This window comes from Haemaphysalis longicornis, unplaced genomic scaffold (assembly GCF_048455015.1).
Source record: "Haemaphysalis longicornis isolate Haplotype H1 unplaced genomic scaffold, Haemaphysalis longicornis Haplotype H1 scaffold_3, whole genome shotgun sequence".
In the NCBI taxonomy this organism is placed as follows: Eukaryota; Metazoa; Arthropoda; class Arachnida; order Ixodida; family Ixodidae; genus Haemaphysalis; species Haemaphysalis longicornis.
The window spans coordinates 76548535-76618974 of record NW_027526335.1 but is presented as its reverse complement, the minus strand read 5'-3'; the positions used below and the strand labels follow the sequence as shown (position 1 = coordinate 76618974).

Below are 70440 nucleotides of genomic sequence, written 5' to 3'. Positions count from 1 at the left end.
ACAAAGTATGTTCGTAAATACAAGTCTGCTCACAATCTAGAAACGTTGCAGCATACCAGTGCGTTGAGTGTACACGCGCGTTACCGGCACCTTTCACCCAATACCTCCCTTCCCTTTTGCAAGCCTTCTGTGTTAGCGCGGCACGGAGCTCTCGTGTACCAGTGTCCCAGCGACTACCGCGGCAGCGTACGCTGTAAGAATAGCGGGTGCGCTACAAAGCCGCGTACGTAGCCCAACCGACTCACGCTTCCGGCTTCATAGCCTGACCAGCAGCAGCGGAAGCAGGGTTGGCCTGAGCCACCCGGACCGCACTGCGCCGGAGTCGCTTCTTCGCTCCGGGCCTGCTGGTCCCCCTTCCAGCTTCTGGTTCTCGGCCGTCCTGCTGGTGGTGGTGGTGGTTCCAGTGAAATGGCGCGTACCCTCTCAGGGGGATTGGCCAGGAAATGGGCGCCTTACCGAAATAAATTAGGTAATTTTTGTAGGGAAAGAAAAATATTTAAATATTAGGATGGATTAGCAGTAGATGAGTAGAGAAATAAAAGTAAGGAGATTAGAGAAAGAAAGAAAAAAAAGATAAAAACGAACACCATTTAATGAACATTGGAAGTAAGAAACACGAAGAAAGTGGTACATACGAAGCAGTGAGCTGGGCGCGCATATTCTTGACAGGGGAATCCAGTAGGGCTAAATGATGTCTAGTCCTGCTGCCGGCTGTGGCGCGGTCGCCGAGGAGAACGAAGCGGCCTGCACGTGGCGGGGAAACAGCCGCGCCGCGGCATCGACATAAGCGGCCGCAGCGCAGTAGACGATGATGGTGTCTGCAGCGAGTCGGTTATGCTTTCAATGCATAATCGCCTGGTGGGATTGCTGACGGATAGGAACTTCAGTACTCCCCATGTTACGTTGATTCCTATGAACGCCGACGGACCCTCCGTCATGCTAAACAGCTCGCCTGAACGCGCGGCGCAGCGTCCACCCGCGCAGTTCCGTCAGTTGGGTGGGCCATGCCTGCACGAACCCTTCATCGAATCGGTGTTGGCACAATGCGGACGGTCACGTTCTCCTTTGTGCTGTTTTGCAAACGACTACACTTCGCTGTATACGCCAGCCCCTTCCATTGTAAATAAAAATGCGTGTTACCGCCACCACCATCACCAAGCGAGCAGCGCATTAAGCTGGTTATGATGATTATGGTGGTAGTGCTCGTGGCCCACAGAGATGGTACATACCTCCTTCCCCCATGGTACATACGGTGGCACACCGACTTTTGAGTGATTGAACAAGACGATTATGTTTTAATTAGTGAGCACGCTTAGACAGGACGGAAACGGAAGAGCGCTGAACCAGCCAAGCTGTTCTGGCACCCAGTTTACCCAACAAACGCAACAAATCATCGTAGACCCCGTGGTTCAACAGCCTAACACCCTTTAAAACATACCCACGACATGGACTATGATTCTTCTGTACCTAGAAGTGAAGTGCCAGCGGACTGCGCAAAGCACATAGCGGTCCCCGCACAGGATACGCCGCCCAATAAGAAGTCGAGGGCCACCCCAGACGCTTCCACCACACCCGCTCCTCCTTGCATCAGTTCTTTTCCCGCTGTTTACCCGACCCCACCTCCCGACTGACCATTCCGGGTTCACACTGAACCAACCACCAGGTTTTATGTCACCACAATCCCTATTAAATTAGTTCAACAAGTTATAGACCGGTGCCTAGGCACCCAGGGATATCAGGGGTTCATGATCTATGAGGTGTCCAACACATTAGCCGTCCATCTTGCACGCCTGGATGACGCTAACAAGATCTGCAGTTATTACCAGCATTCCGGTTTCCAGCGATGGTATCGTGAAAATGCACTCTTACTTTGCCTCTGGGCCCAATGAACAGCGCTGTGTCCTATACGACCTGGACCAAAATGACTCCCCTGCAACCATTCTACGGGAGTTCAGCTCCCCCCCCCCCCCACACACACACAAGGTTCTGGCTGTCCGGTGTATGGGTAGAAGCAGGACCTACCTAGTCACCGTACGAGGTTCTTCTACCATACCGGAAAGGTTCTATTACAATGGCTGTGTACATCTTTTGTGGACGTGCGCGCGAACAAGGACAGCTCGAGACAATGCACTCAGAAAGGTCGGTCTCAGGTGGGATAAACCAGATGACTATACAACCGTTGGGTGCAGGACGATACATACTGCACGTCGAAGATGTGCACGTAACTGGACTTCATGCATACCCGTAGACGCGAAAACTTATCGGTTTCGTTACTATCCGTGCTTTTTGCAGCTCCTCTCTCTTGCTTTCCTACTTTCCTCTCTTTCTCTGACTTTCCTACTTTCTTCTCTCTTCCTTTTTTTAAGCCTCCTCTCATGCCGCGTGGAAAAAACACGAAGCAAGAAAAAAAAAGAGCACTGCTTACGAGCCGCCTCCATAATGTTCTGGCTTCAGGTGCTTGGGCGTTTCTTGTGTTTTGTGCCGCAATCGTTCCGCTGTTGCTGTGGTAGTCGAGCACACCTCCCAGTGCATGGGACGGGCATTTTGCCAGCCGGATGCCCCCGGCGACTACTACTTTCCACTGCAACGTTGACCAATGCAGAGCGACGACCCACGCAACAAGCTTTTGTCATTGTACCCGCCAGGTATGTGGGGCCTGCAGAGCACGCGGCCATCGATCGGCGTGCCCTCCTGCTGGTACATTACAGCTGGCGTTCCAGGCGGAGAAGCCCCTACGTGCCTCGGGAGGCATCGTGGCCATAGCCGCTGCTGCCGCACCCACTGCAGCCAGCGTATCAGCAGGGCCCCACCCCCTGTACCCTCCGTTAGCACGTTCTCGGGCAAAAGCCTACGTTAACAGAGCGTCATCCAATGACCTTTTATGACTATGAAAGCTCTGCAACTTACAAGATCTCATCATCATCACCATCATCATCATCATCAGCCTACTCAGGTGGACGAAGGCCTCTGCCATTGACCTCCAACCGCTCCTGTCCTGCGATGCTCGAGTCCACGGAGCACCGTGCTCCAGTTTACAGTTTACCCTCGAATTTCTCTATTTCATGCCTCCATCGGGTTAATGGTCTTCCCAGTGCCGGATTAGGAAATTTGGGGGCCCGGGGCTACTGTGTCCTTGGGGCCCCAATGATGATGATGACGACGACGATGATGATGATTCCGCTTTATTATGCTTAATTTTTCGGGGCCGATGTTATGCTGTGCGATCAGTGATAAATTATACATAATTTTACAGTTTCTGGAAACAAATTTCTTGGCTTGATGTCTAGTATTATATAACGAATTTTATCAGGCGGAAAATTTAGTATTGTTCGATAAATGGTTCATTACAAATTCACAATTAATCGATGTGCGTCGTCAGTTTGCAAATGTCATTGAGCAGAAGCGTATTCTCTTATAAGAGGCACATTTTATTAAAGATTTAAGGTTGTAGTTTTATACGTATAAAAATCAACAGGACAACTGTATTGTCGCGAATTGTAATGAGTAAAGTATTTTTCGGATGTGCGGCGTCGGTTTGGAACCAAATCCCCGGTCTGTAGCTGATTTGGCAGGGGGCTCAGCATGGAGATGGTGTTGAAAGTGTCTGAGATTGTGACCAGTGTAACGAATTCGAGATGTTGTTGATATGATGAACAGAAGTGAATAATATATATATATATATATATATATATATATATATATATATATATATATATATACCATATATATTAACAAAGTGGAGTACATGAGTTATAAAATAAGAACTTCAAAACTCCAGTTAGACTCCAGCTGCAAATGCGTGAACACCCCTTGAGCGCCCCAAACTCAAACTCTTCTCTCTCGCATGATCCTGAGTACACAAACCACGATGTAAGAAATAACTGTTCTTACACCGTCACATAAACCGTTCAAGCGACAACGACTGGGACTCGTTTCCTGCAGCAAGATCCGTCAAATCAACCAAAACACAGCTGTATTCATAAATGAAGCCATAAAGAGAAAACACAAGTTTACTTCTTTCAAAGGATGGCTCGTTAGAATTGTACTGGCGCCACTTTTAAGGTAAAGTTCGCTCAAATAAGCTACATAACTACGAAATAAGGGAATGGCCATGCGACGCACTAGCTCATTTTCCGCAACAAAACCTACGATGCCATACCAGCCGGCTCTGCGTTCGGCGGAGGGCGGCAAAAGAAAACGCAAAGTAGGCAGAGCTTATAAGCTTTCCGAACGAGCTATTTGCGCTTAAATTTAGGGTACATTATTTTAAAGCCGTAATAATGGTGGGGCAAACAGTGGAAGTTACGAAATCACATGTAAACATGGAAGCCTCATCATTGTACTGTACCAAAGGGGGCTGGGGCCTCTGTCAGGCTTTGTAGCCTTTAGTCCCAGCATGCGTCCTCGTACTTCTGAGGAAATAAAATCTTTGAATCTTTAAGTACCGATGCGTACTGGTGTTCGTACTGCGCGCACTATGCTTAGCTACACTGGACAACGGGACTTTGGGGTTTTCTGAGATGATACTGGCCGATTGACGCAAGCAACGGTGTCTTACCTGACCATATTTGTCTAGTGAGCACAATGTTTCACGAAACGATTATTTTATCTCTGAACAAGAACAAGCCAGATTTATATAGGGTAAAAACAAACCAAAGGCCGAAAACGGCTTGCCACGGTATGGTGGCGTCATCTAGGTTCACTAATGGTCAACAAGTCTTTCCAATCGGCTGCAGAGCGGTAGGTTCCGGTGATGTCACTGCAGACCACGAAAACGCACTATTCAAAACGCACTATTCAAAGATAAAATCAAAATTTTATCTTAAATAATTTCTCAGTGAATGAAGCACTGTTTGCATTGGGACAAGCGCTGGGGGACATTATAAAACACGAAATCTTGCAAATAACACAAATTCGTATTTTTCTTCATGGCTCCTTTAACTTCCGATGCCACCCTCAATCTGCCTAGCATCAACGGTCGGGACCCCAGGTCTCACGAGACACTGTCTAGCTCGAATGAGCCGCCAAGAACCTTCTTCAAGGTAAAACCTCGGCATTTCTGCAATGTTCCTGTAGTTCTCCACCTGCATATATGAGAGGGCTCAAAGTCCGCGCAGGCAGCTGTCACTTACAGACATCTGTCAAACAGTTGGCCTCCACGGTTTACTGGCCAAAATCCTGTAGGTTACCCGCGCAGACGAGAAAGCACGCGGTGGTTAGAACACGCGCCGCCTGTGAAGGAGGTTGGGGGGTGGCGCAGAGGTTCAGCGCAACTCAACCTTCCTATCGCAGCACGATTACCACAAATACAATAAGCAGAAAAATGTAGCTTTTTGGGCTGGATAGCGGTCCATTTCGTGCATGGGTTTGCGGATGGCCGTCGAGCATTCAGTGGCAATGAACTTATGTTGCGTTGCTATGATGGTCTAGATATTCGGCAAGGCACTGCACATTAACGGGTCCCCTTTGGGTTGGAGAGTGTCAGGTGAGTGCGAGAGATGGCATCAGACAACAGTTTAGTATGGGTAGAATGTCTCTGCTCACCCCCGCGCTGCTGCTCCCGTTGGTGCCGCACAACAGTTACAGCAGCCAGTAGTTCATCGTTCGGTCGTCACTGACAGTGAAAACACGGTGAAGTTTATCGTATAGATCCGGGATCTACGACGGAGGCGAGTCGGGGTCGACCTCTCGCTTTCGAGTCCTCAGCACGTCTGCCTCGTTCACTGTTTTTCCCGCGCTTCTTCGGGGGTTCCTCTCCTCCTGCCGTCGTGCCCAAGCGGGACCAGATCTGCGGGCCGCCCTTTGTTCCGAGCCCTCCGCCGGCTTATGCCAAAGCGAAAAGCCCCCACGGGAACAAACAGCTTACCGTCCCCGAGTCGCGGCGCAGGTCCGCTTCCAAGACGGCATCGAAGGGGTCGCAAGCAGGATGGGTTTTAAGTGGACGCAGCTTTCATGGTCCCGAAAGGAAACAGACGTTCTGGTTCTTTGTCTGGCGACCACGCCTGAGCTGTTCACACCGCCTTGGCCTTCTGATTCCCCGGCTCTAAGGAAGCTGCTGGGGTGGAGCTGGCCCGACGGCCTCGGCGTCTACACGGAGTGGCGCCTCGAGAAATACGCTACAAATGGAGCCGCGCGGACGCGTAGCTTCCGCAACGCTTGTCCCTCGGACAGCCTGCACAGGTTACACCACAGAAGCGCGGGTTGAAGCGGAACGACAACGCGAGTGGCCTACTCAACCTTTGAACATTTAAAAATCCATTCGCTCACCATTGGCGCAGGTGCAATTGCATTCCAGTATACAAAAATACACAGGTTGTGCGCAGATCAAGCAGCAAATGACAATGAGAAATCCTCGAGGCATTTCGCATTGGCGAATAAGGCGATGGCTGTGCCAGCGTCTCTTTCGAGGCATTGTCCAAAACAGAAGTATGGCTCCTGAATCGCAGATTAACGAGCACGAGTGTAAAATGCATGAGGCTTCTCCTTTTTTCTGTTATGCCTCAGGTTTTTTTTCTTTGTGTCCAATCGATCGTTGAACCCCCAAAGACCCAAATCGCGAACGAAGAACGAAGCCATGCGACAAATTTTCGCGCACTACGTGAACGTTTCTAGGAACGATCTGAATGTATACATACGCGTGGTTTATGCGATAAAGGCATACTATTGTACTCCTGCCGGCCCATCTCACAAGGTTAGGTCTGCCCGCTTGCTAACTCACTCACTCACTCACTCACTCACTCACTCACTCACTCACTCACTCACTCACTCACTCACTCACTCACTCACTCACTCACTCACTCACTCACTCACTCACTCACTCACTCACTCACTCACTCACTCACTCACTCACTCACGCACTCTGACTCACTCACTCACGCACTCTCACTCACTCACTCACTCACTCACTCACTCACTCACTCACTCACTCACTCACTCACTCACTCACTCACTCACTCACTCACTCACTCACTCACTCACTCACTCAGTGTTCAGTCTGCTAGTTCGGTACAGGAAGAGTTAGGTATAAACATAACAGCAATGGAAACAATATCTTCTGCTTTATCATTTTGAGAAGATCACTCGCGATTGTGTCTTTGAAAGTGCAACAGTTCAGGTAGTGCTAACAAACTGAATCACTTGAGCGAGAAATATCGAGTCCATATCAATCGCCCTTATGTTATTTAAATTTCAAAACTTTATAGAACGGGTCGTCACTAGGTTCATGAAACGGGTAGTCACCGCAATGAACTGTCAAGCGCTATAAATTGAATATTCTTACAAACTGTGTACGAAGATATCTGACCTCCTAGGGCAATTCTTAACTTGTCAGCAATCACATTTAAAGTTCCTCGGTTTAAACAATTTACAATGTTCTTCAGGCATTGTTTCATTATTCGCATGCCTGATCCTTCCTTATACCGAAACGTCCGCGCACTGAAACGTTCGCGTACTTAGAGGTCCGTTTACCGAAAAGACTACTGGAATGACCTGTGCCGAAAAAGACAGGAGCTGAGCTCGGGGCCTTTTTATGTGGCTTCTTAGGCACCGTCAAGCTGTGTACCCGCGACTTTTGGTCCAAGACGTTTTCTAAGAAACCTCGAGAAAACGAGGAGTTGGAGTAACTAAATCGAATTAAAGTGGATTCGAAGGTTGTCAACCATAGCGTGAGGGGCCCCCACACCTGCCAGCGGTCACGAGTTAGTCAGCTTCGGTGTGAAAGTGAGGTTGAAGCTCCTGTCTTCAACTTTCGATGCGGACACCAAGCACACTCAAGAACTTTTTTTTTCATGCGGGAGCCCCCCGCCCCCTCCCCAACTCCGCCATCCGCGTATGCAGAAACGAACACAGTACAGTAACCATTACCAGACCAAAATAATCCATTTATTGCAAGTATCAAAGCTACTTTCGTTCCCTCATATGGCGTAGCATGCTAAGCGATATGGCTCGGCTAACCTCGCTTTTACCATTAAATGCATTCTCTCTCTCTCTCTCTCAAAGCTACTTTCCGCCTTAACTGCCCACGTTGCAAAAAAAAAAAACGGTGATTTTTGTTTTCACTTTCGTTTTGGCGGCTTCAACTAGCATAGCATTCTCTACACGAAACATTGTTTGCACCAGTTCGAGTCCGTGTCCTCAAAAATCTAAGAAGCATTGGCGGAGCACATCGACTGCCGAAAGCGCTTCATTATAAGCGTCGGACGGATTTCACTGGCGACATCATCGGGAACGTTGGCGAACTCTTCCCACAGTACCCGCCGCGGTGGCTTAGTGGCTATGGCGTTGTGCTGCTGAGCACGAGGTCGCGGGTTTGATTCCTGGCCGCGGCGGCCGCTTTTCTGATGGAGGCGAAAAGCAAAAACGCCCGTGCGTACGAGATTTCGGCGCACGTTAAAGATCCCCAGGTGGTCAAAATTAATCCGGAGCCCTGACAAGGGTGGGGCCCGGGGCCTACCCCCGTAGCCCCCCCCCCCCCCTTAATCCGGCCCTGGGTCTTCCCCTTCTATACTGTTACGATTAAGCGCGCCGCTATTCTTTTTGCGCCTCTCTCTCTCTCTCTCTCTCTCTCTCTCTCTCTCTCTCTCTCTCTCTCTCTCTCTCTCTCTGAAGCTTCATGCAGTGCTCCCGTGCTTTGTGGCAGAGCCTACCACTACATGTGCCTGGCGCGTGGGGACCTCGTTGCGGGGGACTTAAGCCGTTGCAGCGACAGCCAACGAATCAAGTTGACCCACTTGCCCCGGTGGGGCGTACGCCGCAGCTGAGATCTCCTCTCCCCCCTCTGCCAGACTCAACGAGCGCCGCTGGTGCCCCCTGTGCCGGCCCCTCACGAAATCGGAAAGAGTGTTGTGTCCGCCTGTACTATGTTCGGGCCGTGCAGAAAGCACTACAGTCAAACCCGGTTATAGCGAACTGTAATATGCGCCGCGATTAGTTCGATATATCCAATAGTTCGATATAGCCGAGCCCGCCTATGACGAGCTTATTGTTACGAGTTCGCAATCCGCGGGAGCCCCCCGCCCCCTCCCCAACTCCGCCATCCGCGTATGCAGAAACGAACACAGTACAGTAACCATTACCAGACCAAAATAATCCATTTATTGCAAGTATCAAAGCTACTTTCGTTCCCTCATATGGCGTAGCATGCTAAGCGATATGGCTCGGCTAACCTCGCTTTTACCATTAAATGCATTCTCTCTCTCTCTCTCTCAAAGCTACTTTCCGCCTTAACTGCCCACGTTGCAAAAAAAAAAAAAACGGTGATTTTTGTTTTCACTTTCGTTTTGGCGGCTTCAACTAGCATAGCATTCTCTACACGAAACATTGTTTGCACCAGTTCGAGTCCGTGTCCTCAAAAATCTAAGAAGCATTGGCGGAGCACATCGACTGCCGAAAGCGCTTCATTATAAGCGTCGGACGGATTTCACTGGCGACATCATCGGGAACGTTGGCGAACTCTTCCCACAGTACCCGCCGCGGTGGCTTAGTGGCTATGGCGTTGTGCTGCTGAGCACGAGGTCGCGGGTTCGATTCCTGGCCGCGGCGGCCGCTTTTCTGATGGAGGCGAAAAGCAAAAACGCCCGTGCGTACGAGATTTCGGCGCACGTTAAAGATCCCCAGGTGGTCAAAATTAATCCGGAGCCCTCCACTACGGCGCGCCTCATCGCCTGCGTTGCGTCCGCGCGTTAAACCCTACGGTCAATCAATCAACTCTTCCCACAGTTCACCGATGCTGCTGTCTTGGTCCGCACTCACTGACTGGGCGGGTTCCGTCGCGAGTCCCGCGCATCGTAAACAGTTCCGGAAAGTATTGGGCGTCACTTCGCTCCGTGCGAGGCGCAATGTCTCAGTCGCAGCTCTTGCTCCGTGGTCGCGGCCAATCCACATATCAATCGCCGCTCCGAGATCATGCATTTCGGCGGCCATTCTAGGCGCCCAGAGTTCGATATATCGGATGTGAACTTCGTTATAAGGAATATGTTTCCCATGTATTTCCGTAACTGAATTATTTTTGTTCGATATATAGCATAATTCGCTCTATTCGGGTTCGTTATAGCCGGGTTTGACTGTATTCAATAATTCGATATAGCCGAACCCGTCTATGACGAATTTTATTTGTACGAGTTTGCAATACGCAGGACCCCCCCCCCTTGCCATTTCCACATAACGAAACGAACACATAAAGTATGTTATTACCTTACACGAAACAATGCATTTATTGCATGCAATCAATGCAATAAAGCTACTTTCCGCCTCAACTGCCTACTTCGCAAAAAAGGGGTAATTTTTGTTTTCACTTTCGTTTTGGCGGCACCAAGGAGCACCGCATTCTCTACACGAGACATCGTTTGCACCAGTTCAAGTCCGTGTCCTTCAATACCGAAGCAATATTGGCGGAGCACATCGACTGGCAAAAGCGCTTCATGAAGCGTCGGACGGCTTTATACGTTGTCACATCCCCAGTCTCTTCAGTGCTTTCAGCAGCACCAGCTGCCATGACATCGGCGACGGTGTGTGCACTCAAGGGGCTGACGGCAACATCGGCGTCAACACTCATGAAAACCTCGTAGGACACTCCGTCCGGAACAGCATCTGGAACGTTGGCGAGCTCTTCGCGCAGTTCGCCGGTGATGCCGTCTTGGTCAGGACTCGCTGACTGTATGGGCTCCGTCGTGAATCTCGTGCGTCGGAAACAGTTACGGAAGGTGTCGGGCGTCCCGCCGGTCCATGCGAGGCTCAACATCTCAATCATGGCCAATCATCATCTCAATCGCCGCTCCGAGACCTTGCATTTCGGTGGCAATTGTAGGCGCGCCGAGTTCGATATATCCGATGTGAACTTCGTTATAAGGAATATGCTTCGCATGCATTCTCGACGTGGATTTCATTTTGTTCGATATATAAAGTAATTCGCTTTATCCGGGTTCGTTATAATCGGGTTTGACTATATACTCGGGAACAAGTTAAGAACGGCCATAGCTCATGTACGGTATTACTCCGTCTAAGCGACGGACCCGGCTGTCAACGGGCGCGCGCGTTTTGAAAGAAGATTGCTATGAATGCATGACATCGTCTGCCTTTTCTCAAGTAGTTTATTTGTCGTCACTGCAGTAGCTTATAAGCATATTGAGTCCACAAAATCAGGGAAGCCGCTCACGCCATGTTCAAAATATTCCAAGTAACGTACTACTTGCGCCGCGCGGAGTAACATCCGGCTGCGGTGATGAGGCACAGCGACAACTTTCGTTGAAAGCGTGGACGCGCAGTGGTTAAGGAAAACTAGAAGGCTAACGATAAGTACGGAAAGAACAGTGGAGAATCCAAAACAGCCAAGGTAACCAAAAAAGAGAGAAGGCAGATTGAAACGAATAAATGGAGAGAAAAAATGGAAGCTAAAACGTCGTTAGAGATGTACAGGGCTAAGAAATTGAACATCAGAAAGGAAAATTTCTACGATAATTCCCAGGGCAGTGCTTCGCCTTTTGAGGCTAGAGCAGGTTGCTTGCGAACTAAGAGCTTTGTGGGGAAGTATGCCTGGTCTGCGGAAAAGAAACAGAAACTATGCGGCACATAGTGTTAGAATGTGAGGGTATCCATCCAAGTCTACATGAGGGAAATATTCGGCTTCCAGAAGCCTTAGAATTTAAGGGTAGCACAGAGGGAGTTAACTTCAAGGCTGTCGAGGCGACGAAAAGAAGATTAGAATGCTGGTGGACGAAAAGCAGAGAGGGGAATATTGCCTAGGACAGTTACCACCTGTAACAGGGCAAAAAAGTATTTTGTGCCTAATAAGCTTTTTGTTCCTTCCCTAAGCAGCGCTAGAATTAAACCAAGAGTATAAAACAGGTATATTAGCCATTTTTGCTAAGATAACATGTCATCACCCCGCTACAAAGGGGAAACCAATGGCCATCATCATCCTCATCATCGTTGCCGTTTTTTAGTTGAGTTTGAAAGAAAGTTTATTACAAAAAAGGAATACAAACATATTAGTATGCACACGAGGGTCCCAGAGTCAATTGACTGAAAGGGGACCCTCGATTATCAATACATCAAACGATTTGCGTAGAAGCAGCACAAGGGCGAAAGAGCCCAACAAATGTATATGCAGTATAAAACACGGAAGAAATTAGCATTGTATGTACATGCACTCAGAAAGGTAGCTCTAGTTGTAGATATCTAGTATAAAAAGTGGTAAAATCTGTTCGTAAATGACACAAAGAAACCAAATGCACATGGGGACCTTGGGTATATCACAAGAATAAAACCGAGAACAAGATCCTAATTACTGAGTGGACGACGACGACGAAGGAGCGGTATGTGTTCTTCTTCTGCTGGTTATTTTCGCCTAAACTCGAGTTTTTAGGCAGTTTTTTTTCCCTCCAGTGATCTGTAACGACGCAGGAACATCTCTGGCCCCTCCACGGTCCGACGGCAGGCAAAAGGATGACACCTCGGGTTTTCCTCTCTATCGGATCCGGCCACCAGCCGCTAGGCCAAACCACTCTGTGTCAGTCACTGGCGGGTGCGACGCCGCGCACCTATGTCACGCATGTCGGAAAAGCTCTGCGTAGCGCAATCCACTCAGCCTGGGACGACGCTTACTGCTTCTGACGTCGCTTCAAACCCGGCACTGGACGACCCGCTGCCAATGGAGGTAACGCTACCGTTCCCGCTACCCCCTGCTAACCCCTCTAGTTTATTGAAGGGGCCATCGGACAAAGTTGCGGCCCAAGTTACGACTGAGGTTTCACCCTTGCCCACGGCCTAAAGGGTGTGTACACCTGTCGCAAACACATCCCTGCAAGGGACCGATGAAGGGAAGGCAATTGACACCGACAGCTACTTCATCCCGTACAGCCGCCGCCACTTCCCAGGGCCTACAACCAATGGGCAGAGTCCCTCGGTGTACAAAGTTGCCATCAAACCTCGAGAGCGATTCAACATCCTCTCTCTTTCGACAAAGACACTGAAGCAGACGCTCGACGGATGCCTAGGAACATCCGGATTTGCTGGCTACGCATACCACAACTGAACCAACACAATGTCTCTCTGGGTATCGTCTCTTGAGGCTGTCCAGCGACTGTGCGCACTGGTCCATATTATTCTGTCGGCTGAAAAACAGCTACCTATACGAGCGTACCTGCTGTCCGGTACTGACATCCGACGCTATGTTGTTTCGGGAGACCCCGAAGAGAATCCTGAAGACCTGCAGGCCAGTATCCGGTGCTCCACGCACCAGGTTCTTCTTGTCCGCTACATGGGAGCTGGCCGCACGTGTGTCGTAACTCTTCGAGGCCCGTTAGAGCCACCGGATCGTCTTTTCTACAATGGCGGCGTTCTTCGCCCACATCCATACAAGGCCGGAGTGGTGCATTGTTATCAATGCTTCCGTCAGGGACACATGAGCAAGTCGTGCCCATTCCGTGTCTCAGAACCACCAGTGACAACAGCCTCGGAACCAGAGGCTTCTATGGCATCAGAGGCACTGGCTACATCGTCGTCCGTGTCACCGCAAGTCAAGTTTCGATGCGGTCCGTGTCGCACGGATCAACATGACATCACGGACAAAAAGTGTCCTACTAAGTGCAAAGCGGCGCGCGTTCCGACGCCAGTCTAAGCCCAACGATATTCCTCTGTCCAACCGTTTCGGCTGTTCGGCGGAGGAAAGTGAAGAAGTAGTAGAAGAAGACGCTCTGGAGTCCTTGGATTACTACTAGTCATCGTACCGGGATGTGTTTCGTGGCTCCCGCGCCGCCAGAAGAAACAGCTCAGTCAAACTGTACAATTAATTGTCTTCGGTTACGGAGTTAAGAGCTAAAACAGATAGACCAGCAGTTGGCATTTCTGCAAACTGAGGTGACTAAGCTCGCACAGCGCCATGCCCGCTTAATGCATCGACCGACCTGTCAGCCTCCACCGAAGCAAGACCAATCGAGTCAGCCCCGTTTCGCCCCATCAAGCATGACCCCACCAAAGCCTGCCTCTTGTGCTTGTGGTGCAGCAACTGCAGAAGTTGGTGTGAGTGTTAGCACCCCAACTAAGTTAAGTCTCATTTCACTATGCCTGTGCCACAATATATAGTCCAATGGACCTGTTGCGGGCTCACGGCAAAGATTGGGGAGCTTCGGGAACGTGTTCGCCTAGGCAAACTGCGAGCTTTGGCTTTCCTAATACAAGAGACAAACTCTACCTTGCCTCCCAAATTTTACTGCTTACGCTACGCAATCCATACATGATCGGCGTTGTGGCTCAAATGGATCTCCGCCAGGCAAAGCCGCTATCTATGTGCTCACGGCTTATCCGCAGACTCAGATCCCCCTGGACGAGTGGTGTACGGGATGGAAAGAAGTGGTTGAGGTGAAAGTACAACTGCCAAGTCCGCAATAATTTTGGTGCCATGTTATGCACGTCAACATAACGGACATGCGCCTCGTCAAAGATTGGGCTGGTTAACATCTCTACGGCATTCCCACGCTGCTTGTCCAATACTTGTGGCCGGGGACTTTAATGCCCCTCATTGCGACTGGGGTTATGCTACCACAAGTGCACATGGACGGGTGCTACTTCACTACTTCAGCGATGCGCTCTTCACCCTCCTTAACGATATTTCGTGTCCTACGCGCCGATGTACACTCATCCCCGGATGCCACCATACTCGCCCGACTTAACCTGGTGGCTTGGTAATGATACGGTCTCCTGGCACCGAGAGGCCGACTTCTGGGGCAATGATCACCATCCCATCAGGCTTGGCATTGTCCCAACCTTGACGCGTCGCTTACGACGGCGATGCAGTATACAAAATGGGATATGTTCCGGGATAACATCAACACAATACTCACGGTGCCAAGTCCGGACCCTATCACTCTCGTTAAGGAAGCCTTGCGAAGCGCCTGTGAGCACATGTGCACACGGGCAGAGGAATCCCGGCCGAAGCATGACATTCGACTCTTACAGCTATGGGCCCAGCGCAAACAAGCTGAAGTGGCTGCCTCCCGAGGTCCCTCGTCTGTGGAGGCCCGAATACGCTTACAACGTCTGACTGCGGCTGCCAGGCGTCATGAGAAGCATCTGCCAAGGCAGCGATGCCTGAGCTGGTGTGAATCGCTCGGCCCATCGGCGACTACGTCATCCATCTGGTGCACCTTTCGTGCGATGGAAAGTGGAGGCCGCACTCCAGATGCGGCAGCCAGTGCATGTCTGGCATCGGACAAGGATCCTGCTCAATTTGCAGGCGATGTTGCCCGCGCCCTGTTCCCTGCCTTTGACATTCTTCCAACCAGCAACCCGTGTCCGTTTCCCCTGCCGAGTCACGTCGGTCCCTCAACTCCTGATGACGCCGTGCGTAGAATTCAATCGTTTTTCACGATAGCCGAGTTCCTTGCAGCGATTGATCACGCCAAACATCGGACCGCTCCAGGGCCAGATGGCCTTAAGTAAGAGGTTTATAAGAACCTCGACGATCCAGCCCTCAGCAATCTCCTTGACTCCATTAACGAGGTGAGGCTCTCTGGTCACATACCAGAACCCTAGCTGCTTGCTGATATCGTCCCGATACCGAAGCCTCGTAATCCACCCGATCAGCTCCCTGATTCGCGTCCAATAGCCTTGACGTGCACCCTGTGCAAACTGTTGGAGCGCATGCTGGCAACCCGGCTTCAATGGACACTTTCCGATGGTATCACCCGGCGCAGATCGGGGTTAGGCCCCGTCTGGGTGCCGAGGATGGGCTTGACCACTTCTCGTCAATGGTGTTACTTGGCAGCCGATCACACAAAGTGCGCACAGTGCTTGCCATGGACATACAAAAGGCATATGACAACGTTAGCCACGGAGCCATCTTGGAAATTCTCCAAGACCTTCTCCCGGACAAGGTTTCCGCTTTCCTCCGGGACTTCCTCACAAAAAGATCCTTTTCGGGTCGCAATGGTGGGTCAAGTTACGGTCACTTTAAGCCTGCCCGCGGAGTGTCTCAGGGGTCGGTAACCTCGACCTTCCTTTTCAATATTATGTTACCGCTTGCCTGGCATCTTGGCTCTATGCCTGACATGCACTTTCTGATGTACGCGGACGACATCACTGCAGTGTGGACTGCACACTCAGACCTGACTCGGCAAACCGCGTGCCTCCAACAAGCCTTGTCTGACACGCAGAAATGGTGTGAATATGCTGGCTTAACACTTTCCGCCGAAAAGACAGCTATTCTGCCTGTGGCTACCTGTGTGGCTGCCTGTGGCTCCCGGGTTTCGGCACCAAAGATGTCGCGGAAGCTAGCGCGAGTCAAAGCACCAGAGCCCTAGATAGAGCGACCCGTGCTTCTTTATTCGATGTGATCGAAACAACTATGATGATGATCCTGGCGCGTGCTCACGCCCGCTTCGTCGTCTTTCTCCTTTTCTACATCGACTGGAGGTGTCTTCAATCGCATTACAACTCTGCGGCCGATTTGTACGAACTGCCACCTCACTTCGCGTGCTGGGATTAGAAATTTATGCGTCTGGGTCAGCGTCTATGTGGCTACGTTCCGCATCGCCAAAAAGCGGGGCAGATGCTCCACCTTATTCGACGCGTCTCAAAGAAGTCTGGCGGCTCCTGTTCCAAAATGGCCCGTCTATTGGTGCGCTCTCCAGCCTCGGCTTGTTAATCAGGCCCAATTCCAACACCTGAACCAGGAGGAGTGGGCTCGACTTGAGGCAATTCACCAAGCCGCAATGCGTGAGCTGGTGTGACCTGCTCTCTGGCGTGACCTGCCTCCCAGGATAACACCAATCCCTGCTGTTCAGGCTGAAGCTCAAGTGAACACCTTGGATGAGCTTGTCCATCAGCGTCGGTCCGCCTGCATGCATAAACTCACCTTTGTTGCTGAGGCAGCGGCGTTAGGAAACTACATTGGTCGTTCACTACCCACATCTCTAGCCTGCGTTGTTACCAGGCCACCTTGGCTATACCACCAGGTGACCGACAACAGGCCACTAGCTAAACGCGACTGCACAATCGATCCAACGGACATTCTGACACGCTTTTCACAGTCGCACAAGAACTGGCAGCTGAGTCTCAACCCCAGGTGGTGCAAGAATGTGTGGACGCTGGGGCCAAGGACGACGTGGTGACCACAACACTATACCAACTATACAATGTCCTTCCCACCCAGAGTCCTGTCAAACGTGCTTCTACGAAACACGCCGCTCCTTGCCTTCTATGGTGGCCGAGCTTACGGCCATCCGGAATCTGTAAAGACGTCTGTAAAGACGGTTCAGTGCGCTTCTGCGTTGACTATCGTGCTCTTAACAAAATAACTAGGAAAGATGTTTACCCTATGCCCCGAATCGATGACGCCCTCGACACGTTACATGGCGCAAAGTACTTTTCGAGCCTTGACCTTCGGTCGGGATATTGGCGGGTATACCCATGAACGAAGCCGATAAAGAAAAAACAGCTTTTGCCAAACCGGACGGCCTCTACGAGTTTAACGTGGTGCCGATCGGTTTATGCAACGCTCCAGCTACCTTTGAGCGCATGATTGATACCGTCCTTCGTGGCTTGAAATAGAAGACATGTCTTTGTTATCTTGATGACATTGTTATTTTTTCTGCCACTTTCACGGAACATCTTCAACGTTTGGACGAAGTACTGAACTGTCTAGCCCAAGCCAATCTTCAGCTCAACACAAAAAAATGCCACTTCGCCAGTACTTCCATCAAAGTCTTTGGTCATGTTGTTAGTAAGGACGGAATCCGTCCCGACCCTGATAAGATTAATGCAGTTCTTAATTTTCCCCGGCCTCTTAGTCAAAAAGAACTCCGTAGTTTTCTTGGATTGGCTTCCTACTTTCGACGATTCATTCGTAATTTTGCAACAATAGCTTCTCCACTTAACAAGCTGCTCTTATCCGGGACCTCATTTCTCTGGACTGAAGACTGTGAAACAGCTTTCAAAACCCTAAAAGAAGCACTCACCTCTGAACCTGTACTATGCCATTTTAACGAGGCCGCCCCCACCGTTCTTCATACCGACGCCAGTGGGCACGGTCTTGGTGCTGTTCTTCTCCAACGTACCGATGCCTCCTCGGAACGTGTTGTCGCCTACGCGAGCCGCACTTTTTCCCCTGCTGAAAAGAACTATACCATAACAGAAAAACAATGCCTTGCCGTTGTCTGGGCTGTGCAAAAAGTTCGACCCTACTTGTACGGGCGGCATTTCTCGGTTCTAACGGACCATCACGCCCTTTGTTGGTTATCGTCGCTTAAAAATGTATCAGGACGTCTTGGCCGCTGGATTCTGCGTTTGCAGGAGTACGACTTCTCTGTCACTTACAAGTCCGGCAGAACCCACAAGGATGCTGATGCTCTGTCCCGTTGTCCACAATCATCCCCACCAGATACTTTAGCCTCTTCCGATTCCGCAACAGCATTGCCAATGGCACCTCTTTACATCACTGGACAAGCTCTCCCTTCTAACCTTGTATCTTTACAACGCGACGACACGTTCTGCCGACCACTCATTGACCAACTGGAAGGTTCAGAATTACCAGCCAACGGACGTTCCCGCCGAAGACTAAACAAATTTTGTCTCCTGAATGGTGGAGCTTTTTACCGCCTCAACTATCATCCCACGCGGCGACAGATGGGTTCCAGTCATCCCTCGCTGCCTTCGGAACCAGATCTTAGAAGTTTTCCATGACGACCCGACAGCTGGACATCTTGCTTTCCACAAGACTTACGACCGAATCAAAAGCCGGTTCTTTTGGCCGCGCCTTTCGGCCATCGTCGCTAAATATGTTGCGTCATGCCCTTCGTGCCAGTTCCGTAAACGCCCAACTTCGGCCTCTGCAGGGATGCTCCAACCTCTTCCTTGTCCTCCTGCTCCATTTGACATTGTTGGCATCGACTTGTATGGACCTCTTCCTCTGACGCCGACTGGTCATCGGTGGATCGTGACCGCTGTAGACCATTCGACCAGGTATGCGGAAACTGCCCCTCTCCGTACGGGTTGCGCTTCCGAGGTGGCAGATTTTTTCCTCCGAGCTATCTTTTTGCGCCATGGACCTCTTCGCACTCGTGGCAGAACATTCCTTTCGGCTGTCCTTGCGGAAGTCCTTCGATCGGCCGGTACTGCCCATAAAACAACTTCAAGCTATCACCCTCAGACTAATGGATTGACAGAACGATTCCACCGTACCCTCTCCGAAATTATTTTTTGCTACATTAACCCCGACCACAAGAATTGGGACGTTATCCTTCCCTTCGTAACCTACGCCTACAATACCGCCGTTCAAAGTACCGCCGGATTTTCGCCGTTTTATCTTGTTTATGGCCTTCACCCCCCTTCTGTTCTGGACTCCTATTTCTTTTCCTGCCCGTTATCTACAACAGACAACGCACCAGATCATTTTGTTTCCCGGCTAGCGCATCGTCGGAACCTCGCCCGATTGAGCACTGAGTCCTGCCAGAACGACCGAAAATCTCGCTATGACGCAGCTCACCGAGATGTCTCCTTTCAAACGGGAGATGAAGTGCTGCTTTCGACGCCTCTCCGTGCGCCAGGACTGTGCGAAAAGTTTATGCCCTGTGCGAAAAGTTTATGAGGGTGAACCGTCTTTACAGAATCTGAACAAATTTATACAGGCTCCACGGCAGCCATACGTGATTTACGTCGAGCAAATAACTCAGCTATCTCGAGGGACGCTCCCATTGCGGCGGATGGTGCCTGCCACACTGCATTTGTTCCACGAACATTGCTATTACTGACGCTAGGCACTCCAGGATAGTTTCTCCAAAGGAAAGATCTTCGTCGTGCCACACGAGCTCTAATTCCACCGTGTGGAACGGACCTCCCTAGCAGACTCGCTCGCTGGGAGGAGGTCTTGCTGCGAAGACTTCGTGTTGGCGTAGCCCTCTCTCCCGCTGTTACCCGGGAGTGGCCACCACGCTACCATGCCCCGTTCGCACAGAACTACCCCTTTTGCACGGCTCCTGCCGAAGATGCGGACGCGGAACATTTGCTGTGGACGTGCCCTTCATTAGAAGCAGCCAGAACACGACACCTTCGAGGCACAGGCCTCAACCCTGGCAAACCACCTGACCTTCATCGGTGGATATGGGGACCCCACCATCACCCCCTCCTTCCGTTTCTTCGTGAAACGGGAGTTCGCTTATACTTGTGACATAGAATTTATGCCAACGTGCATACTATCGCAATAAAAAAAAGATCCTAATTACAGCAAAAGAAATCCTCTATCGTTTTTTTAAGCAAGCAAGGGATGGGGATTATTTGACAGCCGTAGGCAAATTATTCCAAAATGTAATAACTGTAAAACAAATAGTTTTCTTACCGTTATTAGTGTGAGCAGGTGGTAGCAATAAATTGTTATTACTTGAAAACCTGTTATTCTGTGCCGGATTTCTTTTTTAAGTTGTAACCGAGTATACGAGAACTGTTTGGCCGTTAGCGCATCGGGCATAAATACGGGATGCCTCCGAGCGCGAAATTCATTCGTTCTGCAGCAGCGTATCCATGCTGTCGCTCTGCTCGAGTCCTGTACTGTAGCCTCGCCCGGAAAAGTGTTGTTCCTTTGCTTCGGCTCATCTATCACCGTGCCGTAAAGCAGTTAAAATTGCCTTCGCTTCTTGCCGTCATCTCCAAGGCAGCAACGTTTGCTAGCCGCTCGACCACCATGCCACCGCATGACGGAGACGACGGACCCATCTCTTATACCCATCTCTTGGTATCCACTCTGTTACCCTAATTGTCCACCGGTTGTCGGTTCGTCTCACTACAAGGCCAGCCCAAGTCCATTTCTTTTTCTTTTATTTGAACTAGGATATCTCCTACTCTGGTTTGTTCTCTGATCCAGGTAGCTCGTTTCCTGTCCCTGAGTGTTATTCCCAACATTATTTGTTCCATGGCCTGTTGAGCCGACCTAAGTTTGCTTTCTAGTTGTTTAGTAAATCGCCAAGATTCAGCTCCGTATGTCATAACCGGCAGTACTATGAAATGGTTGTAAATTTTTCTGTTGAGTGACAGAGGTAGCCTACTTTTCATTATTTGGGAGGGAGTGCTTGCCGAGTGCTCCCCAACCCACACCTATTCTGTGCCGGATTTCTCTCTCGTGGTTGGGGTCAGCACTAACCATTGGTCCAAAGTAGTTATGTTACTTCCTCTAGCGTTTCGTTTCCTAAGCTGAAGAATACGTTCTTGGCATGCTTATTCCTTATTACTTTATATTTATTCATATTTATGTTCGGCCCCACGGCATGCTTTCGATTGCAGTTCCTCAAGCCTTCTGTGCATGTGTTCTGCAGTCTCACTCAGCAAGACTATGTCGTCCGCAAAGCTCAGATGGCTCAAGTATTCCACGTTTATCCTTAATCAGGGAATACTTGAGCCATTTGAGGTTTGAAAACGACACAGTCCGAGTTAGAGTATATGCCGTCCGCAAACCTCGAATGACTCAAGCACTACCTCGTACTTACTCTATCCCCAAAGTGCTCGAAGTCTAATTAATCCTGCGCTTCGTCTCCCTTTCAGTTTGAGGTGTTCTTCATGGATGTTCAGGTAGCCTTTTCATTCGTTAAGCCAAATCCCCAAGTATTTCGACTAATTTACTAATGGTATGAATTTCCTGAAGAATCTTTACTGGCGCTGTATTAGCTTCCTCGTCAAACACCATGACTTGATTTTTGTGGGTTAAAATTGAGGCCTAGGTGCGTCGCTTCATCACCACAAATGTCGCCCAGTTTTTGTAGGTCTACCGCATATCTGCCAGCCACAATATATCGTCCACGCACTTCAGTCTAGGTCCGTTGCTCCACCCACTCTCCATTGCTTGAGTTTGGCAAGTCAAAGCCTGATCTACCCTCCTCCAATCGTTTTTCCAGGGGTCGGCAGCCTTTTAGGGTGGAGGACCGAGCTGAATGAAGCCGACACTGCGGAAGGCCGGATGGCAAATCGAATATGGCTTTGCAGCAAAGGGGAAAAAATCAGCGAATTGACAATTCTGTTTGACAATCGTTGGCAATATTCTGGCTTAGTGCGTAGGTGGGGGACGACAATGATAACTGGAAGCCATCAATTCTCTGTTCAGGTCTCCCGTCTTGTGCCATTCAAAGTCAAAACCGATGTGTCGGCCTTCAGATAGGAGGTTACAAGGGGAGGGGTGGTGGTTCTGACGATGTGTGGGGGCCGCATAATACTGCCCCTCAGGCCGCAGGTTGCCGACCCCTGCCCTAATGTAAAGCGTGAACAGCAATGGCGAAAGTTTGCATCCCTGTTTCAACCCTATTCGAATGTACACGGTCTATGCGCTTGTGCGCCATTTCCTTGTAATATGAGCCTTGTTATCCTCATATATTTCCCTGAGCAGCACTATAAATTCTAATCTCATCCCCTCTTCTTCCAGTACATGCCACAACAATCCCCTATGTACGTTGTCATAAGCTCCTTTTATGTCAAGAAACATTAGCCATATTGGTCTGCCCTGTGCAACCGGAATTTCGATGAATTGGGTAAGTATAAAAATATTGTCTTCTAAGAGCCGACCAGGCCGAAATCCGTTTTCAGTTCCCCTAAAACTTCGCTACTTTCCGCCCTTTCGACAAGTCGGATTTGATGGCTTGTATAGCTAGTCTATAGAGCACCGACGTTACCATAATCGGCCTGTATGAGCTGTCCTTGTCCTTCTCTCCCTTGACTTTATAGATCAAACTCATTCTGCTTTCTCGCCATTGCGTTGGAATTCGCTCAGATTTTATAGCGCGTTCAATGGCGCCTTTCCCGCTGGTCCCACCTGGTTGATGAGCTCTATGGGGATTCCGTCCGGACTTGTTGCCGTGTTTTGGAAAACATTTTGTTTTGCTCTTACCCATTTCAAAAATTTTATGTTATATTTTTTATCTGTCGCGCTCCTATTGGCCACCTGTGTCCGGTGCGGAGATATTTCGCTTGTTTGGCCAAAAGTATTTGCGATGATTCCATGAAGGTATTAATTAAAGCACTGCAGATGTCCCCCAGAAAAATGTTACCGTCATCGTCTTGTATCCGAGTATGCACCCCTTCAGTCGTCTATCCTAATGCTTTTAAATGATTTCAGAATTTTTGGGGAGCGATTTTACCCTTCTTACGTACCTGACACCCATTGCTCACTCGAACTTTTAATTTTCGCTTGTACTAGTTTTTGTACCTCGAATTTATTTTCTCGGTAGCGGCTGCACCGTAACTGCACCTCTTCTTGATATCCCGCAAGGCAGCACAAAAAATGAGACAGCAAGGGTTTCACGCATGGGGTGCAAAAAACTGTTAAGAGGGCAATAAAGACGAAAACTCTGTCACAGGAATCGGTAAAACACGAAAGTGAAATGTGCAGCGAAATCTGCAGCTGGGCATGATTTGCGGGTGGGCGGCTGTCTTGTGGGTGTGCTTGGCGAACGACGTCCTGCTGGCGGTCGCTTCGGAAAAGGTGTACTGGCGTCATTTCCGTGACGGATATGACGTCAGTGAAATCTTGGTGTATCCCGGCATAAAACACTTTCGTGTTAAAATATAAAACAAGAAAACGAACAACCCGAAGTATAACGTACTCTTTAGTACTGAAGGTTGCTTGGTGCACCCTTTACAGGCCGCTTGCTTAGTTGTACTGGCGTCATTTCCGCGACGGATATGACGTAAGTGATATCTTCGTGAATCATGGAATAAAACATGTTCGTGTTAAAAAAATTACACCATCTTCCCATGGGGAACCCTGATGAGGATGCGAAGCATCATGTGGGTTCCGTGTGGTTCCATTGTGTTGCCGTTTTGTTGAGTGGTAGCGCCAGAGGGAATTCCGCGTCCGGGTCCACACCGGTGGCAAAGGCAGGCGAGTACTGTTGTGTTACGATGAGTAGGCGGTGGTTCTCGAGACGCCTAAACTCGTCCATCATGTTCTTGTCGATGTTGTCGTCTCTATGGTAGAATCGGTAGTCTCCGTCAGCGTTGGTGAGGTAAAGGTTGTTGACGTTAGTGCACCGGCTGAGAGCAACGTACACGCCCTCCTCTTCGCAGCTTTGTCTTCTTCTCCTCCTTCTTCTTCTTCAGCCGTTCCCCTACGGGAGATGACGACGGTGGTTGAACGCGAAGCTATCTCGTGATGGATTCTTTGGTTGGCCAATTCCTAAAGGCATCCTGCCACGATCATGATCACAGGCGCTGCGGACGGGGCGAGAGCAACGTACACGCCCTCCTATTCGCAGCTTTGTCTTCTTCTCCTTCTTCTTCAGCGGTTCCCCTACGGGAAGATGACGACGGTTGTTGAACGCGAAGCTATCTCGTGATGGATTCTTTGGTTGGCCAATCCCTAGAGGCATCCTGCCACAATCACCATCAGAGGCGGTGCGGACGGGGCACGGACGCGGGACATCCCCCCGAGCAAGAGATGCTTCGCATCTAAAAGTGGAGCAAATTGGAAGAAAGAAGAAGTCATCGAAACCTTCATGTAGGCGCTGCTGTGTTATGACTTACCTGCTTTGTAAAAGTAAATAATAGTCGATATTGTCAGGGGCGGACTGAGTGCCCACTGCTAATCGGTTTTGTTTTTCGACCTGTCGGAATTTTTTGCTGACGGTCAGATTTGGGATGGCACTAGACTTGGCAATATTGCTTGTAATTGCCATTTACCCCCCCCCCCCCCCCCCCCGAGATTACGTACCAAAGATATGTTGTTTTTGCGCACTTCTACCTGTTGTTATTGAGTAGATAACTGCACTTAACCGTTTAGGCTTAGGTCCTTTCTACATTGTGTGCATATACAGTCTTTGTCAAAATTTTCTAGGCCACGGCGACCGTGGTCGGAGCAGGCGCGCGGCTAAGCAGGGGCGCTGCGCTTGCCGATGTCGGCTGGTTGCGTAGTATAAGGAGAGCGAGGGGAACTTTCGATCTTGCTTTCATAGTGTGGCCACGGCCGCTGGATGCTCAGAGCGCGCGCACGTCAGTGCACCTTTCATCCAGCGGCCATGGTGTGGCTGGCGCGACAAGTGCTGCGTGAAATGCTTGAGCTGTAGCGAAGTGCACATGCATGTTGAGGAACCGGCCGCGTGCTGAACTTATCGCGCCAGCCACACTACGAAAGCAAAAGGGAAAGTTCCCCTCGCATTCTTTAGCCGCGCCACCAGCCGACGGCGGCAAGCGCAGCACTCCTGCTTGTCCGCGCGCCTGCTCCGGCCACGGTCACCGTGGCCTAGAAAATTTTGACGAAAACTGTACATGTCTGCGTTTTCTGCTACCTGGCCAGATGTGCGGTAATGTGTCGGACTACGATTGGTTTCTCCTTCCGTGCTCAAGTGTGCTACCACCAGTTGCGGGCTTCCACTTAGCCACGTGAAGTTTTTATTTGCACCACGTTCTATACTGGGTGTATCTCGGTACATGCTTCAGTACAGCACATGCCCTCAATGCAAAGAGTTTGCGGACATTCCTTCAAATGTCCGTGATGATAGTTTGGTAGCACGTACGCTCACCTAAACTATAGGAAGTGCTTTCTGCGTGTCCGCCTGTTGTTTCGATCAAGATGCAACTAAATAAGCATTGATTCATGTCGAACTTGTACATTTTCAAATGTGCGGAACATTTATGCCAATAAAGTGAACTTCGTACTGGAAAGTTAGCGAGTCTCACTCAATTGTGACTGGTTTGGTAATGGCATGTAGTTGCGAATGGTTATTTAATTAATTTAATAAAAATTTCATAGGAAAGATAAAAACTCGTTCAGAAGAAATTTGCACCAAGATATATACTGAGTTATGCTCTATTTTGATGTACCCCTGCTGGGTTGTAGTTAAATATTTAGTTCACGGTGGCCGTCACAATATTACACAAGCTATGTGCAGCACTGTGGAGGCTACATTGTTGTCGACAGCCCGCCCACTGAGGGTGCCTAACTCACCGTGAAGCCTTGAAGGAAGCGACGAAGAACGACGGTGCCTTGCGGTTCCACCTGCCGAGAGGGGAGAAGGAGATGACCTTTCAAGGCCCCCTTCACGGTGTTTCGGGCTGTTGATGTAGCCTCCACAGTGCTGCACGCAGCTTGTGGAAAGAACTATAGCTGTAAGTGTCCCATTGCGTACGTTAAGGATTCCCGGGTGGGCAAAATTAATCCAGAGCCGTGAACTACGGCGCGCCTTATCGCCTGTGTAGCGTCGGCTTGTTAAACCTCACAATCAATCAATCAATGAATGAATGAATTAATTAATCCTCTTTGCACTGCTGTGAAACAGGTTCAAGAGGTGCAGGCTGAATCGAATGAACCCCGCTTTGCACCGCTGTGAACTGGTTCAAGAGGTGCAGGTTGAATCGAAATAGTAATGACAAGAAAAGATTTTTCGTGTGCGGGGTCGTGGCCAGCAAAGCATAAAGTTTCGATTTCGGTTTCGGTCAGATATTCCATATTTATAAACGTTGAGATAATCAACATCATTACAGAGATATAGTTAGCCGTCAGGTAAAAAACACGAACAAAATTATAAAATAGTTTTTAATCTATTCAATTTTGGATAATTTTCCGAAATAGTAGCCAGAGTTACTCAATATAGACAGTTGCGAAACTCCGCTTCAGAATCCGGGCGGCGCTAGCCCCCCCACTCCGTGGACGCTGAGGGGCAAGTCGACGCGCGCGGCACCTAGGAGATGAAAACGGAACTTCGCTAAACTATTATTATTCAAAATTCTTCTGTAAAATAAAGATTGCTTTTTAAATTAAAACACAATAATTACGTAAAATTTACTTGTGTTCTTGCGGCTTTTCTTTTTATGACTTACGGCAGCAGCCGCAAGCACTTGAGTACTGCTTCAACGTCCTGCCGACAGACGACAGGCTAGTCAACTTGCCCCGTGCTTGCCCCGGCGCAGGGGGGCAACCGAAGACCGGCTTTCGATACATGGGGCCTATGGGGAGTTTCGCAACTGTCTATACATAGTTTTCACGGACGTCACAACCGGGGCAACCGGGGCGTATGGGATAGGTGGCCGCCATGACGGTGAACTGAACCGCTGCCGCCACTGCCGCCACTGCCTTGGCGCTGGCCTTCAGTGTGTGTGTGTGTGTGTGCCAGTACCGATATTTTCTCGCTTCGAAAGGTAATAACGGAACGGCGTCGCAATGCCGATGTGCGCAATGATCGGCTGCAGTGCGAGAAGCAAGTCCGCCGCGCAGAAGACGAACATGGAGCCAGGAATCGGGCTCTACTGCTTGCCGAAAGTGATAACTCGACAATGCGGGCGCACGAAAGCGTTGTCGGAGGAGCGTCGGCGTCTCTGGCTCGCTCGCATCAACCGTAAAGACATGAAAAACCTCGATTACGTCCGTGTCTGCGGTCGCCATTTCATTTCAGGTAAGCTTCACAAGATTAAGCGAACTCTAAAAAAAAAATTAGGCAGCGCTTACGCAGCCGTCGGTGTGTTACGGCCATTCAACCCGAACATCGGGCCACTTTCGAGCCCGTTCGATCCTGTACTATCGTACTTAGTTTAACCAACTCGAAGCGCACTGTTTTGTAGTCTGTAGATAATGCCATACTAAACCGCAGTTGAAAAATGTGACCAGGGGCTACATACGAATCGCGAGTGCCTTCTGCAACTTCGCGCTGTTCATGCGGTAAAGCTGCAATTTTAAACGCAGCGGCGCGCCAGGTTACCCGAAAGACTGCAGCTCGCTTGCGGCAGATGCGCTAATGCTTCATAATTTGCAGGGAAGCCAGCGAGCCTAATGGACGACACCAACCCCGACTGGGTGCCGAGTCAGCACTTGGGGTACACAAACGGTGCCGGACCGGGTATGAAGACTACGGGTCGGTACGAGCGTGCCAAGGATCGGCGGGCTAACAAAGCAGTGGCGCAGCAGTGTGTGGGCACCCAGCCGGCAGAGGACGACCCCCCTTCGCCAGAAATGTCTGAAGTGAATGAGAATGCCGAGCAGGAGATGTGTGCTGAAGGTTCCAGCGAGACCGACTTAGTTAAAGGTATGTTTTCTCACTAACAGTCTCGTTATCTCTTGTAAAAGCAGCTGCACTTTCTTTTAAGCTGTATGTTCATGTCCCTAACTGTTGTTTGGTTATTACAGAAGCTGCTGTGCAAACTGTTGTCACCATGGAGTACATCAGCACTTTAGAAGAGGACAGGACCAGACTTGCATCGGAGCTGCGGGAAGCTGAGGAAGCGAAAAAGAAACTTGAAGTGACAGCGGATTCACTGCGAGACGACCCTGCCAAAGTTGCATTCTACACAGGACTGTCCAGTTTTGCTAGGCTGTTTGCAGTTTTTCAAATGGTTGAGTGTGTGGTTAAACATACGCAGCAAAACGGCCTCGGCAAATTTCAAGAGTTTGTGGTGTTCCTCATGAAATTGAGGTGCAATTTCCCATTGCAAGACCTAGGCTACAGGTTCGGCGTGTCTGATTCAACTGTCAGCAGAATTTTCGAAAAGTGGCTGAATGCTGCCTTCTGGAGGCTAAAACCTCTGATTTCCTGGCCATCTAGGAATGCAATTCAGAAGACCATGCCGCAAGCATTTCTAGACTCGTTTGGTTCTAAGGTTGCTGTAATTATTGACTGTTTTGAGGTAAAAATTGAGCGGCCCTCTTCCATGGAGCCACGTAGTGAGACCTGGTCGCAATATAAGAGCAGTAACACGGCCAAGTACTTAATTGGAATCAGCCCTCAGGGTGTCATAACGTTTATTTCTGAGGGGTGGGGGGGAAGATGCAGTGACAAACACATCACAGAGAACTGCGGTGTACTAGACATGTTGACGCAGGGCGATCTTGTGTTGGCAGACCGGGGGTTTGACATTGCGGACACTCTTGGCCTCTACTGTGTACAGCTGCATGTACCTGCCTTCACGAAAGGAAGGAATCAACTTACGGCCTTGGAGGTGCACAACACCAGAAAGCTAGCTAGTGTCCGCATCCATGTGGAACGAGTGATTGGTCTTGTGAGGAACAAGTATGTTATTATGAAGGCTGTACAACCGATCGATTTTGTTGCATGTCGGCAGGACGACCCAGTGCCACCCCTAGACAAAATAGTGACAGTTTGTTGTTCTCTTTGTAACATCTGTCCATCTGTGGTTCCGCCAAACCAGAAAGAGCCTGTGCAAACACTTCCCTGTCCTACTGATCTTGTTAACACCCGTCCATCTGTGGTTCCACAGAACCAGAAAGAACCTGTGTGAACACTTTCCTGTCCTAAATAATGGTTGATCAGCCTGGTTGATTACGAGTGTTGTACTCAGCCGATTTCTCATCTCATTGATCACATGGCAGTAGTTCATTGTAGAGTACACTTTTTCTGAAACCAGCTTGTTTTTTAGGTTAAGGAAAATCAGGCTTTTTTTTCTGCTTCAGATAACCTTCATGGTCCTTGTAAAGTACTGAAAGTAAGCTGGTGGGTCTACAATTAAAGTGATCTACGTCTTCATTCTTTGTATCAATTTCATGTGATTATTTTTCTAGCTTATTAGTACATTATGGTCTTAAGACGTGTATAGAGTACTGAGAGTTTCCCAGGTATGATGTCCCCTCCATCTTTAATCAGTTCGACTGTTATGCTGTCTTCGCCATCCCTTTTTCTGTGATGCATGTCTAGTACGGCCTTTCTGCCTTCATTGACAGCGGCACATGGAACTCCAATGCTGTTTGCCGTTGATTTCACTCAAGGTTGAATGACTTGTCTATGAACTGTACAATTCAGAGTGGAAGTCCTCTGCTGCATTCCCTGTATCATCAGAATTGCTAAAAAAATTGCCTTGTCTTTTATTTTATTGCGTGGATTTTGGTCTTACCTATACAATTTCTTTTTAGCCTTTTTAACGGCGGAGCTGCTGTTACTGGCCGCAAGTTTACCATTGGAGGCAAAAATACCAAGAAAATGCCAAGCACTTGTGAGCACGTGCCTCATAGCAACCGCCAAGTTCCCGGCTCACGCAGTGGCTTTAGCAACAAAAAAAGAAAAAAAAAGAGAAAGCCCTCCAGTACCGTCATAAGGAGCTACTACGCGTGTAATGCTTGCATGAGAAACACGACATCGGTGAATATGATGATTACTACTTGCAGAGTGCAAAGCGATGACAAAAGTGGCTTTAGCATAAAAAAAAGCCCTGCAGTGCCATCATCAAGAGCTACCGCACATGTAATGCTTGCATGAGGAACACACCAATATTGATTAATATGATGATGACTACTAACTGACTACAGTTAAAAACTGCAACGAAACGTAAAACAATTTCAAACCCGTACAAATGCATGCCGACATTTGTCGCAAAGATGACGACCTCTTCGATGCATATGACGATTACTAGCTAGCACTGCAACTATGCACATAAGCAATAATACTGAAACTTAACTGTCCGGCAATGCTCACCTACAACAGCTTCTCCATTCAAGCCTTGCTCTAGAGTGAAAGCTTCCCTGAATTATTTTCCTGCTGCCTCAATCACTGACATTGTTACTGCATTTGTCCTCAGCTTTCTGCTTGGATAGCTCGCCAAATTCTATTTTCTCTGTGAAGGTGTTTATGTTAAAAGTCACAAATGATTGGCACAGTGATTGAAATGTAGTTGCCTTTTATTGGTTTTGATAAGGCCCTTCAGCCGTAATTAGCTGGAATTTTGGCTGCAGCGAATCACTGTTGACTGCTGTCCAAGCTGGAGCAGTCATCACAAAACCACTGCTTTTGTTTGGGTGCCCGCTTAATCCCAATGCAGCTGTAATGGAACCAGCCGTATTTGCAGCTTTTGCCGTCACATGCGAGCATTCGTCCTTGTTCGGGCCCCTGACAATAGCAGAATGTGCCTGCACTAGCTGATGATACCAGGCTCCTCTTGGTGAAATATCCCGATAGGAGCTCAGGCAAGATTACTCTCACAAAAAAATTGGATGCTGCCGCATTAATGGTGTCAAAAAAAGCCTTGTCCTGCAGTACCCTCTCAATGTGCAGCGACAGTGGGGTCCACACCACAAAATCACAGTAGGGAAAATCGCACACTGCCAACTGTGTTTGAATTTGATAATAGTAAGCGTGGCCATGCTTCAACTGCAGCTTCCCATTGACTGCTTCAAGGCAGAAATCTGCATTATTTACAGCTGCTTGCTCTGCTGTGGTATGAGCAGCTGTATGGGGACACTTCACTTCGATGAGTCCCTTTCCACAACATGAGCATGTTGCTGTGCCATCAGGGCTGGCTGCTAGGTGCGGGTATTTCGTGCTCAAAAAAACCCCCGTCTTGTTGTGACCAAAGTTGGTGTGGCATGTTTTCATTACAGCTACGTATTCTGCAATGGCATCTTCTTCGTGGTCGATGCCCCACTGTGTGGCTGCCGTTGAGAACCGGTTCTGTTCTGGATAACAAATCTTCTTCACAAGGCTGATTGAGGGCTGAGTTGTAGTCGTGCTACAAACACTCTTCATGATCGAAGCTGTGACCCGTCCAGCACGATACTTGAACCATGCCGGGCACTTGGCCTGCTGCCGGGTCAGCCCTTCAGCATGACGCACCATTTCGTCGGTGATGGCTAGTTGGGGAATCGTGCCTTGAGCACGAGAGACGAGTTGTGGCAGGTTCTCGGACTGAGCTTCGTGGCACAGCAACTGTCGAAGGTTGGGAGGCTCACTGCTTTTGGGTGGCACAAATCTGTCACTGTATTCTGGTAGCACCATAAATATTGCTGGTGGGAGTCCTCCATCGTCGATACTCGAATAGAACGTGCCAAGTTCTTCTGCTGTAGGGGGTGGCAAAGCTGGTGCTCCTGTGCGGACTTGTTCGTCAAACGGCATTTCAGGAAGGGCATCCATGCGACTTTTCTTTTTCTTCGAAGACGCAAAGTCTATGTCCCTGAGTCTCTTGTACTCGGTACCAGAGCGATGTGCAGGAAGCCAAACATTTGTCTTCTGCGTACATGTCTGCGACTCTCTGATACGCACTGCTGTCTCCATTGCAAAAAGTGTTGCACCGACGTGGGAGCAGGCTTCACCTGCACCGGCCATGCAGGTACAGTGCGCTGAACATATGCTTCCATCACTGTCAGCCAGAATCCAAGCTTTCAGTGGAGCTTCTCGCAGCCGCTGGGAGTGGCCAACCTGAAAAATGCACATATTCATGCTTAGGAATAATGAAATGCAACCATACAGTTGCGGTGTTTCTTAAAATGTTTACACAGCCAACATATCCACGTTGGTTTATTTAATTTTAGCCCATTGTCTGAGCAGTGAAACAATTTTCCCTTCAAGGTGTCTAGCTTTTTTTTTTTTTATTCTGTCTCCTGACCCTAGTGACTGTGATTTTCGCTATGAAAATAGCAGCGAAATTATAACGCACTCGGCTCTATTATCAATGCCTACATTTTACCAGAGACGCAAAATGCCTGGTTTAGGTAAATGAGCAAAGGAAGGATATTTTGCATCGTGAACAATGCTCGGCAGAGTCGAGCATTTGCAGCAGTGAGCAGCGCACCGCGCCGTTATGCACAGTGAACGGATGGGTTCACACAAGTGGGTACCGTGTTAAACCTGTTATACCCGGCGGCGCGGAGTGAAATAATTTTAAAATTTAACCTTACCTCGCTCAACACGATGACGCGCTTGGAGGGAAGCCGCATTGCCGTCATGCCGCTCACTCGGCCACTCGTGAAATAATTGTGAGCTTCCAGAGCCTTGTAGGCTTTCATTTCGGCAAGCGACACGTAGTTTGTCGATAGCACCAAATAGTTCACAATGTCCGCATGCGTCGTAACCGGCAGAAGCTCGACGTCCGCCGCCGTGTCAGTCCCGGCGCACAACGTGTACGGGTCAACCCCGTCGCACATGGTGACTTTTTCTTCATAGCGAGCACGCGTCGGACCCACCAGCCCAGCAAAATATGACGGGCAGAACTCCTTCCGCCTGGCCGTTGCCATGATTCAACGCACGGTAGTTCGTAAATGACGAAATCAACACAGGCAGACAGCAGAGACGGCGCTACGACATTCGCACCGCTATGGTGCGCCGCCTTGCAGTACTCCAATATGGCGACGGCTGCTTGCAGACGACGGTGTGACGTCACGTGAAAACTATGTATATCCAGTAACTCTGATATTGGGTCTATTCGTTTCACCTGCACCGCGTGAACCAGTTCAGGCGGTGGCGCACTTCGCCGTTCGTTTCAGCAGTGCAGCTCGCGGCACCTGAACCGCGCCGTTCGATTCACCGGTGGTGCCGACGGGTGCAGGACGGGTTCACGGCTTTGCCTGCACTCCCTGCCGAGGAGGTGCAGAAGCAGACGACAAAAGTGCAGGGCTGGTTCCGCCGATGGCGGAACCCACTTTGCACCGCTGTGAACTGGTTCAAGAGGTGCAGGCTGAATCGAATAGACCCAGTAGCTTTGGTTTGTTTGGCGGTTGGATTAGCGTGTTTCCTTTGCTGCCGAAGCCGCAGAGGCATCCATATCCAAAGCACTTTGTAGGCGCGATGCCTCTCACCTAACCATCAGCTGCGCAGAGCCTGCTTTGTGTATCGGAAAGAAAAAAATCGAGGCAGTGGTGCGTTTTTACCGCGCAGTTTCCAAATTCTGCACTTTTGAGGCTACAAAAAAAGTGCGCTCTATCTATAAGCTAAAAGCTGTCGTATCGCATCGTCAGGAACTTAAGCATGATAGCATCAGCTGGTGGACACAGACAATCTCACGCAGTGGTTTTGTTTAGGGCCGACAAAGTAGTTACTGACACCGTTAACAGGCAGCTTGCAAACGTAGCTGCCTCGTACGCGTAACTAAGGCCAGACGCTAAAAAGCTTCAAGTATGTGGTATAGCCTGGTATCGCGGCTACCTTGTGAGTATGCTTGTACAACTTCTGAGATATGATCTTTAGAGCAAGTTTGGTTGCTAACAACGGTCGTGGGTGGGGGGTGATTTCACGACGCCTGCGAGGCGCCAACCGTTTGTTCTTTTGCTCAAATGAAAAACCGCGTCTTAGGCCGGGTTCAGACCGTTGTTGCAACTGTCGTAATATCTTTAAAGAATGACGTCATTTCACGTCTCAGCCAACCGAACGGCATGACACGCCGTTTTGTTTTACGTCCGTAGCTCACGATATGGCTGTTATGTCGCTAATCTGAACGTAGCCTTACTCGTAGTTGCGCCCGTAAAGTTGGACAGTTTCACATCGCTGTCGTCTGATAGCACTACCACGCGCTCCCAATTTCAGGTCGAAGTGCGGCCGCGGGCTACCGTCGTTGTCAGACAACGGCAACAAAGCCTCAATGCGGCGTACGGCAGCACCGGCTCTACGGCCAGCCCACGGCTGCTACACACCCCCACCTGCTCCAGGAAGGCGAGCTTACACCCGGTTTGAAGCGGCAGGAGTTCGCCGACCGGCGAAAGAAGCTCGTCGACGACATCCTGCAGCTCTGTGCCGTTTCCGTATCACCCGGAATGAGGACTGCCCAAAACCATGCAGTTGTTGTCCTGTCTGCAACGAAGGCCTACATGTCGGACAAGATACCATATCCATTTCGCCAAAACTCCGACTTCTTGTACCTGACGGGCTTCCAGGAGCCAGATAGTGCGCTGGTGATCCACATCGGTGCGGACTACCAGGAACCGAAATCGGTCATGTTTGTGCCTCAGAGAGATGCGCATGCTGAACTTTGGGACGGACCGTGTGCCGGGCCAGACGGTGCCGTAGAGCTTCTGGGATTAGACGCTGCTTACGAGATTGGCGAACTAGAAAACTACATCGGGAAGCTGCTGAAGGGCAAGTTCCCCACAACGTTTTGGTACGACAACGCACCCGGCCAACCGGAGGCGAGCGGGATTCTCAGGCGGCTGGCAGACAGCAACAAGAGCAACGTGTCCGTGGAGTCTCCGCGCTTGCTGATCCAGAAACTGCGGCTGATCAAATCGGGGGCCGAGCAGGAGCTGATGAGGCAGACCTGCCGGGTGGCCTGCGAAGCCATGACGGAAGTGATGAGGACTTCCCATTCGGGCGTGACAGAGGCGCAGCTGCATTCCAAAATGGAGTTTGAGTGCCGGATACGTGGCGCCCAGAGGCTCGCCTACCCGCCTGTCGTTGCGGGTGGTGCAAGAGCAAACATCATCCACTACGTGGCAAATGACCAGCGGATTCTGGGTGGTGAACTTGTGCTCATGGATGGAGGTAACTCTTATGCTTCATGGCTCAGAACCACAGATGTTCTTCTAAGCTAATTTATGTCCTAGTTGGTTTGTAGATGCTAAATGGGAAGATCAAATGCCGCTATAATCTTTTCAAGCTGAGTGGTGACACTAAAAAAGCAGTAAAGAGCAGAATGAAATGCCCTTGTCTCCCATGAGTTGTGGAATTGTCATTTCCTTGTTGAAAAGCCAGATGAAATGCTGCCGAAGGACATCATTCACTCAATAGCAAAACCTGATGTAATGCTTCCACCACTGCATGGCCGTATTGCCCAGAAACATGCAAAGGCCTGCCAACTTTCTATGCCTGTAGCATTAAATACCAATTCCCATTCACTGTGTAAGCAGCAGCAAAGGGTGTGAAAAAATTGTGACTGACATTCTGGGAAAGTTGCTTAATGCATAAAATGTGAAGATGAACGGTCTGGTTAAGCAAGGAAGCCAGCACTGCTAGCACATGCACATAGCTCCTGCCTAAACAGTGCCAATCCCCCATGTGGGCCCCCCAGACAATTCTAGCAATAAATCGGCCAATCCCCCTCGTGGTATGTGCCGTGCGTGGGTGCAGCCGGGAGCAGTTTCCTTTGACCTACCCCTGGATTAATCTCAGTGTCTAACAACCTGGATTCCCACCATAGTGTTTCCAGTTGACACAAAATTCACAAACCATGGTGAGCTGTGCATCCGCTGTACTTAACAAGAGCCCATAAAACCTTGCAGTCGCACTTCTGCAACAGTGCAGAAACCAAGTGGCTGCAATCCCCCTGCATATGCAGTGGGGTGCAGACTTGAGCTCCAGCCCCTAAGATGCGGTGAATTTATAATTTGATGCTAGTAGTGTGCTTTTAAAGGAAAGGTTGCCATGTTCATGAGCGGTGCAATCCTTGGTCATTGCTCACACAATGGTCAGTTCACACGCTACAAAGCAGTGGTTTGCTAAAGAGGTTTGCTTCACACAATGTATCCTTTGCAGGTCACGTTTTTCTCAGAGCATAGGCGCTGCATCATTTCAACTTTTAAGTTCAAAAAGGATGGCAGGCTTTTGGATCTTTCCAAGCAGTGCGGCTGTACGACAGGGGCGTCAAATTTTGTCTCCGTAAAAACAAGGAACAGTATATGAGGGTTTTCATCTTGCCCCTCATGTTGGCGAAGAAAGGAATGAGGGGTGCCATCCACCCCTTCTTCCTCCCGTCTGTTGGGGCTGTCTGTTTCCCGCCCATAGATGGCCATGATTGACAGAAGTCGGGAATTCTGTGACTTCACTGTGAACTGTGTAAATGCTAAAAGTAGATGAAACTGAGCCACTTTGCGGCCAATTGTCATACATGTTGTTTTGGGATGTTTCGGTAAAACAAGAGTTAAGGCTGTTTTCTGTAACCATATTCTCTCCATAGACGGTCCTGTATTGGCAGCGGATGGAAATTTGTAATGTTTACAACTTCACTGTGAATTAACTAATAAAGACAAGTAAATGAAACCCGGAATAACTATAGAGTCTCTTTAGTGGCCAATTTCAGTATGATTTTTTGCAAGATACGTTAGATGGCGAGAGCTACAGAGCATTTTACACTCCGTCAACGGACGCAAGGTTAATTGTAACCCTGCCATATACAGCTTTGCTATGAAAAAAAGGATGCGAGTGATGAGAAGAAACATTCTCGCGTGTGCAGGGTGCGAGCTGAACGGCTACACGAGTGACTTGACGCGAACCTGGCCCGTGAGCGGCCAGTTTGAGCCCGGCCAGCGGGAGCTGTACGAGCTGCTGTGGGACGTCCAGCAGATGCTGCTGCGGAAGCTGGAGGAGCCAATGTCGCTCGACTCGCTCTTCCACGTCATGTGCGCCCAGCTGGGAGTGCGTCTGCGCGAGGCTGGCATCCTGTCCCCGAGCACTCCAGAGTCTGAGCTTGTTAAGGTGAATTGGGAGGCAGGCCGGCAGCTTTGATCACCCTCACTGCCGGGGGTGATGCGGAACACCTGTTGCCCTATTGCACCAGTCAGTTTTGACCAAAAAGTTGTACAGTAGCCGACCGTTTTTTTTTCGGACTTGCTGGATATTTTGGACTTTCCCGAGGAACCGTCAGTTGTCCTGTAGGAGTAATGACTTGTGCATTTTTCAGACTGCTCTTTTATTCGGACTATTTTTGGTTCCCTTCCAGGTCCGAAAAATCAGTCAGCTACTGTATTAGCGTGGTTGCTCAACCTGCTGCTGTGACAGCAGGGTGCTGTACTAATGCCTGCTGCAAATGCACAGTAAAAGCAAGCAGCAACCACCACTAGCATGACTAACGTCATAAATGAGTGTGCACTGTGCATGCTTTGACAGTTCTGTAGCACATTTGTCGTTGCGACCCAGCCTGGATGAAGGGACTGGGTGTGGGTTATAAGTTGGGCCTGCTCCTCATTGGGCTGCATGATTGAAATGAATACTGTTGGTTATTAAAAAATGCCTCTTTGTTTCTGTGTTCTACGATGCTGTTCACTCACTGGTGAGGGAAACCACAACTCCTTTATGTGTATTGGTCTAACGTTTGGCAATATCTTCTCAGGAATGTAATATGCAATTAGTTTCAGTCTAACAATTTAGGTAGTCAGTGACTTTACATATGGAGAACTGTGTGATGTGCTGTGGAGGGTTCTTGTGCATGAATCTCATTTATAACTGTTCAAGTGACAATGCAAAACCTCGAGTGTTTCCCTATGAAGGCTCTCATCGCTTAGCCGCATGCTTTGTATGCCACCCTATGTTCCCGGTGGTCAGGGCCCCTCATGCTGTTTTCACAGCTTTTAACCGTCTTCCTCGTAACATTTTGTTGTTGCGGAGTAAATTTCAGTTTCAGTTTCAAATAATTTTTGCATCTCCCTGGCTGTTTTTTTAGCACAGTCGCTACTCACTTCAAAACAGCCAACTAGCCAGTTGTAAGAAAAAGGCTTTCTAAGTGCCTAATCTACACCAGGGTGGTGAAGCGCACCATAGTAGAAAGTTATAGACCACCTGGAGGTCTTTAATGTGCACTGAAATCTGAGCACATGGGCATTTTTGTTTTCACCTTTCCAAAAACTTGGAAGCTATATTAAATGAAAACGCCACCACATGAATTGCAGAACTGCCATGTTAGTGGACGTGGTGTACACAGCAAGGTGCTATCACAATGCAGCTTTAAAATAATGCAGGCAACAGTAATTGAGCACGTTTTCGGCTTTGGCTGAACCTGCAAAACAAAGAGCTCAAGACGGAAGAGCCATCTTTTCATCGTGGAGTTTTCTACTCACAGGCATGGCCAGGAACTGATTAAAATTGACACTGAGCTTTAGATTTCGGTGCAGCAGTACTCCAGTGTAACCTGCTGTAGTGGCTCAATGGCTAAAGCTTTGTACTGGTGAAGCCCAAGGAGGCGGCTTTGATCACTGACTGCGGCAGCTGTTTTTCAGGTGGAGGCGAAAACCAACAACTCTGAGATTTTGGCGCACGTTAAAGATCCCCAGGTGGTCAAGATTAATCTGGAAGAACTCTCTACCATGGTGCGCCTCATAGCCCACGTGTTGCTTTGGCATGTTGAACCCCCAAAATTCAGTGTTCCAGGGTAGGGTAACTCGTGCCGCACACATTTATTGTACCTTGAAGCCGTTACAGTGAAGCGGCTGCTCTGTTTGTGTGCAGGAAGCCCACCAGCTGTGCCCACACCACGTGGGACACTACCTAGGAATGGATGTCCACGACACCCCTCTGATTCCCCGTAGCCTGCGCCTTGCTCCTGGCTGTGTGCTCACCGTGGAGCCAGGTCGGTAGTGCACCAACTGTGTCGTCTCGCGGCACTTTCCATTGGGTGAACAGGACTGTGGCAGTCAACACCGTGTACAACACACTTCCCAGTGTAGTGTGCCGCAAAGTGTCTCGCATGGAGGGCCCACTTCTGAAGGCTCATGAAGGTAGCATTTATCTGAGGTGTTAGAAGAGTGCTCGGCAAGCCTGGTCCTAATGTCGGTGACGAAACACAGCTACATTAAAAATCGTCTGCTTCAAAATTGCACATTTCCTTCTTTCTTTTATAGCCAACAAAAGCAAGCGATGTGGAAGTTTATATTTTAATAAACTCTTTTTTTTCTCTCCCAGGCATCTACATACCAGAGAGCAACACTAAGGTGGCCGCCAAGTTTCGGGGTGTGGGCATGCGCATTGAAGACGACGTCCTCATGACCAGCACTGGGCCCGAGGTGCTGACAAAGGCCTGCGCCCGAGAGGCAGACGTCCTCGAAAATCTGTCCAGGGGATTTCCCGCCTCTAAAAGCACGGAGCGATGAGCTCAGGTGTCGTGCCTGCCCTGGGAAGATGCCCAGTAGGACTCGTAGAAGCGGACCGACTCCGGCGAGATGCGGGGCTGGACTAGCCTCAACGCTGCCTCCAAGTGCCGGGCCTGGATGCACGTGGCGTCTATGTCTTCCTCCAGAGCACGCAGGGCTGCCTCTTGGCAGACGGCCACGACCTGCGTGCACGGAGCCCAGTTTAAATGCCATCGTCATACACTGTTAGTGCAGGGAATCCTTGGCAAGCAACGTAACGTGGCAGCCAATTTTATCAACAAACGGGTGTTCTTGATGAGAACACAAATTGCATGAAATGCGGCTGAGGTAATGAAAGGTTTGCACACGTATTTACAATGCAGGGAAATGACAGGCAATCAAGTACGGTGCCTGTCCACGTCCCATTAGATGCTGTAGTAGAAAAGGCGAAAACGAGGTGCTAAGCTCTCAGTGAGGGTTCTCCATATATACAGCGGGCACACACTGGTGTTGGCTGGATTTTCATCCCCCCCCCCAGAACGGGGGACAACGTGCCTAAGGCGGTAAAAGGGAGCTGAAATTAAATACGTGTCTATATAAAGTAAAGAACAGGGAAGCTGTGCATGTTTAATGCCTTTCCAACAACAAGAATAGTGCACCTTGTTTTCGCTGGGGCATTAAAAAAGACTTTGCCCTCAGTGCTCAACCCTGCACCAAGTGAGGAAGCAAGCACCCACCCACACTCCAAGGGTGCATGGCCAGCCACAATAACCATTTACAGGAAAACCTGCTGTTCTCTATTTTTTTAGCGCAGTCTTGCATTCAGGCAAAGGCAGTTATTGTAAGAATGGAATGCTTGCTTGTTCTTTGCATGGCAATCTGCACACGTTGTTTTCCACTGAAAAATATGCTTCTGTGCTCGTTTTGCCTCAACGCTTCACCAGTCAGCGAGTGCCAAATGCTTCACATATGTGCACACTGGGCCCTTGCGATGTTTTCAGACTACTGAGATGTGCCTTTTTAGGACCCTAGTTCTTCCATAGGAATAAAGGCAGTGTTGTTGTCAAGTTCGAAAGTCACTGTGTGTTTCTTTGCATGCTAAGGCTTTTATGACCTAACATAGCCATTACAGCCAGTGAAGCTGATAATTCTGGGCATGGCGCCCGAGTCTTTCCAAGACAATTCTCATGATTTTATTTTAAAACAAGTTCTAAGAAACAGGCTGCACAGGTTTACGTCTACTGTTTATGGCTAGGAGGTTCCTCCCCAGTCTTTGACTGTGGGACCTCCTAGAGTTATTTATTTCATACAAATTTTTATCGCAACAATAAACTGGAACAAACTGAAAAGTATGTAGCGCATATTGCAAGTTGCATGTCCATTGGTGGCTCCAAGTCTGCCAAAGCTATCGTAGCCACCAGTCCCATAGTTTGGACAGCCATAAAGCTAGTATCAAATGAGATACATCTCTGCTTTTTCCACATTTTGGACAAGGGCTGTCACAATGGCGGCATGTTTTAGCTGGACATGGCTACAGTTCTGCCAACAATGCTGCCAATGCCTAGATTGCACTGCAAGTGATGCATCAAACCAGAGAATACTGGCCATGCTACTGCTACAGCTAACAAAGCTGTTAGGTGATAGCACCACACCTATAGGTTGTATTCACTGACGAGGCACGCATGCAGGCAGGCAACCATGCGAGTGCACCATCGCTGGTTAAGTTGGGTTCGGCCGGATGGCGGTACTTGTCCGTGCTAAGCACATGATGTGTGTTGGACGTATCAAGCTCTACCCCACCGAATGCAAAGTAATGCCTTGACTCCACTGTGAGTGCGATTAATAACCTATCTGTTGACACCACCGAATTGGGTTGAAATGGAGTAGATGATGCACGCCGTTGTTTTTTTTTCCTGAGCGGCGTACGGGTGCAGTGGCACAAGCCGCACCATGTCCGTGACGCTTCGGCCATGTCCGTGGCCGTTGCCAGCGTTGCCAAGCGAAGAAATTGGCAGCTAAACTTTTCAGTGAATACCATCTATACAATGTTGACTTTGGCTTGTGCCGAGGCAAGAATTCTAAAGTATAACTGTAAAATACTTCAATTTTGTCATCGCAATTTTTTGCAAAAAAGCTGATTTCACCAAGCCCAGTGTCCATGTGTGAAGTTTTTCACAGTGGCCATGATGGCAGTAGCTTAGGTTGTTCCTCAACTAGAATTGACCATGTGACAACTTCGTGCTAGCCACTGTGATGGGCATTCCAAACGTTGTGACAAATCTTTGATGCCGACGCTTTATATAACCTGCATGCATGTCTTCTGTACATGCTAATACTACTAGCCACGACAGGCCTTGCAGCATCACGAAAAACAACGGTGACATTGGTCCATTAGTCCCACTGCCGATTTGCGACTACTAAACTTTGCCCCACCTATACAGGAGAAAACACCGCATTAAGCAACCGAATATACTGCAGCCTGCAGAAAAAAGGCTTCTGCCTTGGGACTTCCCAGCACACTTTGTTCCCGCCTGTGCACTTCATTGGGACAGTTGCAGGAAGGTTACCACTGGGATTTTGCCAGGCCGTATTTGTTCTGCTTTCGCCATCAACTCAACTCAAGCTTATTAGAGTACGAAAATGTTGACTATCTTGAAGGAGTGTGGCTGGCAGCCTTATTCAAATACTGTTTGTTGCCAGGACTGCGTTAGACTGGCCATCTGGAGAGGCCTCCACATTCTAAACTTAGCAGAACCACTTAAGTGGTTTAACGGTGAGCCATGACACCACTGCACGTTTATAAGACAAGAAAATGCAAGGTCAGGTAGCTTTAAGATAAAAAGTGCATCAGTTTTCACAGCACTCAAACTTCAGATGAACGGATGAAAGTGTATTTCTGCGGTGGCTTGGTAGGTAGGCTGAGTTTGGTGGTATGTATTTAACGTAAAATAATATTTGCATCGAGCATACAAGCTGCACATGTACTTCAATGAAAGGCATGGATGCTTTTCTGTTAAAGTAATTGCCAAAGCAAAATGGCCAAGCATTGCAGCTCCGCTAGGCTCACTAGCCATGGTTGGAGTGAACAAACAGTCTACACGTGGACAAAAATTCCAGCCTGTGCTAAAGAATGCAGCTGCCAACCACTAGAGCTCGAAGGATGCTTACTGCATAAGAAGCGTTGAACAGGAACACTACTCAGTTCATCCACTAGGTATGCTGAAATGGAGTGATTTTGAGCAGTACTTGACAAGGAGGTAGATACAAGGTTCTTATAGATGGTATGTACTGAAAAGTTTAGCTGTCAATTTCTTCACTTGGCAATACTGGAAATGGCCATGGACATGGCGCGGCTTGTGCCACTGTGGCAGCACACCGAAAAAAAAAAAAAAAAAAAAAAAGACGCCAGTGTGCATTGTCTGCTCTGTTAGAACCCGATTCTCAGCGGTGGTGCCTACGGAGATGTTATTCATTGCACTCACATTGGAGTCGAGGCATTACTTTGCATTTGGTGGGGTAGAGTTTGGAATTTCCAACACACATTATGTGCTTAGAGTGGACAAGTACCGCCATCCTGCGCAGCCTGACGTAACCAGTGACGGCGCACTCACATGGTTGCCTGTATGCATGCCTCGGCAGTGAATACAATCTATAACTGGTAATAATGTGGCTACATGAGCCATTTCATTGTTGCAACTATCACTTAGCTATACCTTAATGGACTAATGGATCAGGCGGGAACCACACACTAACTCACTGTTGCGGTTTAGGTGTAAGGTGAGTAGGCGCAAGAGGAGTGTGGTTTGTTAGTTTTCAAGATAGTTGTGGGGCTATCCTTGAATCATACGGCATTACCATAGCCTTTGCTGCAAAAATGAATAAGAAAGTGACTATTATTTTTTTTTCTTTTAGCGGCACATGCAGCCTAAAATTTTTAAAGCCCTTGTACATAATACCATTCTGCTGATATTGCCGCAGTGGCTCGCCTACTTGAAGGGCGAGCTTTTGCGCTGAAAAGTTTGGTTTCTGTCAGCAAGTAGGACCCACTCAAGCAATGCTTCAACTGCAGTGCTGGAATGGACAACCTCAGATTGTTTGAATGTTTCGTGTAAACAGCACACCTCCAATAATATGTTGCACACCTGCAGTTGTGCCAACAAAACAATGGCGGCCATGCCCAGTCACAAGACTGTGTGATTTGGATTCTTAACGCCCAGTTGAAACTGGTCCTTTGGATACTTGTAGCTATGTGCTGAATCTCACCGACTCCCTCTCAAGCACAAATAAGTAGTCCTCCATTGCAGGCAGTTATTGGAAAAGCAAAAAAGCAGGGAGAAGGTTTCCGGTGCCTCAAACCACGCTGAAGAACACCACTGAAGTAGCGAGCTGGGAGAAATGTGCTCACCTCTGCTCCAGAGTAGCCTTCCGTCTTTTGGGCCAGGTTCTCTAGGATAACGTCATCTGCCAGGGGCCTCTTTGAGAGATTCAGGTGCAGTATCTCCCTTCGAGTGTCCAGGTCAGGTAGCGGGACATACACAATGCTGTCCAACCTGCCAGGTCGCATGAGAGCCTGCGCAGCATGCCACAAAAGGTCCGTAATTAAGTGCAGCCTTTTTTGTTAAGCCAAGAGACTTTAAACGAAAGAAAAAAGCAACAATAACTCCATTACTGAAACCATTTGAATATAAGCCAGTTAAACGTGTTCCAGCCACATTCACATCATCCCAGGATCTTTTTAGCCCACCTGGACAACAACTACACTAATGACGATGTTGCCTTATAATGTGAGGATCTAAATACATGTAATATGATTTCGACTCCTGCGTTCTGATGACCTGACAACAAAACAGAAGACTAAACTCAAAATGCGGTTTTGTTCTTTTTTATTCTTTCTACAAGGCACAAAAACATGATTAGCCAACCAATTAATCTATTAACGCCGGCTAATTAATTGGATCAAAATTTTATTTGGCACCCAGCCCTAGTAAAAACGTAACTGAAGTTCATCACCAAATGCTACTTTTATTGCTTCCCTGCAAAACATACTGCTGACTGGCTAAATAAGAAACATAGCATGCGATGTAGGAGGAGATGCTAAAAAGACAGCATGAGAATGCCACGTCATTGCATGCTAACCCTGCAGTTAAGCTTCGGGTCCCAAAATCAACTCCCTATTACATGTATTGCATGGTACTAACAGTTGTTGCTGTGCTGGTGTTTAAATGTAGGAACACATCCTTTTTGAGACTGCTTGAACAAAATTTTTGGAATTTTTTAAATGGTATTTTTTCTCAAAGAAGGGCGCACAATACTCAGATGGCACATTTGACTGCATTAGGCATTTCAGCGCTGGAAGTACGGTATGGTAACATTACCACAGAAACGGCTGCAGGCCTAATCAAAGTGAAAATGATTTCACCGCAGAGGTCCCGTTTGCTTCTTGTTCAGATGACCCACGAGCACGAGGGACGTGGGGGCTTTGACAGAGACTGACCCCAATTGTGTGAGCCAAACAATCTAACGCAAGTTATTGAAGCGAAAGCGTTTTAGGGCATTCCGTCAAAAGACTAATGCGTTTCCTCATTGACCAGTTGGTAAACCGAAAAGCTCTGATAAGCTCTCTGGACACACGGTGCGTGCATGAAACCGAGCTTCCGTTGTGTGAAAATGATAACTCACAAAAAAAAAAAAGGAATGCTTTTAGATAAGGCAATACATGCATCGATCATGAAGAATGAGTACAATAGCACCCCTTTACCTCGTAAAACACGTATCGGTACACGTTTAGATCGTTCGTAGATGTGTTTACTTAGTGGGCGGAAAACCGTCGCATGGGTTCATTCTTTGTTTGCGATTTGGGTCTTTGATGGTTTGACGATTGATTAGAAACACTTTCAGCGAAGGCTGGAGGCACTTTTAGAGAACGTTTTGATGCACTTCTGACGCAGTTTTGATGAGAGAAGGCTTTTGTGCTTCTCTCAACTTTCTTTAGGGATGCATGGTAAGGCGAATGCAGCTCTAGCCTTTTATCCCGGTGAGAGTGACACAAATGTGAGAACAGTTTTCGCAATGCCTTGTGCTGCATCAAGGTCTGCTAGGGGTGGTTTTTAGCCAACACCAAAAGCAGCTGTGGCTAAGAGCATTGGCATCAAAGGTGTTTCATAACAGGAGGCTGGTTGCAGTGCCAGCTTACAGGATGCCACAATCTGCGCACACTTAGAAGAAGAAAGGCAAAAGCTGATGGCACTGTGGTTATATCCTAGACCATGAGAAGTACTTGGTCCGGTGAAATGTATAGAAGCAGCATCGACAACAGTACACGTGTAGTTGGCATTTCTCCCTGATAAAGGAAGTCTCACAGCAGGACAGCACACAATGGACCAAAAACGGAACAATGCAAGAACCAAAAGACTCCACTGTGTCGTCTTACACTGTTTGTGTTGTCACATTTAAAATCAGTGGACAAAAAAAAAAAAAAAAACAGCAAGACTGACAAGTTTCACAGAGCAACAGTGTCTGTTGTTGTGCATACATCTTGACACTACATAACTCAATTGTGGTATGACTTCAAATGATTATGCAAGCTATCTTTTGAAAAAAAAAAAAAAAAAATGAAACAGCTATCACTTATTTAAAATAGCTCGTTGTCAAATTCTAAATTCTACCCAATCCTCCGCTAAAATGTTTGGTCTGGCCCAATAATGATGCACAACTAGTGGGTAAAATATTTCCTGCTCTGCGGCAGCATCATAGGCACAGCATACAACTTTGACAAGAAGGCAAATAAGTCAAGATTAGCACAAACTGCATTTATTTAGTCTAGATAACAGGGAATGACGAACACACAGTGCGATGCCTCGCTGCATTTCTCCCAAACCGAACCTCAATTGATATCGTCAGCCCTTTCCTGTCGAACATGAGATGCTTATTTTGCAAATCTGGAGGAGTCGGGTGCAATGAATGAAGAGCTCAACTCAAAATCAGGGTAGAGTGCAGCTTAATTCAAGCATGAACCACTGGCTATTCACTTAAACCAGTGGCAAGGAACCATTTCAAATGCCCATTGAAAATGCCAAAGAGCCGTGAAATTAGTTTCAAGCAGGGCATCAAAAAACCGATTCTCGTACTGCACTCACCAGGGTTCATAGCATTGGAAATTACAAGGACTACAGTTTTATGACTAACACTGTTTTGCCTACTGTTCCTTCAAAAATGACTAATTATCTCTAATTATCTTGGTAACATATTGACCAACTCAAAAAATAACACCATATTAGAAACCAGTGGGAAAAAAACAGCAAGACTGACAAGTTTCACAGAGTTTACTTATCAATTAAACGAAATTGTTTTAAGAGTCATGTCCCCCTTATCGAGCTCCACCAATTTCCTTCGGAATGTCCACACAAGGAATCAGAGATCAAACAGTTTCGTCCACTGCCTGTTGCCAATACAGTCTGCCGTCAAGGAGACAGATGGCTAGGCTTCCCAATACTAACCTCAGACAAGCAGTCATTCGCCAATTCCCACGGAAAAGAACAAGGCATGACTTCTCTGCTGAGATCATCGGGCCCACTGAGGAAAGATGTGTCTGCATGGTGTGTAGTCATGAACAGTACGCTGAGCGATCACTGCCAGTGACTTGCGTTAGTGCACTAACAACCAAGTGAAGACATCATCAGAGTACGCAGATACTATATATAGGCTGATCGTCGGTCACCCCTTACATAGAAGATGTTTGCTTCTAGTCCCTGTATACTATACCCCCCTGTGTGAGTTCCCAGGGGTGGTATCCTGGGTGGCATACGTCCATATCGGTGACAAAGTGCATCGAGGAGAATGATGGGTGTGGATGGGAGGGAAGGGGTGGGGGCGACAGCGCTCAGGACAGCTTCAAGCCCGCGCCATCACCAGCTGCCGATCGTGCAAGACTCAGCAGCTGCAGCACGAAGAAGCAACAAGAGGGGATGGACCGAGCAGCTTGGCATCTCAACGACAGCTTCGCTGGCATTCCGCCTTCCCAGAGTGGACTGGCACCTGAAATTATTTAGTGCTCCAGGCAGTTCAACCATGGTGCCCTGTGGTGCGCCCCGTGATACACATTTTCCTCTCTAAGCCCACTCCCTAACCATACTTGCATGTACCAGCGAGGTAGGCTTACACAAAGCAGAGTAAGTAAGTTTCTTGACACTCTGATTGCATGCAAGCTGTCACTAGCAGTCTCCACAGGGCATATTCGTAAGCTTCAGTGACGTCGAAAAATTGCCAAAGTTGGTAGTCCACTACCCCGGCTATGTTTGACATAGCTGAGAAGATCCGGAATGTTTTTTGGGCACTTAGGTGTTGCAAAAGCCACTCATGCACGACAGTAGTGTTTCGGGATGCTTGAAGCACCAGGTTACAGCGGCGCTGAGGAACAGGTGTTCTTGCAGAAATACTACTGGCGCAAAGGACCGAAAAGACGACATGCCCACCTAACAAGCCTGAAAATCGTCTGCTAGACAGCAGCATTTCGCATTGTTGGCCGGTGTATATGTATATGTGGTGCGTATATGTTTGCATGTTCATTCAAAACCTTCATTGTTGACCCTGCCAATCTTACTGCTATAAAAAGAATATGGACAAAAACATTACGTGCAAGTAGCTCATTCCGGAAGCTTATAATGTCTGTTCAATTTGCATTTCATTTTGTTGGCCTCAGGTAATCGCACAAGCATGCGGTAATATGTCCCAATACAGTGAAAGCTTGTTCGAACTTCAATAATTTGAATTTATGGATAATTCAAACTGTGCGATTTGGTCCTGCAAGCTTCCATAGAAGTCTGTGTATAAAAAATCCCATTAATTCAAACGTGAGTGGCGTCCGCAACGGATAAATCGAACTACGTGCAACCGGGCCGGCCGCTCGGGACCTGGCTCACGGCCAGTGGAACACACGTGCGGCCTACACATGAGGCAGCGTTGCCTCAGGATGACGAGAGAAGAATGTAGAGAAAACGTAAATCAGGTAAAAGCACATCTGAACCTCCCATAGCAGACGTTTTGAGAGAAGTTTCTGTGTGGACTACGTCAATGTGGACACAAGTTCAGAGTGAGGGGCGTGCTGACAGATAGCATCATTTCTGAGGTCGGAAGCGCTTCCAGTGACTACAATGATATGAGCAGAGAAAACACCAGTGTGGCCATCGTTCGGAATGAATGACCGGAGGATGGAATACTGACCATCTCTCCTCCAGTTCTGGAGTACGTATATGCGAAAAGGAAGCCTTCCACTACATTTGCTCGTCAGAGCAACAAGTGTTGGTTTTCGCCTTCAAGGATAAACAGCAGGCTTCAATCGCGGATTTTTCCAAGCATTCAGTTGCTGGCTTGCTCTAGCACTCCCCAATCGCATTGTATGGCTCTTGTTCTTGACTTCCGTTAGCTCAAACTTTCATTAATTCTGACTGTGGTGGAGTTCCCTTGCAGTTCGAATTAACGAGCTTCTGCTGCATCAGTGCAGGAAAGTACAGTAAAAGCTCGTTAATTCGAACTCGGTTCATTCGAACTTACAGTAGGCCCAGAGTGGTTACAATGTGTTGTGAATCCAAACCGAACCAAATAGATGCAACACAACGAAACAGAAAAACAGCAGCGTGGCGGGCACGCTACGCTCCTGCAACAGCTTATTTCGCATCTACAGAGGGCGCTGAGCCAGCGGCGCCATCACTCCGGCGCATACCATTATTATTTACGAAACATTATTTACGAAATCACCTGCCACAAACGTGTAGTAGTGCTAATTCGCAATAACAAGTCCAGAGGTTACTTCTTTGTGTACTTGCCCACGCAGTGTGGCACGATGTCCACGCATTCTAGCGCCCGCCTGCTAATTGAAACTACGCTTAATTCGAACAATCTTTTGGTCCCCTTCGAGTTTGAATTAACAAGCTTGTACTGTAGCTTGTGAGTTACATTATCATTCTCTGCTTTCCCTTATTTTATAGGCTATTTGAGTGAAGTTTGTGTTAAACGTGGGTCGAGCATTATCTCAACACGGTGATCTTTCAAATTGCCCAAGCTGGTACTTTGCCTCCATGGCCTCTTCAAAATGTTCCAAGATCTCACATACTGATGTTCAGTGTAGCTGCTTTCCACCTCCATCAGACAAAACCCCACCTGGTCAATCATGTCCGGCCGGTTGGTGGCTGCAACCAGGATGACGTCCTGCAGCTGTTCTATGCCGTCCATCTCCGTCAGGAGCTGGGCAATGACACGATCCCCCACATTGCTGCTTCCACTTGTGCTGCACAACAAACATCACAACTGAGCCACTCACTGGAGCCATTAGCCTCTGCCCACGTTGTGGTGAGAGTGGCTATCAGAGCTCAGGTGCCCCAGTGCTAGCCACGACAAAACTTGCCAAAGCTCTCGCTGCATGCGAGCATCCTTGAGCCTTGCAGGGCACCAAGCTTGGGCATGTTATTTTTTGCATAGCAATCTATCAACTGGTTTGCAAATCACACTAATTCAGGGGTGTACACCACACCTTTAATTGCGCACAGAACAAAACACGATGTAAAAGGCACGGAGGCCTGACTGTTCCCACCATGCAGCACATGTGTGCGGTTCAGTCATTGTTTTTTGCACCTTTACTGAAAAATCAGCCAGAGAAATTCACTAATTTAACGAATACTAGCACTACTTTAAGGAGCCAGCAGCAATGAAAACGTCTATAGTGCCTAAACACAAAATTATTCTGTGGCTAATGTAGCATCCACTTCTGGCTTTGCTTGTGTAGCGTGGCACCACGCCAGGTAGCAAAAGTAACTGCACTTTACGATTTTTTTTTTTCACCTGTACCACAAACTTTCGTGCATTTTCACGTGAGAGTGCAGTTTCGGTTCGAGACTTAAATTTTGAGGATCTAGGCTGTCCTGTTGGCATATAGTCGCGTGCACGGCCGTGCGCCTCCACTGTTATCTATGGTGTCGGATCGTCGGTGACGAGTCATGCTGGCAGAAAACGAAAAGTTGTCTATTTTAAAGACAAATTTCAATTTTAAATGGTGTCTCTGCTGGCAAGAAAGAATAATGTCGCCGCCTGGTAGAGTATCCCAGATATAGAACCCTCTCAACAATTTGGAGTGCGGCAAAAAGCACCAAGTTCGCAAAAAGGCGCTCTTTCAGCACACGCTTGGTTGTTGAAACGTGTTAAGGCACCAAAAAGTGTCGAAGGGTTAAAGTGACACTTACATTACGTTTGCGCGGGGGTAAGTGACTTTGCTTTTTTGTAGCGCCAGCACCTAAATTCGTGCGAAAGCAGCAGGCGCAACTCATGCAGGCTTTGCTGCGGATACGCAAGTTCACCTTTTGACCGCAGACACACGCCCTGCGACATGCACCCCTTGAAGCGCATTATGTCACACACCAGGCCGGCTTTCAGCGCAGCGCAATAGGCCCCGTTTTCAATTGTTCAGCTCAACTAGTGGCGGCGAAATGATGGAGGCGAAAAGCAAAAACGCCCGTGTGTACGAGATTTCGGCGCACGATAAAGATCCCCAGGTGGTCAAAATTAATCCGGAGCCCTCCACTACGGCGCGCCTCATCGCCTGCGTTGCGTCGGCGTGTTAAACCCCACAATCAATCAATCAATCAATTAGTGGTGGCGACCGCGAAGGGAGCATCCGATCAGCTGATAGGCAGCTGACCAACCCCGCAGCCTCCGGCGCATGCAATGCTGGGTTGTCTCAGGCTTTGTGAGTCGTCTTGCCCGGCGAAGAGGAACGCCGCGTTCGCCATGAATGAAAGCGAGGCTGGGCCTCCTTCTGTGAACGTTGCACGGGGCCAAATGGCTTTGAGCCGCGATTGGAAATACAGCTACGTGAAAGGTTGACCAAGCGAAACCAAGACTCAACCAGACTAAGCCAAGCTTTCGCTTTGCATATCCAAGGTTAGCTGAGCTAAGCCGCAGCCTTTTTTTTTTTTTTTTCCACTGTGAAATAAATCCATGAATGGTGAGTTCATCTTTCCTGAACTCTAGCATTTCGGCTTCATTTTTGTTTCATTCCTACGAGCCTTAACTTGAAACCGGCATGTAACGAAAAATTGCGAACTTTTGCCAACTTCGTTACATTCAGGTTTAACTTTCGTGTGATCACAACTTTTCCCTTTCTAACAGTGGAGCTGTTTAGGGGCTCGCAATGTCCGTTGATGCTCGTCACTCCAAGTGATGGTAGCCTGCTGGGCCGACAGATGGCACCACCGCCTCAACGGCTGTCCAATGTGTGCCCTCGGCTGGTGCGTCAGAGCACGTGGCACGCTACAACTCCACATATATGCACTGATAAGCTGCCAGACCTCCGTGGGTCAGCTTTGAGTACGCACATATCACGGCGAGTGGCGCTGAGAGCGACCCTCACTTCTGCAGGAGGTGGTCCGCAAGCGTGCCGAAGTCAGCTCAGTGGTTTCGGCAGATTTCATAGTTGTGGAACTGGCTTTAATTTTTTATTTTACATATCATTGTTAGACTGAGTCGGTACAAAATCACCTTGAAGACGGCAGTGGAGGTAAGTCATTTGTGACAATTAGTTTGGACAGAGAGAGGGTTAACAAATATGAATGATAACTATGATCACTGGGAAACGTCCTTAGCGGTATACGATGAATGAATTTAGATTTTTCACAACAAGATATATTCTCAAAGATTGCTCAACATGTGTGTTGGCAGGTTTCATGAGAGATAGAACTGTGTACACTAGTTTATTTTTAGTTTTTCCTAATTTTATTTTTGTTACTTATGCACACAGCAGTTACTAGCCTAAAGGAGAGTTGTTTTTCTGGAACACAGATATGTTGCAAGAAAGAAGTCCTAGCGCCGATGACATGCTTTCTCCAGTGGCTGCAGTTTTTTACAACCTTGTGGCTATGTACAGGGCAAGGTATGACAGTTTTCCAAAGATGCCAGAACTTAACCAGAATTTTAGACAGCATAAAGCACATTTACGCTTTGCAATTACAAAATTTTCTTTTTTTTTTTTTTTTGAAATTCTTAAATTGGTACTGATGTTAAATTGTTGCTCTCGTTTATTTTTACTTGGTCCCCCAACTCTGCCTTTGCTATAAGAAAGGTGCTGGATGCGAAAGGGTGCTATCAAGTGGGCCTCAATGCCAGGTATACCACAGGTAAAAATACCTTCACTCCAACATCATAGACAGATAAAGTCACTCAATAATGTTTTTTTTTTCCTTTTGTTTCGTGGAAGGCAGTAAAACATTGAACTTTTTTTATGGGCGGCTCCAGAAACCAAACACATTCTGTGTTCGAAGCCCACAAAGTCAGGAAAGCAGTGGGGAGAACGTAACCCGTAGCAAAGGGACACAACTCATGATGCATCAGTTTAGCCGTGTAAACTCGAGAACAAGCAAAAAATATGACACCTTCTTGCCCATTTGTCAGGATTCAGGATTCGCCAAAAGGGACACTTTTGAAAGGGACGCAAAAGGGACAAAACTCGAGAATGCCGCCCCAGTTGTCAGTCGGCGCTCGCCCTGTTTTTCCTCCGCTCTTCTGCGCCGTTTAAACAAGCAAAAGCTATTCCACTGCAACGAGTGATTCCCAGGCTCGTCAGGCCCGCTTAGTGCTTCAAAGATCAGGATCAGGTCATCACGGGCACGCGGCTGCCAAACGAGCATTCATTATCCTCGGTAAAGGCAATTAAAATTTCGCACGCGTGTTTTGCAACATGCGGTAATAGTGTGATGCTGAGCCACTGCTGCAATAGCAGCGTACAACCAGAACACAGGTTCGGCGGTGACTCCTACAGGAGCGCATGCGGACACCTCACCTTCCCCTGTGCACCGCCAGCGCGTCGATCTCGTCGAAGAAAACGATGCACGGCGATGCTGCCCTGGCCTTGCGGAACAGGTCCCGGACGGCTCGTTCAGAGTCTCCCACCCACTTGCTGAACAGCTCGGGACCCTGGACAACGCCCCACCAAATGAAAGAGGGGGTGGGCTTGCATCATTCAATTTCAGTACACGCAGTTCCGTTTCTTTGTTTAATTATTCGTTTTACGGCTGTTCCCTACAGCGGGTGTACGAATATAAGTACCTGGGCTTCCTCTTCACACCTACCTTGTCGTGGTCAAAGTACATTGAATATACATGCCACAAAGCACTAAAAAAATTAGACTACCTAAATCGCACATTGTGTGAAGCCCCCCTCGAAACAAAATTGCTATCATATGAAATACTAATCAGTCCAATCTTAGAATACGCCTGTACCGTCTGGCACCCTTATACAGTATCTGAAATGAATACTCTTGAATCTATTCAGAAGAAATCAATTTGTTTCATTTTCTGCCGTTTTGATTGGAGCTTTTCACCGTCATCTCACCTTGCTACACTAGAATTACAAACACTGTTTGAGCACGTGAATGCGCATGCGTTAAACTTTTGCATATTCTTACGAATACTCTGCGCTACTCATTACAGAACAGCTATTTGTCGCCCAATAAAACTTAAATATACTAGAAATAGCCACAAACTTAACCTTGCAACTTTTCACCCACGAACTAATCTTAAATATTTAAGTACAGCTTCTTCCCCCGGACAATTGAAAAATGGAATCTACTACCAGGTGAAATTAGGTCATTGCTTTGGAAAAAATTTTTGCATAATTTAAATTGGTTGTGTTGTGTCAATTTTGCATAATTTCAATGTCTTGCTGCACTTATTATTATCTAATTATGTCTAAACTTTATTAATAAGTGACTTTAAATGCCTTGTGTTCTTATCTGTGTTATTCTGTGCAGAAAAGTGTTTTGCACTCTATGTACCTACCCAGTCCTGATGATAGCCCAATTGGGCTGCAGTATGTATAAATAAAATAAAATAAATATGTGGCAACACTGTAGGTCGCGCTTTGATACGCTTAACTCTGGGCATTAAAAATGGAATACCAAAAGGACAACTACAGCGCATGCATCATGCACTTGTTCCTGTTGAAATAACAGACAGAACAAATAGGCACATGGCCCAACATGTGCTAACAGCACTGAAATAAGTATCACAGACCATGACCAAACACGCAGCACATGCACTCCAGAACTTTATTACTATAACACATTAAAAATAATGGTGCAATGCCTACATTTATGTAAGAATGCGCAAGAATGTGTAATTGAACAGAAAACACGGAAGTGTTGCTTGGGTTGCAGCTTTCCATCAAATGAGAGCGGCTATAGCCAGGCCCCAAGCTGACAAAAAAAATTATGGCTCCGAGAAACATCGCTAGCACCCAGACTCTGAACTGCATGCCAGCTAAACATATATTACCGGTTGCCCTTCCTCCACTCTGTATACGAACACATACCTCTAAACTTGCTAAACGCCATTCCAGAGTTCACCATTAAAAGCTGCCTCGACCGAAAACCTTTCTTTGTGAGTCCGAGAATCCATGGATGCCATGGTTGCACGCACAAGGCATACATCAAGGTAACATTTACTGTATCGTTATTATTTATCCAACAGAACTGCCCACTTGGCACTAAGGCACAAAGCACCTTGTCGAAATAAATGGTGTACCCCGTCAGCAAATGAAAACAAATATACTGAGGCAACTACCGCGGGCAATTTTGTTGGTGCCTCATCCTTTCGTCGTTGTCTTTTTTTTTTGTTTCCCCATAGAGTTAACGGAGGTTTCTTTCATCAGTGATGCGGCACCTGCCAGCAGCACCGCAACTGGCAGAGCACTGCTTGCGAGTTGAATTTAACTCCGTCCAAAGATTTCCCGGCTACTACAGCACCGGCCAAGAATGATGATGATGATTTTATTTGGTTCCTCGCACCTGCTGTCTGGCCTTTATACCACTATTTCTAGTCTAACACCAGTATGTAAAATCATCTTGCAGGTACTCTCAGCATCAGCCGAGCATTCCTTCATGACACCAGTGCTCGCTGCATGACACCGGCCCCGCTGCATGTCCCTCACATTAACTGTGGCCGACCCTACATATGCATTAAGACTGTTCAAACAGGAGCATGGTCAACGTTTGGATACAGGACAACGAAACAGGGCAGTGGCTCCTAATTGGGCACAACACAATCTCCCACCACTGCAGCATAGCAACAACTGAACGACTGGGAATGGCACTCGGTTCTCAGTCCCAGAGCAAAGCCTCTGTGGAAAGGAGGCGCAGTAAAAAAATCCCGAGCCATCTCCACTAACGTGAAACCTGCGGAAGGGCAAAGCATGCAGTGTTATTACAAGTGTATTCTTGTCTCCTTGGCATTTTTGCCAATGGAGATGAAATTGTTGGGGGGTAGAGCAATACAGCTTTGCTGTAAAAGCCTCGTGTCTTTGAAGCACGAAGCTCTCTATCGCAAGGCGTAAACAAGTGTCCTGGTGTTTTTTTAGTATGAGTTGCGTTCTAGTGCAAGGCGTAAACGAGTTTCCTTGTGTTTTAGTACCGTGACTACATCAGTTGAACGACAATTACGGCGACGACGATGACAGGAGACGCTAAAAGCCCCAACCTCTAAGGGGCTTCACCCCTAAAAAACGCACCCTGGCGTGCTAAAACACAGCCTCAGGGGGGTGTATATGAACTGCATGCTGCAATGCACAAATCAAAGCAGTGATGAATAACCCTCCAAACCCTCCCAGCTGCACTGTACGAGCATCCCTGCTGGTCACAAGGAAAGCATTTCCAACACAGCCCATGTGTGTGTGTGTGTGTGGCTGCCGGAGGGAGAAGAGGGGGGCCCCCCACCTTGATGGCAATGAAGTTGAGGCCGCTCTCGGTGGCCAGGGCCTTGGCCACCATGGTCTTGGAGCAGCCCGGCGGGCCGTACAGCAGCACCCCGCTGGGAGGCGTGGCCCCCAGGCGGACGAAGGCGTCCTTGTGCTTCCACGGCCACTCCACGGCCTGCTGCAACCGGAGCTTCACCTCCCGCATGCCCCCAATGTCGCTCCAGCGTACCTGCACGCAAGCAGAATGGGTTGGTTGGTTAGTTGAAGAGGCCTGCTTCATGTACTAGCTTGCTACACGTGCGAAAGAAAAAGCACAACCACTACCGAAACCAATGCTGTGAAAATACAGCACATGAAACGCCAGTGATTTGCATCCACCGTGCATTCAAAATTTTGCAAGAGGTGTACTACACGGGATGGGCCTACACTAATTCAGCTTCCCAAGGTTTGCAGACACATACCGTATAGTGGGAATATAGGTCCAGCTGGAATACAGGTCTACTCCCTTACCTCGCGGCAAAAAAAATGGGAAAAAAGTTAGATACACAACATTACTTTATTGAAGCAATAGGCATCTGTTTTGGCTAAGGTTGTTCATTAGAGCCATCTTGTGTCTTCTTGGACAACCGCTTCTGTATGGCTGCCTCCAATACAGCAATTCGTCCTCGGTGCAGTCCGGGGACTCGCTTATGGAGAACTTTTTACACACTCACAAGACCATGTCATCCCGAAGCAAGCGCCAAGCATGGGACACCCATGTGTCAAACGTCACGAGAGCCAGTCTGTGCAGGGGGCCGGGCGCCTTGGGGTTGTCGCCACCCATCCATTTCATAGAGACGCCACACAATGCTCCCGAAGAAAAGTCGCCACCTTGTCCTTCAGTTCCAGTTGCACAGCGCGGCGCTAGCGGCGCCCACGAAGCGAAGTTTTTCCGAGCGTTGCATACTGAGAGACCTGTCCCTTCAGCTTCTGCCAGTAAAGCGAACTCTTTTCAGTCGGGCATGTTGCCGTTGGTTTGGGCATACTATGACGTTTCTTTTAAATGCTGTGATTAACTTGCACCAACTACCTGAATGTATCGGGAGTGAGAAGAAATGATCCCACTCACTGACAGCGAGAGAAGCATGGAAAAGAGAGAAGCCAAAAAAAAAAAAAAAAAAGATGGCGGTGCGCCGGTTGACGTCGGTGGCGATGGTACCTTCGTGGTTTCAATCGTCTCTATGGGCTGCCTAGTTGCCAGATAACAAAGAATATTATGCCAATGACAAGTATATAGGTCGAGGGGTGACTTTTTGGCAAATGTTTTGGTAAAAAATCTCAACCTATATTCTGAATTATACGGAGCCTAACGCAGTAAAAAAATGGCACCCGTGCTTTTATCTGGTAGCGAATCTCGGCCACATCAAGATATCAAGGATAAAACATGACGTAAACGTGAATCAATCCCTGAAATCAGTTTTCTAATAATTATGCTATCATGCCAGAAAAAGCCTCCCGAAACCTTTCAGCTGAATTACTAAACGCAATGTAACCTTCATAAAAAATATTCTACTATCTTTGCTTGCTTTGCTGCAAGCTACGACCAAAATTGGCACTACATATAAAATAGGTGGGCTGATTTATGTACATCCCCTAAGCATGAGAGGTGATCATGCAAGTGTGTGGCCTTGGATTCCGAGTACATTACCCAACATTGCCCACGGGAGGCATTGGACACGCAAAGTTACAGACAAACTTGTATCAATCCAAGCATGCATCAAATCATCCATGTTTTATTTGTGCACCAGCAATGCACTGTTCACCTTATTTTCATTTCCAGCACTACACACCGAACGAAGCAGATCACTGGTGGCATGTATGGCTATCATCATGGCATAAGCCGCTGTCAAGAGCACGGAGCAAACATCCACCTGTTCTTCAACATAAACTTTTTTGGAATTTTCATTGATAATTACTGGTTAGAAAAGGCGAGCCCTAACATTTTAATGGCTTTTCATGCCCCTGTTCTTATCTTTTCAACCAAGCCACATGCTCACGCATGAATACATGACAATCTCTCCATTACTCTTACGGCTTGCATAGTACAAAAGCAACGCTACATTACAAGTGAGTTCCAGGGTTAACTTCCACACCAAGCAGGCTGCATTTTTGACAGTGCAGTATGAAAGTGCTAGGGAGAACAAGAAAGCGACACAAATTAAAAAACCCAGGTTGTTTTTAAATCAACAATCTCCGCCCACCGCTAAGGCATGCCTCATAACGCCCAGCGTTGCTTGCACTTTCAATTCAATTTGAAATGAACAAACCTCATGTCTCTAAACCCTAGGATTTCTGTTTGTAACCCGCATGCACCAAATCAAATGCCGCAGACGCCCCACATGTACCCAAAGCACAGATGCTGGTTTACCTCGCACTCTTCATTACAGCCAGTGCCTCAGAGGCCGAAATTCCTGTTTATGTGGTGTTGTAATGCAGGATTTGTGACAGCTTGGCTTCCTGGCACAGCTTTGGCACCGTGCCAAAAAACCAATATGGGGCACATGTGAAGTGATGAAGCGATAAGTGCATGCCATGCGGTGAAGCCAACTCTGGTTCATACTAGTATTAAACATTTTCAAACGTCAAACTTGGAAGCATTTAAAAAGTGTTGTAAATCTGGTGAAACAGGTAAGATTATTTATTACTTCAACTGCCAATTATCCGCACCCAACTAGTTTTTGTGCAATCAAGAGTCAAAGGCCATTTGCCTCTAAAGTTGCGCTTGTGTTTCCACTGCATCAACGTACGGCAAAACTCGAGTCAACCCATTTTGCCTACAGAATTGCTCTTGTGTCTGCTCTGCATCAGCAGACAGCAAGACACGAGTGAACCAATGCCCCTGAAAGCAGTGTTTTTCAACTTGACTGGGGTTCACGAATGAGCTGGACGCCACATCAGACCTCATATAAGGGCATGTACAGCGCTTAGACACCTCGCAGTGTCTTCATCAAGATTAGTTTCGCATTGATCGAGATGTACCCCTAAGGCCAGATGCACGCAACAGCAACCCATACCTTGGGGATCTCCAGGGCAACCTCCCGCATTGCACTCGGTTTGGTGTTGCGGAGGGCAGCGGCCATGTCAGCCTTGGTCAGCTGCACAGCCCGTGAGAGGGCAGCATCGCTGGCACCAGAGCTCGTCACGTTTCTTTCAAGAGCACGCAGGGCGGCTGCAATTGGATGCTATTTTCATCGCCATATGTGTGTGCATGGGTCCAAACTAGGAGTTACATTACAAAGGAGCCTCCCCACAAGCAGCAAACCCAACCCAACAATATAGTTTTCTTTTCTACACCTACAGTTCAACCTTGTTATAAGAGGCACGGATATAAGAGACACTATTCACCCACATGGATGGCCACCCTATCTTTGCCATTAATTTGACCTCTTTTATAGCAGACATCGAATGTAGAAGATAGTTGGTTATAAAGGACAAGTTGTCCTTGAAATTTGGTCAACAATCTAGCTTGTAACAGACATTTAAAGGAGCACTGACACCAATTTTCGGCGCTAATATTATTGCACAGTTCGCTTCCTTCACTCAACAGAATACCCTGGCTGAAATATGAGCGGCCTGCGACGCGAAGAACATAGTTTAATTGGATCTCATTTATCGCGCCGACGGAGCAGCGCGCGGAGCGGCACTCAGCGAATGGACATCAGCGTGACATCATCCCGGGAAAGCCAGAAGAAGTGACGCGGAAGCGCTCGTCAAAAACTCGTTACGTCACTTCACGCGCGCGGGCCCACGAGCGGCGAGCGGGTGCAACACCCTCTCAAGCGGGCGCCGGTGATGTCCGCACAAAGCGGTGAGGTCAGTCAGGGATTCTGTCTTATGCGCCGTTCGGGATGAAAGCGCGGGAATTTGAAACAAACGATTTTCAGGCCGTTCAATATAAATAACTATCGCGCGCTGAAGTATTTGAAGTGCTGTTTCAGGTTCGCCAGGCCATTAAGCATCGATAAAAGCAATAAAAGTGTAACATAAAATCTTCGTGTCAGTGCTCCTTTAAACTTTAAATGCAGTGCCACCAGTCACTAACTGCAGTTGTGTCTGTTGTGGAGACAAAGGAGGACGGCAGACGTACGCAGTCACGATTCATTATAATTTCAGCACACACACAAAGTGGATACGTCAGCTATAGAACGACAAGAGGACCCAGCCATGTACAGAAGTAGTTAAAGCTTACCACCGCGCGTACACGCATTACCGCGCACGCGGGCTTCTGTGCAAGTCAAGAATACCCAGAGTGCGCAGGGGGCTTTCCCAATCGCATAGCGCCCAATCAAGAAGCATCGCAGAAGTTGAGTCCTACAAGCGTGATGAAAATTAGAGCACACAGCGGAAGAAACTCTGTGCTCTGGCTATTCACCAGGCTTGTTAATGCGATATTTACGATTCATCTTCTGCAAAGAGTGAATTGAAGAGAAAGCTCGTAGAATTTGTTGTAAAAAACAGTGTAATTACAGCCATGAAGCAAACAAAGATTCTGAACTATTTCATAAATTATGGAGGCAAAACATAAATTAGAATAAACCTTTTGCAACATGCTGTAGAATTCTTTAGAGCTTATTTTAGTCGTACGGTGCCCACATTGAACTAGGGGTTGAGTTGGTGAAAACATGGTCCCCTGCTTATAAGAAACCTCTCATATAAGAGACAGAGACTGATCCTCGGGAAGTGTCTTTTATAAAGGGGCTCAACTGTAGTTCTATTGTTATATGGCTTGCTTATTAACAAAACAAAGCGAACGTAGTTTTAAACGTACAAGGGGACTGGAGATCTTTTCAAGTTGTCTCGCTTGTGGAAAACTAAGACGAGTTCAGAAATAATCTCACAGACCTCAATTAAACAAGGCAGCTTAGGGAGGCAGCCTCTAATGCTGAAAGCTTTTATTTCTCCATACATTATTTCTTAACGTGTATCACGAAAGTTCACTTATGTTGAGAAACATGCCATAGCGTGACCGGAAGTAATGACAAGGGGACAATCAGACAAACTGCTTGTCTCCCCTTTCACTGTTTCTACTCACATCTTACTAGTTCATTCTTAAATTAATAGCTCATACCAAAGTCCAGCCTCACAACTACACAGTCAGTTGAGGGCTTGAAGAAGGCACAACTTGCTCAAACACCTCAGGTTATGGACAGACATGAATGCACACTTACCATCTGCACACATGGCAGCCAGGTCTGCTCCGGTGAAGCCGTGGGCAACATCCGCTACTTCAGCAATGTCTTTGTCACTGAGTGTGTGGCTGACATCACTCAATATTTTCCGGAGAATCTGCACACGTAAGGAATGCCAGCAGTGGTCACGATAAAGAAGAAAAAGGCAGAAGTAAACATTTCACTGTTTCCACCCCAATTCAGCCTCTTGTCCCAGCGCAATGTTTGCCAAATAGGCGCAATTTATTTATAGCAGGAGCCAACTGTTAAGTCATATACATATCTAGTGAGAAAATAAAAAACTTTAGCCCAAAGTTTGAGAAGTGCCATGCTTTCTTGAGTGCAACAGTGGTACACCAAATGCACCAATCACCCTACCGCCTGTCATTCCAACAAGCCCAGTGCAATAACATGCATCTCGGCTCCTAACCATTTGCGAAACAGATCTTGGCATAAGCTAGTACGAAGGCATAGATAGCAAGCATAAATAGTTAGAATAAAGGAGATATTCTATCAGACACACTACTTTAAATGCTCACAAATCAGAAATAGAACAGAAACAGTGACAATGTGTAACTTTTACACATAATGAAAGTAGCGTTGCTCTGAAATTGATTCAGATTCATTTGAACAAGAATTCGTATGGCATGAGCATCCTCCCTGAAGATGTTGCCGGCCGCCAAGAATTCCTCGCAAGCAGGTTACCAATAGCCCCCCCTCCCCCTTTCCCCCAAAAAACTTTTACGCACATAGCTTTGGTAGCCAAATCAAATTCGTAAAATCACCTGTTGCCGGCCGGGTGCCGTGGGGACGCCGATCTCGATTTCCCGGTCAAGGCGACCAGGCTGACGAAAGGAGGTGTCCAAAGAGTTGGGCCTGTTGGTTGCACCCAGCACCAAGACCCACTTGTCTTCAGCCAACTACAAAAAAAAAGGGGGGGAGGACAATGCTGTATATTGCTTAACCCCACAAGGCACTCAACAAGTGAACTAGATTTTGAACCTATTGAAACGCAAGACGGCAGACGTACTGGTAGTGAATCAATGAGCGAGATCAATGTAGCTGCTGCCCTGGCCTCTTGGTTGGATGTTCCAGACTCGCGCTTGGGACAGAGTGCATCTATTTCATCGATGAAGACAATGCTTGGTGCCCTGCCGAAACGTAAAGGAAGTAGAAAAGGGTGTCAGTGGTCTCGGCATGTTGTTGGAGGCACAGCATATGCAAGATGCGACATTTCACTTGGGAACTACCCTATGCATGGCACACCAATGATGTTGCATACTACCACAGGGTAACATTCCCACAAACAGAGGAAATGACACTATACGAGGCCAGGTGGATTATTTAGAAAATATTATTACTAGAATAGCCTCAAAGGGAAAATGGCAAGCAAGTGACAAAACTTGATTAGGAATCAAGCTCAGCTTAGTATTGAACAGCATTCAGCAACAAGGTGCTCTACTGCCTTGAATTAATTAAGGAAAACACGCAGGTTCTTTTTTAACAGTGAAGCTGTTAAGCAAATCATTTGTGTATGTTGTCCACAGTTAAAAATACCAAGAAATAGCTGAATGTTCGTGCACACGTGCCTCAAGCGCACGTTCGCCCAGCCAAGCCTACCCAATTCGGGAAGTTGGACCACTTTGGCCACAGAAAAACTTCAGCGTTCGCCATATCGTGGCAACACTTGCTTGGAACGAGAATGACACATCATAGCGTATGTCCCCCGTTCGTTCGTCCCCGTGTCGTCGCGCGCATGCACTCTGTACTGTAGAAAAGCCGCGACTTGAATGTTGAAGCTGGTGTAGGTGATCACTGACTCCTCATGGACCAGTCGCGGATAGTTCGCACGGCCAAGGAAAACGTCGCGCTTCAAGAGGCTCGGCGTGCAAAGCATCCGCTAGACGACGATAAGCCGCGTTTGCAGAGTGGCGTACAAAAATGTTGACCGAAATGACAAGCTCACTCTGGCTTTGCTCAACATAAGTTCATTGAAATGCCATGCCACTGGCATCAACCACGACACCACAATGATACTAAAACTCAACTTTGTGTCTGTCACTGATCACCTACAACAGCTTTGCCATTCAAGCCTTGCACGCGAGTGCAAGCTTCGCTGAATTCTTTTTGTTTGTTTGATGCAGGCACCATACCTTTCACAGGCATCCTTGAAGATGCTCTTCAATGTGGCCTCAGTTTCTCCATAGTACCTGCATTTGGGATTCAGTGCGAAACATGAGCGATTGATCCCAAGCACACCCAAGGAGAGGGCTGCTTTCCTTTATTAAAATTCAGTTGCGAGTCAGCGTCGTGTCTATGTTTGCCCTTTCTCTGTCTTCGTCTTCCCTTGTGCTGTGTTCAGCATTAGCCCAAGCTCAATTATAAAAGTGACCTCAACATCAATTTGCAGCATGCAAGTAAGCAAGTGAAGGCAGTGGCGTACTTGCTGAACACCTGTGGCCCGTCTATCACGATGAATGCTGCTTTTGTCTCGGCTGCCACTGCCCGAGCAAGCATTGTTTTGCCCGTGCCTGGTGGACCAAAGAGGAGCGCTCCCCTGGGCGGCTTCAAGCCTGCACACACACGAGCACACAGTGAATAGACCTTTGCACTGGTCGCTCACATACAAATTCCCGACTTTTCCAGCGTGCTTCAGTAAACACAGCCCAATAACCGGAAACAGTTGAGGCACACAACCCTGGGTTTCCCCAGCAGTTCTTCAGGATGACTATGAGCTGATTTCTATGTTGTCACCCCACAACTAGGCTTGATGCACAAGGGTTTGTACCCTCTAACAACACAATGAAGACACACTGCCGAAATTCTTTCTTCTGCATTATTACAACCTACCACCTAAGTAGTACTAGCATTTATGCTAACTAGCCAAAAATTCGCCCATTGTTCATTCCACGAGTACACGCGGCAAAAGTTGGATAGTATGAAATAGCATAAATGCACCAGTAAGCAATTTTAAGCATTATACTAACACTTGCTGTGAGCACTACTATCCCTGGTATTCCGAGTATCTCTCCACTCGAGCCTCGAGTCGAGGGATCTTTGAAATCGATTTCTCCCTGCATAAGCATTGTGGAATCCTCCCCTCAGCCGAGTGGAGGGAGCAAATGGAGTGGAGGAGGGACTCAGAATATGGGCTTATAACTAAATTAGAACGAAAACAGAGGGAAACCTATTTACATTGTCTGACAGTCCCACAGCACTAAATGCAATAGCATTTGCAAACACAATAAAATTTTACACCGATGTCGAATATGGGTAAGGGGTGCGGGGGAAGAATTCTGCACGATGGAGATGGAGAAGAGAGGATGAAAAGGGTGCTACTCCTTGTCCCCAACAATCTCTCCCTCCCCTTTCTCCCATCATATTGGGCAACAGAACTCCCACCCCACACGCACACCTTCCCCATGGATGCCAAAACAATAAAAAGCTGCTGGGATGACTGCCAGACTCACCGAACCGCGAAAACGTCCCCGGATGCTTCAGAGGCACCTCGACAAGCTCTCGCAGCTGCCGGATCTCTCTGTCCAGGCCTCCGATGTGGTCATAGCTGGCACGTGTGGGCTTGTGATCATGCTGCTGCGCCGCAGACTTGACGACGATCTCTGTGCCAGCACCAATTCGGTGGAAGGCCACTTCCTTACTTTCGCGCTGGTGATGGCTCACTGATTTCGGCGTGCTGAAGGCAATGGGGCTGTGGATGGACCACGAAGCTTTCTTCGCTGAAGGTGTCCTTGGAGATGCGCAGTCTGTAAGGCTGTTGTCACCCCCTCCCGCTCCTTCGTGTATCCGCAGTCGCCTCATGCTGTTGTCCAGGCTCTCATCTTCGGCTAGTAGGCTCCCATCCACGCTCTCCAGCAATGAGCCGTCCTCTCCCCGAGATGCCAGGACTTGAAAGCATAGCACTTGTCCGTAAAAGCGGCACTGGAGCTGAGAACCTGCCTTCACAAAGTCACCCACTGCAAGGAAACATAATGCTAGTGGGATCGGTTAACCAACAGGGTGCTGCGTGGGAATGGTACAGCACAACGGCATAAACATTTTATATCCGTCTGATGCCCAGTGTTGCTCAGGAGCAACAACTCAAACAATGTTTTTTTTCTCTTGCACTTTGAGGTTTTTTCGACATTTAACACCATCTATCGACAGACAAAGGATCCCGGACCTTCAAAAATTAAAGAAGAGAAGGCAGCACGTACCGCCGCGTGCTAAAAAAAATATTGCTTACGCGTGTCAACTCGCATCGAGCCCGGGTGGCTCAATGGGCTAGTGACAGGTAAGCGAAATTGTGCAATTGTGTTGTTATTACAAATGACCGCAATACAAACTTTACGCAATTGTCTTCACTTGAACCATAAATCATGGTGGCCAAGGTAAGTAGCTCTCTTGTTCAAGTGATTTATGGGCAGCCAGCGCCCAGTGTTTCCCAGTGCCCAGTGTGTCCTACCTAGTGTCTGTACTAATGAGCCAAATTTTTTTCTGACTTCATATTTGAGATTTTAGAAACCCTTTTAGATCATAAAAATCTCCTCACACTTAAGCAAAATAATAAAGTTTTAGGCATCAAAGGAACATTATGTGCATGTGCAGTCAAAGTGTCTTTTTTCTTTTTTTGTGGGGCAGAGCAAGAATTGGATGTGGGGGAGTGAAAAATGAATATGTAACCAACTAGTACACCTATTGTAGTTTTCTGTAGTTTGGACGGCAGTAGTCAAGCAAGAGAACATTTTGAACAGTTCAATAGACTATATCTATGCAAGCAAACTTTTTATTTGCAAAGATTTAAGAGTGGGTATGGTAAGTAAACAATTTTTCTTTACTGCACATTATTTAGGGACGTATTTTTGCATTTTGAACACTACTGCAGCATCTGACATAATTAAAAATGGGCCATGTCAAAAATAAAATGGTTTCAGTAAACAAACACGCTGCTTACTGTTCTGATGCAGAAGGCACTTCTGAAGCACCGTATCACGCTCATCAGTCGTTCCTTGGGTTGGAATCACCGTGACGTTGCTAGCAGCAACGACAGCGCCGCAGTTCTTCTTCACAGTCACTGTTTTCCGCTTGCTAGTCTTGTGCTGGTTTTTGAAGGCCACACTGGTCAGGCCAACATTTGTGGATGGCCACGCAATGAGCAAGCTGTCTTGTCCCTCCAGGCAAGCTTCCACGACGTCCTTGATTCCTATGCCACATGTCCTCATGCATGACGGATGTAGGTACAAGAGCTGTTTCTTCAACCAGTCTGGCAGCATGGCGGCTGAATCATCACCTGGAAAGGTAAAGCAAGACACAAATGAATGGAATGCAGCGGTTCCTTTAATGTCACGATCAATATGAAGAGTGAAAAATCATGCACCCCTACATCATCACCTAGAAATATAAAGAAATGCACACATGAATGGAATTCAGCGGTTACTTTAATGACAAGATCAATATCAAGAGTGAAAAATCATGCACCCCTCCGTCTAACGACGACGATGGTTGAACACAAAGCTTTCTTGTGATGGATTCTTTAGTTGGCCAATCCCTCACTGCGAGTATGTGCTTCTCTGGAGGTACGCAACACTTGTCTAGACAACCCACCTCAACTCTCAGGTGTGCACTCCGTATCCATTTGGGTTTAGGGTGTACGGCAGGAATCTGTACCTACTGCTTAGCGTATGCTTCGACCACGTCAAAATGCAGCAATCGGATAGACGCTGGCTTCACAACACCAGGGACCCAGGTTTGATTCCGGCCATGGGAAACGTTTTTTCCTTTCACTTCACCCACGATCATTCATAATCATCGGCAGAGAAAGTTGGCTTTCCTGTAGGGAGTATTGGCGTACAACGTCATCAGTGAGGACACTAAAGTTTCGCTTTAAAACCAAAATTAATTCAGCCATCTTGACCCCGTAACAAGGACTGGGAAACACAGAATGTGCTCATCAATGCTGGGAAGACATACTCGTGTCCGGCTGACACAAAGGGGAGCTGAGCCCATCCTTGCATATTAACACATAACATTTCAGCATGATCAAACCTTCAGAAACAGCAAGATGACTTCGGAAGCACATCGCCAAGTTGCAGGCAGTGTTGGCAAAGGTGAAACATGAGTTTCAAAGAACTCTCCCAGAGTAACTCATTACACTGGGCGGCCATATAGTGGGTCCGTTTCAATTTGCCAGCATTATTTGAACCAGTTCAGTTAGTTTTGTCCCATTCTTTTCCTCTTGGCAGTGCGGGAGTAGCTTTCCTTGCACTACCATGAATGAAGGTGCAAGTTTTGTGCCGATGCAGATGAAAAAAGTTCACCTCATCTGCGCAACGGTGGCATCAGCTATAAAAAGGTTTTCACGAAATGTGGGCAAATTGAAAGGATTTAGTTTATTGACAGAGGTAATATTTAATAAAAAGAATTCTTAAAAATTTGGTCCATTCTATCTAGCTTGCAGTTAATGAACAAGTTACCTGTGAAAATAGCTGTGAAGCTTGTGCACAGTTGTGAAGGACATGCAAGGCTTTTTGACAACCGTTTTTGAACCTTATTTGTGAGTACGCATGAAACTGTTGAATGAATTTTTGAATTTGCGGTGTACGCAAACCGAACCCATTCATTTACGTGAGGTGAGGTACTGTAGTAAACAAAGCAGTGAGTTTGTTCCACACGTTCAGATAAACTGAACAAAATCCCTCACCAAAAAAAAGTCAATCTCCAAAACAGCGGCGCCTAATAAGCTTCAAATTTTGTGGCAGTCAATTGCAAAGACTTTCCCTCACTCGCCAAAAACAGCCATAAATATTTAAAAGCTCTAAATTTTATGTACCGACAACGGAAAGCTACGATAAGCAGGAGTTTCTGAGCAAATCGCTCCGTTATGCCCACAAACAAACTCCGAGAAGGCAGTTTTGCGTAGAACAGTTAACCTTAATAAAAGTAAAAGCCTGTTGTGCCATTCACAGGGTGTCAGCGTCGGAAAATAGGACGTCATGTCACTTGCAGGTTCGATACCGGGCCACGATAGAACTTCACCAAAGCGCACGTCACGTTAAGTCGGGGTTGCTTCAACGCGCAATACCAAAAATCTAAACTGGAACAAGTCAGGTTACCGGAATATTCTTGAAGAGTTCCGTGCAAGACGTTGTCGTGGATAAAGTCGTGGTCTAACTTGTCCCCATCGTCTACAACAAACTTGCAACGCGAACACATTCGTTCATGAACGGAAGCATCTCTTGATGCGACGACCACGCCGCAAGCACCACACTGCAAAAAGTCAGATTTCACGGCTTTCGCTTTAGGAGGCATGTCGTACAAGGCACAACACGGCAGTCTATAACGATATAGCTAACTATTCATCGCATTTTCAGTGATCAAGGTGCGACATGGAACTTTTCAAAACAAAACTACACGTGCGAAGCATGCCTTCGTAGACGGTAAAATAAGCACTACTCGTCGTTTCGACATCCCAAATCTCACCTGACGTTCAGGAACGGTGGACGAGCACTACTGCGCATGCGCCAACTAGACATCAAAAAACAAAGAAAGCGACTTTTTTTTTTTGCCGGATGTGACGTCATGGTTAAAAAAAAAATGGCAGCTGTTGCGCGGTCATTTCGCTGCGCTCTTCTCGTCGTGATTTTTGCCTGCCGTTGCAGCGGTGCATAGGTGTTCGGCTTACGATTGTGACGAAGGTGCTCTCGAAGAACTTCTGGAGAGCACTTACGGTGGTGTGCAGCGTGTGATCGGGACGCTGAGTGTGTGCGACTGCCTAATTTTCGCGTAGTACGTTGCGACGGTGACGACGGGCGCTCTGCATCAGTTCTGTCGCCTCGATTTACGACAGTGATGAGTGCGTTCCCGTCGAACTTCTGCACTGTGTTTTATTAGAGCGCCGTGTTGAGGCCGCTGGGCGTTTCGCCGCCTACGTACCGTGGCGAGAGGCAGCAACGCCGGTCAGACGAGGGCACTGGGATGGCGCATGACCACTCCCATCGTAACCAAGCTAGCCACTGCAAACGTAGACCACTTCTACGTAGGCCACAGGGCTGTGTTTTTGTCCCAGTACAACGGAGTTAACCTGTGCGAAGGTATAATTGTGTGTTCGGAGTCGTGAGGCAGGCAGGTAATGTTCACCATTGCGAAGGTGTAGTAACTCCCATAATCTGTCTGCTAATCACTTTGTTGGTCTGAAACCTTAAGCCAGCTGATAATAGGACATGCAGCCCGGTGGGAGGTAGGGCTGCGCACAGGACAAAAGTTTTTTTTTGTTGTTGTTGTTGTTACCGGCTGTAGGAACCAAGCCTTAATCCACATCCAGGCCTCAAGTAGTGAATGAGAAAATATTAACTAGTTGCACTTAGCCCTGGTGCTAAGCATTTTTTTTTTCGTGGGCCCTCTCAAGTTACCGCTTTTAAAATTATCCCTTCTAAGGCACGTTCAAGCTGGTATAATGCAATGCATTCAACAGATGCTGGACAGTTCACCCAATATGCCCTTGATGTGTGCTGTCACATGCCAAAGAACAATACTGTTGGTACTTTTAGGAACAGATCTTATGATGTGCAATGCTTTCAAGTTCATTTCTTCTGTGTTTAGCGTGACTGAGGACTTGTCTGCAGCAATCTTACCGCAAATAAGTTATTGCTTGTCGAACAGTACCACTACAACTTAAAACTGAAATTAGTCAGGGATGAGGTTTTGCTTGTCAGTTTTCTCTCTCCAGCAGTGATGGCAATGGAAGCTGAGCAGTGGCGTTGCTGGGTAAACTTGCACCCGAGGCCCAGAAAATTTGTCTCCCCCTCACATATACAAAACAATGATTAATAATAAAACTAGTGTTATTGTTATTATTGATAATATTAATGTCTTCTCTTGTTAGCATATGAACGCTGGTTCACACTTGCGACTAAAGCTACCAAAAGCGATTTCTGTCACTATTGTCACTTGGCATTGCTCTCATCGCGCGACAAGAGCGATTGGTCTCGACAAATTTTGTCTTTCATTTGGATACCAATGTAAAAAAAAAAATTTTACAGCTACTGAATGCATGGGCTTCGAAACGTC

General features: G+C 47.8%; 4 protein-coding genes and 1 pseudogene across 6 annotated transcripts in view; 2 read left to right on the top strand and 3 right to left on the bottom strand.

Moving 5' to 3' along the window:
- Positions 1 to 6196, bottom strand: part of LOC144174657 (2-aminomuconic semialdehyde dehydrogenase-like) — an 85421-nt pseudogene extending 79225 nt beyond the window's left edge. The window contains exon 1 of the transcript XR_013323504.1: positions 5867 to 6196. The product of XR_013323504.1 is annotated as a 2-aminomuconic semialdehyde dehydrogenase-like (transcript). The remainder of the gene's footprint in view (positions 1 to 5866) is intronic.
- A 20814-nt stretch (positions 6197 to 27010) lies between these two features.
- Positions 27011 to 29773, top strand: LOC144174653 (uncharacterized). The gene is made up of 3 exons (XM_077703441.1): positions 27011 to 27353; positions 27711 to 27980; positions 28082 to 29773. The coding sequence occupies exons 1-3, from the start codon at positions 27122 to 27124 to the stop codon at positions 29188 to 29190; spliced, it is 1611 nt and encodes a 536-aa protein (XP_077559567.1). The 5' UTR covers positions 27011 to 27121; the 3' UTR covers positions 29191 to 29773.
- LOC144174652 (uncharacterized) lies at positions 29750 to 33065 on the bottom strand. Its single transcript, XM_077703440.1, has 2 exons — positions 32573 to 33065; positions 29750 to 32093 (listed from the first exon to the last, which is right to left on the bottom strand). Exons 1-2 carry the CDS (start codon positions 32906 to 32908, stop codon positions 30639 to 30641), a joined length of 1791 nt encoding a protein of 596 aa, XP_077559566.1. The 5' UTR covers positions 32909 to 33065; the 3' UTR covers positions 29750 to 30638.
- A 354-nt stretch (positions 33066 to 33419) lies between these two features.
- LOC144174651 (xaa-Pro aminopeptidase 3) lies at positions 33420 to 40506 on the top strand. 2 transcript variants are annotated; one of them, XM_077703438.1, is made up of 5 exons: positions 33420 to 33529; positions 34194 to 35144; positions 36832 to 37073; positions 38820 to 38940; positions 39273 to 40506. In XM_077703438.1, the coding sequence occupies exons 2-5, from the start codon at positions 34421 to 34423 to the stop codon at positions 39458 to 39460; spliced, it is 1275 nt and encodes a 424-aa protein (XP_077559564.1). In that variant the 5' UTR covers positions 33420 to 33529; positions 34194 to 34420; the 3' UTR covers positions 39461 to 40506. The 2 variants fall into 2 exon arrangements, with proteins under 2 accessions (XP_077559564.1, XP_077559563.1); XM_077703437.1 differs by having other exon boundaries at positions 33431 to 33818.
- LOC144174650 (ATPase family gene 2 protein homolog A-like) lies at positions 39229 to 68804 on the bottom strand. The gene is made up of 14 exons (XM_077703436.1): positions 68487 to 68804; positions 66329 to 66664; positions 64848 to 65351; positions 63821 to 63950; positions 63531 to 63587; positions 62408 to 62528; positions 62163 to 62297; positions 61378 to 61495; positions 59224 to 59378; positions 56190 to 56399; positions 53262 to 53395; positions 49595 to 49721; positions 43845 to 44009; positions 39229 to 39642 (listed from the first exon to the last, which is right to left on the bottom strand). Exons 1-14 carry the CDS (start codon positions 68680 to 68682, stop codon positions 39463 to 39465), a joined length of 2568 nt encoding a protein of 855 aa, XP_077559562.1. The 5' UTR covers positions 68683 to 68804; the 3' UTR covers positions 39229 to 39462.
- Between the last annotated feature and the right edge of the window lie 1636 nt (positions 68805 to 70440).

Coding starts and splice junctions, on each gene's coding strand:
- LOC144174653 (XM_077703441.1), top strand. CDS start 27,122: ATGCCGATGTGCGCAATGATCGGCTGCAGTGCGAGAAGCAAGTCCGCC. Junction 27,354..27,710: donor CGGTCGCCATTTCATTTCAG/GTAAGCTTCACA, acceptor CATAATTTGCAG/GGAAGCCAGCGAGCCTAATG. Junction 27,981..28,081: donor CGAGACCGACTTAGTTAAAG/GTATGTTTTCTC, acceptor TGGTTATTACAG/AAGCTGCTGTGCAAACTGTT.
- LOC144174652 (XM_077703440.1), bottom strand. CDS start 32,908: ATGGCAACGGCCAGGCGGAAGGAGTTCTGCCCGTCATATTTTGCTGGG. Junction 32,094..32,572: donor GCGTCATCGTGTTGAGCGAG/GTAAGGTTAAAT, acceptor TGCATTTTTCAG/GTTGGCCACTCCCAGCGGCT.
- LOC144174651 (XM_077703437.1), top strand. CDS start 33,788: ATGTGGTATAGCCTGGTATCGCGGCTACCTT. Junction 33,819..34,193: donor CCTGGTATCGCGGCTACCTT/GTGAGTATGCTT, acceptor TCCCAATTTCAG/GTCGAAGTGCGGCCGCGGGC. Junction 35,145..36,831: donor ACTTGTGCTCATGGATGGAG/GTAACTCTTATG, acceptor TCGCGTGTGCAG/GGTGCGAGCTGAACGGCTAC.
- LOC144174650 (XM_077703436.1), bottom strand. CDS start 68,682: ATGCCTCCTAAAGCGAAAGCCGTGAAATCTGACTTTTTGCAGTGTGGT. Junction 63,951..64,847: donor GGGGACGTTTTCGCGGTTCG/GTGAGTCTGGCA, acceptor GTGTGTGTGCAG/GCTTGAAGCCGCCCAGGGGA. Junction 63,588..63,820: donor GGGCCACAGGTGTTCAGCAA/GTACGCCACTGC, acceptor TCCCAAATGCAG/GTACTATGGAGAAACTGAGG.